The sequence below is a fragment of the Squalius cephalus genome (assembly GCF_949319135.1).
Source record: "Squalius cephalus genome assembly, chromosome: 10".
In the NCBI taxonomy this organism is placed as follows: Eukaryota; Metazoa; Chordata; class Actinopteri; order Cypriniformes; family Leuciscidae; genus Squalius; species Squalius cephalus.
The window spans coordinates 37,295,969-37,356,916 of NC_137131.1; the positions used below are offsets into that span (position 1 = coordinate 37,295,969).

The 60,948-nt window shown below is 37.0% G+C and overlaps 5 protein-coding genes across 6 annotated transcripts; 3 read left to right on the forward strand and 2 right to left on the reverse strand.

Moving 5' to 3' along the window:
• Positions 1-4,019: 4,019 nt before the first annotated feature.
• Positions 4,020-8,926, reverse strand: sumo1 (small ubiquitin like modifier 1). Its single transcript, XM_079882772.1, has 5 exons — positions 8,785-8,926; positions 8,012-8,083; positions 7,382-7,459; positions 6,660-6,731; positions 4,020-5,102 (listed from the first exon to the last, which is right to left on the reverse strand). Exons 1-5 carry the CDS (start codon positions 8,794-8,796, stop codon positions 5,034-5,036), a joined length of 303 nt encoding a protein of 100 aa, XP_079738898.1. The 5' UTR covers positions 8,797-8,926; the 3' UTR covers positions 4,020-5,033.
• Positions 8,927-9,366: 440 nt separating this feature from the next.
• Positions 9,367-17,009, forward strand: nop58 (NOP58 ribonucleoprotein homolog (yeast)). Of its 2 annotated transcripts, none has more exons than XM_079883581.1 (15): positions 9,367-9,524; positions 10,104-10,180; positions 10,923-10,975; positions 11,248-11,372; positions 11,741-11,877; positions 12,089-12,153; positions 12,264-12,398; positions 12,975-13,120; positions 13,230-13,356; positions 13,533-13,831; positions 14,077-14,138; positions 14,900-15,048; positions 15,136-15,218; positions 15,398-15,487; positions 15,568-17,009. In XM_079883581.1, exons 1-15 carry the CDS (start codon positions 9,480-9,482, stop codon positions 15,616-15,618), a joined length of 1,644 nt encoding a protein of 547 aa, XP_079739707.1. In that variant the 5' UTR covers positions 9,367-9,479; the 3' UTR covers positions 15,619-17,009. The 2 variants fall into 2 exon arrangements, with proteins under 2 accessions (XP_079739707.1, XP_079739708.1); XM_079883582.1 differs by having other exon boundaries at positions 9,385-9,524; positions 15,139-15,218.
• A 3,870-nt stretch (positions 17,010-20,879) lies between these two features.
• Positions 20,880-25,014, reverse strand: tcf23 (transcription factor 23). The gene is made up of 3 exons (XM_079884789.1): positions 24,677-25,014; positions 23,049-23,327; positions 20,880-21,055 (listed from the first exon to the last, which is right to left on the reverse strand). The coding sequence occupies exons 1-3, from the start codon at positions 24,932-24,934 to the stop codon at positions 20,948-20,950; spliced, it is 645 nt and encodes a 214-aa protein (XP_079740915.1). The 5' UTR covers positions 24,935-25,014; the 3' UTR covers positions 20,880-20,947.
• Positions 25,015-25,947: 933 nt separating this feature from the next.
• wdr12 (WD repeat domain 12) lies at positions 25,948-34,662 on the forward strand. Its single transcript, XM_079884788.1, has 13 exons — positions 25,948-26,134; positions 26,291-26,385; positions 26,899-26,993; positions 29,034-29,140; positions 29,241-29,356; positions 29,516-29,670; positions 31,195-31,240; positions 31,383-31,465; positions 31,553-31,693; positions 31,828-31,933; positions 32,016-32,148; positions 32,235-32,307; positions 33,929-34,662. The coding sequence occupies exons 1-13, from the start codon at positions 26,094-26,096 to the stop codon at positions 34,004-34,006; spliced, it is 1,269 nt and encodes a 422-aa protein (XP_079740914.1). The 5' UTR covers positions 25,948-26,093; the 3' UTR covers positions 34,007-34,662.
• Positions 34,663-34,794: 132 nt separating this feature from the next.
• Positions 34,795-60,114, forward strand: ercc3 (excision repair cross-complementation group 3). Its single transcript, XM_079884779.1, has 15 exons — positions 34,795-34,953; positions 35,884-36,083; positions 36,182-36,418; positions 36,524-36,573; positions 37,458-37,593; positions 37,720-37,887; positions 38,170-38,374; positions 44,331-44,645; positions 46,884-47,068; positions 49,210-49,412; positions 51,747-51,843; positions 54,597-54,714; positions 57,041-57,159; positions 57,281-57,430; positions 59,309-60,114. Exons 1-15 carry the CDS (start codon positions 34,926-34,928, stop codon positions 59,444-59,446), a joined length of 2,349 nt encoding a protein of 782 aa, XP_079740905.1. The 5' UTR covers positions 34,795-34,925; the 3' UTR covers positions 59,447-60,114.
• The last annotated feature ends 834 nt before the right edge of the window (positions 60,115-60,948 follow it).

Sequence of the window (60,948 nt, forward strand, 5' to 3'; positions counted from 1 at the left end):
GAAAGAAACATGTTTTCCCAGGTAACTGCATACCCATTACAGGAACAGTCTTTCAGACCCTTGAGATACAATTACCTGACTTTGTATCGATACTCAGCTCACAAACAAAGCTTTAACCTATGTTTTTCAAGGTGTTAACAATGTTTACCTGTGTAAAGAGCTGTCTCAGCAGATCACCCTAATTGTTGAGGTATCTGATGCCTATTCTGTGCTCTCACCTCGATAGAAATAAGCTATGAAAAGGAAGTTGACGGTGGGGTTGCCCAGGGAAACATTCCTTCTTGATACATAATATTTCCCCCAGTTCAGTTTAGTTTCCCACAGTACAGATCAGGGAGTATTTGTGCCAAAACATATTGGATTGAGTTGCTACATTTTCTCCTACTCTTTTTTCTTTCTGTGTATCAGGTATATTATATGCACCCTTAAAGACTTATTTAAGATTTTTTATACAAGATTTTTTTATTGTATTTTCTTCCTTGAGGTCCAATTACAGTGTTAGTCAAGGTTGCTGCAGCAAACAGTCAGAGCAGTCAGATTATTTTCACTCATTATTTTCGCAGTGCTGCTCTCTGTAGGTCAGGTGGAGAATTGCAATTATACTGCGCATGCGCATTGCGAAAACCATCCGTCGTTCATGAATGGTTTGAATCGCGTTGTCTGCGTTAACACAAAGAAGATTTAATGGTTGCTACGCACAACACATGATAAGCTGTACATCAAATAAGTTTTTTTTAAATACAAGTTGTGCTGTAATTTTAATCAAAATAACTTCCTCTCCCTCTTGCGTGTTTACCGTCGCGAGGGCGGGGCCCTGGCACTCACAAGAGATCACAGCGATGGACCTTTTTCACATTTCCGGTTACTCAGAAGCGGAAGTCGTCATCGTTGGGTAAACTTTTATAGCGGTGAATAAGAGACTACATTAAATATATTTTTTTGTGTTCCTATTTGCTCAAATAGCAAAAGAAAATTCAAAAAGATGGAAAAACCACAGAGATATGTGTAACGGCAGTCCGGTGAGTGAAAGACTCAATTTTACCATCAGTCCCAGTATTAGAAACACCCTCCGTGCATCGTTAAGTAGTTTCTTGTAATTTGATGCAAAGGTATATAATACAAAGTATAGTATTATAAATGTGCATACATTAAAAAGAGAAGAAAATATTAAAAAAACATACCATTTACTATGTGGATGACCGCTACAACTCGTCATCACAGTGAAAAGGGTCCATAGCAAATCACAACAATCCAATCTATGCCCACTGGACAAAATCAAATCCCGCCTTATTTTTTTCTTGTTCGAGAAGCCGTTTCACTTTGATATATGTCACAATAGGGAAGAAAAGACTATCTCAACTTCCATTTTAGGGGCCGTTTTCCCTCTCCGTTTTCAACTAAAAACTGAAAACTTTTTATGCATTTTGGCCGTTCATTTACACGACAAGAATGTTTTGGGGGCCTGAAAACGCAAACTTTTGAAAACGGGTTTGAAAGTGCAAGTTTTTGAAAATGATAGTTTTTGTCAGCGTGTAAACTACAAAAATGTGAATTTGTGAAAACGGTGACGTCATGCGCATGCGTATTACGTGTTCAGTCTAGACGTGTTGTGTTTCTTTTCGAAGTGACTTCGCTAACTACTGACCTGATATGCATAATACAGGATTTTTAGTCATTTTCACGGGGATCATTTTGACAACGTTGTCTTCTGTATGCGAAAAACGCAAAGGAAAAGCGTTTGCATTTTTAGTACATCATTGTTTAAATTGACCCTTTTTGCCCAATTTAAAAGAACGACCAGCTTGTGCTTGAGTCATGAGATTCCTAGGCTTTACAACTAGCACAATTTTTTTTTTTAGCATAAATAACCCTCATTTCTCTTAATATTATTCCTTTCATGACTAATTGAACCAAGTTTCTTAACTCAAGTAGGCATTATGTAAACATGCACAAAAGCTACTCATCAGTCATGCGGAGATACAAACGAGATGTTTTTGCAGTTTAGCTGAAATGTAGCCTAGCCTATATGATGTTTTTGGACTTGGGAGGAGCTCTAAAAGTTACAGTATGTTTTCATAGTACAACTCTTGATATGATCTTTTCAACAAAATGTACATGTAAGAGAGACATATGCTTTGTTCTAACGCTAAACTTTAATGAAAATGTATGCTCATAGGTGATCTGCACCCTTCCCCCCCGAATAAACACACACCAGCCCTTTTTTTTTTTTCGAGGGCTCATCTGGTAGTGTTTAGGCTTTCGGAGGTGCTGTATCCCAGGCACAGAAATTGGATCATCCCGTTGGGGTTCGGCTATAGCAGAGGCCCCCACAGCAACACTTTGTGCCTAACAACCAGCATACACATTATTCATGTTAATTATACGCATTATGTTTGAACACTGTAGTAGGACACAACGCCTTGCTATGATACTTTTTATACACCGACACATAAACCACAAACACAGCGGCCTTCTCAAGTCCTCAAGGTATCAATGATGACTGAATCTGAAGCTCTTTGATCTGAAGCTGAAAATTTGAAAAAACACTTAATCTTAAATGGTAAAACACAACCTTGTTTTAAAAAGACCCCTTAGGCATTTGTATGGCTCATGTAGCTTCAACGCTGTTTCTGAGTGTTCCCTTTCTTTCCAAGAACCTCATTCCATCCCTCTTTTTTTGTATCTCATCTCTCTCGCTCATTCTCATAACTTTATCCACCCTTTGCTGTTTTTCCAACACCATGTTTCACTCCCCCCACCCCCCACACACACTTTTCCTCCTGCCTTAATATCTGGCCCTTCCTGGAATCAGACACTTAAAATAAACAATCTCTCTGTACAGCGCATAAGGCCCTCTCTCACTCCACACCGACATTCAGCAGACTGGGATCCTCAACACTGTAACTGGAAACACACTGAATCATAGGGAATAATGTTACATTTGCATGAAAACTCATCTTTTTAGAGCTGCAGTCTAAGGAACATTTCAAACATTATAGAATTAATATTAGAAAGATCTCACACACACTATTAAGTTGTTCCAGTTGTTCATCAAGTGTCCAGGTCCAGTCAGAGTGGATCAATCCCACAATAACACTGAGATCCTCAAAGTAATTGCTTTAGATAATAACATTGTGCTACAGGAGTGGTTCTCAAATGATTTCTCCTGTGATCAAATCGGAATCTCTAAGTACCACATAGTCACAGCATTCACAAACAAAGAGCAACGTCATATTTTGATAAATATAGATTTTTAGTAAATATCAAAATTTAGGATTTTGGTATTTTAAAATTGTATCAAGATAAGTTAAGCTTAGTTTTACATTGTAAGGCCACATAATAATATTTTATTTGTAATGACAAAAAGTACATTCAACATTCAAAACAAAATAATGTCGCCTTTTCTAAGAGGAAGTGTTATTAAACTATATTATATTTTATGTTGTGTATAAAGGTAAATGCATTTACATTTATACTCTGTTGTTCAAAAGTTTTTAGTTATTAAGATTTATGTTTTAGATTCTTCTGCTCACCAAGGCTGAAATTATCAGATAAAAATAAATAATAAAAACTAATATTGTGAAATATTATTACATTTTGAAATAACTTTCTATTTGAATATATTTTAAAACATAATTTACTTCTGTGATTCAACGCTGAATTTTCAGCATCCTTAATCCAGTCTTCAGTGTCACACGATCCTTCAGAAATCATTGAAGATATTTATTCATTTAAAATGAATAATTTAAAATATTTGTTTTATTACTTTAACTCTTTTTAGATTCCTTCCTCAGACTGGTCTGATATATAAATACCAAAGTGCTGTAAGTGCATTTACATTTCTATATGACATTCCTTTTTATATATTATCTGTTTATTGTTATCTGCTGTATTTCCCAACTGATATTTATTCATTTTAAAATAAGCTAAGACTTGAAAGGTGTTGCTGCCATCTAGTGTTCATAAATGGAACATTCCCAAGATCATTTCCTATAAGATTTACATGTGAACACACCGTTTTATGACACATTTTATTTATTTAAAAAAAAAAACAAGACAAAAGCAAAGTCATAATTCTTCTATATCCACAAAACCATCTGGACCAAACTCCCTCGCCTCCCGCATAGCATTAAAAAAAATATAAAATTGTAGGAAATGAAACATGAGTACAGTGACACTGTGGCCGTATTTATTGTATGTAAATGATGCCCCTGAGTACCAATCAAACAACATGGTTACCCATTATTTCCAGGCTTTGAAATCCATTATTGAGGTTAAAAGGGAGCCAAATATTCAAGACACTGCAGAATAGAAGGTGACAACACAGATCCAAACAGGGGCAGCACAAACTCTTATACATTAGACAAAACCATGCAAAACAAAACCCTACCTGTCATTTACAACAACACAGTGACCTCCCTCTTGCAATATCCCGTAAGACACGTGCAAGAAAAGGGAAGAAACATTTTACACTTTTCTAACATCAGACGACAACTGCACAAATAAACCACCTCTGAACATCTCAGAGTTTTCTAACGGCATGTATGTTCACTAGCATTAAACGAATCAGTTTTGGAGATGTTCAAAAACAATGAAACAGAACTCTTAACGATGGCCAAATACATAAACAGAAATGAGCAACAGGAACACTAAAGCTGCCATCAAAAATTTGTCTTGATTTGTTGATTGGATTTAACAGCATAATGTAAAGGTTTTAAGCATTGCTTTATGGATAAGCAAGACTGTTTTCAATCAGCTCAGGGCACAACACAACATGTGTCGATGCAAACCGTGACCGGAATCCTTAAAAAAGAGGCGCGTGAAGGCAGGGATTGGTTAGCGCAAACACAGACAGAGAGGGGAAGAACATATTCCACCCCAACTCTTTCAAACTCAGCAGTCCTACCAGATTATCTGTTTGATCCAGATGGTTTTTTCTGCTTCCCTTTGAGGTGACAGCAAAAGGAAACAGATGAAATACATGTCATACATACAAAATTATGATAAAAATAAAGAGCATGAAAAATAGAGGTCTAGTCATTCCGACAGCCACCGGTCTGTTCCTGATACACCTCGATCACGTCCTCGTCTTCCATTCCCAGCTGAAAGACAGACAGAGACAAACATGGTGAGCAGGATCATGACTGATTCCTCTAGTGTAGCTGAAAGGAAGTTTTCAGCAGTTGTGGTTATGGCCACCAGCTGGGCAATGCTGTTGTAATGCATCATCTGTCAAAAAATGTGTGTTTTCATTCAGTCACAGAACAGAAATGAGCTACTCTTAAAGTCCCCCTATTACGCTTTTTAAGAACCTTTCATGCAGTGTGTAATATGGCTGTTTGTGAATGTAAAAGTTTTGCAAAGTTTCAAAGGTCAAAGTGCACGATAAAGAAAGTGAGGGTGTACGCACACTAGCCAGTTTGAACCGTGCCCGAGTGCGTTTGACCACCAAAGCGCGGTTCGTTTGACTAGTGTGAGTGCTCCGAACCGTGCCCGGGCGCGGCTCGATTAGCCGGCCCTGGCCCGGTTGGAAGAGGTGGGCCAGAGCACGGTTCAGTTGGACTCGGGCGCGGTTCGCATGCAGTGTGAGCGCTAACCGTGCTGGAGCACGGAACAGGACGCGTGACGCAAACCTCCTCATACGAGCAGCACGATTACGTGAAAATTTTCGTGCCACAAAGGCGATAGATCTGTTTAACAACAGGCTGTGAGAGGGCTGTGGACCAAACGACTCAAAATTATCCACAAAGTAAACAGAGCGATGGACTCAGAGCGATGCGCCGCTCTTCCTGTTTATCCCGAAACCGTCACACCATAATGACGTAAGCGTGCTCCGGCACGAATGCTGAAACCCTATGTGAGTGCAGGCCAGTGGGGGAGTGGGGAGGGGGGACAATCGTACTCGGGCCCGGTTCATGGCAACCGTACCTAGTGTGAGTACACCCTTATTGTCTCCCAAAAGAAAGAACACATTTGCATAATGCCAGCCTAAGGTCTTCATTTGCTGCCATTGAAAAACGTCTACTTTGACCCTCAAACACTGTAGTTGTAGTTGAGGCCTGGAAGAGTTTGGTTTGTGTTGTCGACATGTCGAGAAGACACTGTTTTCTGCGCTGCAAAAGCAAATCCACTTTTTGTTGCGTTTCTCACACATGCTGTAAGCGGTCAACCAATCACAATAGACTGGGCCATCTGACCAATCAGAGCAGAGTAGACTCTCAGAAAGGAGGGGTTAAGAGAGACTGAATCCTTGATTGAACCGTTTCAGACACTGAGAGAAAAGAGGTGATGCTGCAATGTATATTATGAGAAAATGTTATGTTTTTTGCCTTTGGATGCATGTAAACCTATTGTAGGAAACCTGAAAAACAAAACTAGGATCAGAAAAGGCTTTATGTAAACATCTCAGTGAGGAAAGAACTATATTTCAAGACCCAGATTTTATATCGGACACCAAAACAGCATTCCAAGTTTATCCTCATTGAAAATAAATCCTTATTTATTGAACCCCTTATATATCATGAACCCTGTCCATGTTGGCATCTGCATAATTTGGCTAGCTTCAACAAAGTGATGGATGATTTATGGCAAAATACCACAAAGTTTGATTGGATCTCTTTAACTTGCTGCAGTTTTACTCATAGAACTGTATATTGTACCTCTTTGGGGGTCTGGTTGTCTGCAATTCTCTGTCCCTCAAAAAGAAACCTTAGAGAGTTCATGGGTACACCCTGCAAAAAAAAAAAAAAAGCAAAACATACCATGTCAAAACAGGAAATTACACCAGCAATGAATAATTTTTTTTCTAATACATATCTACCAGCAAAATCAAACACTAGCCATGTATAGCCGCAACATATTTTCCTGTCTACTGCAGTGCAGCTCTGATATACACATACACTAGCGTTAAAAAGTTGAAATCAGTAAGATTTATTGGATGCAAGGATGCATTAAATTGATCAAAAGTAACAGTAAAGACGTTTACAATGTTACAAAAGATTTCTAATTCAAATAAATGCTGTTCTTTTAAACGTTCTATTCATCAAAGAATCTTGAAAAAATGCAGCACGCCTGTTTTCAACATTGATAATAATATGAAATGTTTTTTGTGCACAATTATTAGAAGGATCATGTGACACTGAAGACTGAAAATTCAGCTTTGTCATCATAGGAATTACATTTTAAAATATATTCTAATCAAATGTAATAATAGTTCACAATATTGCTGTTTCACTGTATTTTTGATCAAATAAATGTAGCCTTGGTTAGCAAAAGGGACTTCTTTTAAAATCCCCAACTTTTGAACAGTGTTGCAGATAGATTTTTATAAATCCCTGATTTGGAAAAGAATTTGAGCAAATGTGTGCTAGTGATCACTGACCTGTCTCTGACTGTAGGATTCCTTCAGCTTCTTTAAATGTGTCGTCATCTTCACTTTGAAGTGAATTTCACTGTTATCCTGCAAAACAAAATGAAATAAAATCTGCTTACTACTTTGCAGCTGTATTGGCAGCCCATGTCAGCTTGGACAGCACTGGGTTTAGATGACTTAAAGGTATAGCGGAGGATTTTCACGAATTTTAGAAAAGAACCGCCTTCTCCACTTTTTGAAAAAATGCACATGCGCAACACTCTCCCTGCTCCCGAGAGGGAACGCCTATTAAACGTGTGCACGAGCTAATCATAGCTTATATTAACTTTTACTAGCAGTGATTTTAAACGGATTTCTCCAAATAGCATGCCAAACTTTACCTGTCAAGTAGAAACTTCGCAACTGAGGCATCAGTGGGAAGCCCAACCTGTGTTTTGAGCGCACGCCATCGTGTGAATCGTGTGCACGAGCACGTACGACAGCCTTACGTAAACATATCGCCAGAATGATTGACACTTAGGAGGACCAATAGTCTTGATGATCCACCCGGAAAAAGAAAATCCTCCGCTATACCTTTAATATGACCAAATAGTGATCTGATAACCTGAATTGATTGAACTAGAAAGCACCTCTATTTACCTGACCGATCACTTTCAGTTTAATATATTCTCCATCCTTCTTCTCGCCTCCATCACTTGAGGGCTTGGTCTCCTATTGAAGCAAAATGAGTCATTAGATTTTGCACGACATGTTGGGTTCAGTAAAACATTCCTTAGATATATAATACTATTACTAGTTCTGATTTTAATAGGTTATAATCGTGCAGAACAACATTGTCAGCCTGATGTAGTTTGTTTCCCCATATTTCATTAATATATGCAGCAAAGAAACTGTAATAAGCAGTGTTTTAACAGTAAACACACAACTAGCCCTATTACAGTAAAGCATCACGGACTGATAATGCGCCCACATACCAAAAAACAACATGTCCAAATGTTTCACAACTTTTCCTAATTAATATTTCGAAAATGAATGAATAAACAATGACTCAAATGTTCAGCATGGTCCATCAGCTCAAGCCTATATGAACTTTGCTTTCAGGGCCCAGAGCAGCTAACTATAACTTAGCACCCAGGCTAAGTGAAAGATTTGAGAAAGAAATTCGCCTCTTTTTCAAGTTTTCAAACAGAGTAAACGGGACTAATGTACGAAATTCCGGAACCAAACACAGTATACGGGTTAAAACACAATAGCTGTTAATTCAGCAAGACTTTCCCATCCACAGTCAGTTAGCTAGCTATGGAAACATACAGGCTAAAAGATGGGCCCTCTTATTTTCATTTTCTACAAGTCCGTCTTTCTCTTCTGCTCTCCCAAACAAGTTCGATTTTACAACATAGGTTTAAACTCACCGTATCTGACATGATATTCCGCAATGTGCAGCCCTTCTTTGGATCACCACTGCTTGGTATAAATAATGAAGTAAAATGTGCAGTAATGTGAGGTTTTGCTACCAGCAGACTCACAACACAGCGCCGTTTACGTCATTGGAAAAGGGGCGGGACTTCCTGTGGATCGTTGACCCAAACAGAGTTGTTTTTCTCATCGCGCTCTTTCTGATTGGTCCCATTCGCCCTCGATGAGAATATTGTTGGATACTTCGGGGAAACGTGGGGGAGGCATGTACTGTGCCAAAGCAGAGAGATCTTATCCATTTTTACATTTTTACAAAAAGATTAAAAAAACACTGTTAATCCGCTGGACAACCATTTTTATGTTAGACTGCGCATATTCAACATTAACCAAAAATAATGAATACACAATATAAGCACGTGGAGCTGGAAATGAAACAAATGAACAGTAAGGAGTTAGTTTAAGTGCATAACATGCACACGTGGTCCTGTAAATTACAATGAAAAGAACATGAGAAAAATTCCTCCAGTTCGGACGGTAATACACATGCGCACATTTCTATGGTAGCACTGCGCATGCTCACACTGTCCCCATGTGCACCTCGTGGTGGAGAGCGACTCCTTGTAGCGGAAGGCTCTCAATGTGGGGAGCGCATCCATAAACTTGATTTAGAGGAAGAAAAAAATATTTCATAATGTTAGTGTTATTTGAAACTGCTGCCGGCTATGCCATATTCAAGGTAAGCATATTTATTATGTTGAAAAAATGGATATCGTGACTTTTTATTTCATTAGTAGTCACAGGTTTTGAGGTTTCTGTTAGCTAGCCGGCGTAGTTAGCAATGCAATTCAGAGTTTCGGAAAGTCTGAAGTTAAATATTCTGACTATTTTCGTGAACACATGTGCTATCTTTTTTTGTAACTCTATACATGACCAATTTGTAAAGCGAGGTCAGTAAGTTACGGTTCAGCGTGTGTCATGTGGCCTGCACTGCAGATTAGCCACGTTGTGTCCTTAGGACTCAACTCACTGGCTGTTCGTCGCGTTTAGACGATTTTCAAATCAACCAATAGTGCAAAACGTTAATGCACAACACTATAAATCAGCGAAGAATGCTGTTGTACATACATAAACGACTTTTAAGGAGCTATTTAGACTTTAAATGAGGCATGCCATCACTGGGGCAAGGGTCCACATGGTCTCTCGTGTCGAGAACTTTAGGGTTTGAGTACATTTAAGCATCTCAATCGTGACTGAGAGATTGTGTAAGTACATTTTAATCATAAGTTGTGAGAAAAAACACTCTTCTGTTGTGCAGGTCCTGGATGAACAGAAACTCCAGCAGGTGGACAGCCTGTGGAAGGAGTTTGAAACACCAGAAAAAGCTAACAAAGTGTGAGTACTTTTGAGAATATATTATTTACCATGTTGTTTTGTCACTGAAACATGCCTGTGATGATAAAGTATTTATTTATGCCATAACTACATGTCTTAACCATTCCCACTTTCATGGGAAACCTGAAAATTTCAGGGAACTCTAAAATGGTAAAAAGGACTGGAAAAAGCTTGGGCATTAAAGGCATAGTTCACCCAAAAATGAAAATTGTCGTCATTTACCGACCCTCAAGTTGTTCCAAACCTGTATGAGTTTCTTCTGTTGAACACAAAAGAAGATATTTTGAAGAATGTTTGTAATTAGACATTTGATGGCACCCATTGACTTCCATACTATTTTTCCCATACTATGGAAGTCAATGGGTGCCATCAACTGTCTGGTTACCAACATTATTCAAAATATCTGCTTTTGTGTTCAACTCATACAGGTTTGGGGTCAACTTGAGGGTTGAGGGTCAGTAAAGGATGACAATTTTAATTTTTGGGTGAACTCTCCCTTAATAGAAATATTAGTCTTAGACATTTTTGTTGTGAGTTTTTGATGCGTTTAGATTGCGATATTGCATTGGACAGTTAATTATAAATGTATTCAAAATTCTTATTTATTAACCACAAATTGGCAATCTCGCTGCATTTCCTTGGTTGAAAGGGGGCAAAATGTTATCTCACGGTATCCCAGTCTTTGAATGTTTCACACATTTTCCTTGAGTGTGCATTCAGTAACAACCTTTTTGTTTTTCAGTGTAAAACTGAAGCACTTTGAGAAGTTCCAGGATACAACAGAAGCTCTTGCAGGTAACTATGCTGAACTGAAACATTGACACCTGTAGTCCTTAATCTTTATTCATATATGCAAAGCAGTTTAAATGTCCATTAGCTGTGTGTCTATGATGTATCTGTATATCTGACTCAAGCATGAGGTCGTCAAACAGTAGTTCGTCACTACCACTGAGACCACAGATTTCCTTTTATTTATCTTAATCTAAATATAAGATTGAAAATTAAAGGCAAAATAATAATAGGAAAATCTCTCATTCAAAATTCTTATTTTCTCATGTCAATATCAGCGGCCACGGCGATGGTGGAGGGGAAATTGGGGAAAAGTCTGAAAAAAGTTCTCAAGAAAATTGTGGCCAAAGAGGCTCACGAGCAGCTGGCAATCACTGATGCTAAACTAGGAGGAGTCATTAAGGTAAATGGCGGGTTTTCCAACATTTTTTTGGGAAATGTCAGTACATTTCAGTGTGGTTTTAAATCAGCTCTGCTATATGCATTCCACATGAAATCATGTTACTGATATTTGCCCTATGAAACACTACAAGCTGTGATGATAATGACCATTGTGTCATGTTGCTGAAAAATCATGAGGCATTTTTGTCACTACCTCATCTGAGCTTGTTAATACATGGAAAAAAATAATTTGGCAGTGCTAGGTTTATGGTTAAGCATCAGGTCTGGTAATGCAAAGATTATAGGTTTCATTCCAGGAATTTCTAAAATGTGGTGCACTTTAAGCTTCATTAGAACAAAATAGCTGAGACTCTCTGCCGCCCCCTGCAGGAGAAGCTGAACCTGAGCTGTGTGCACAGCCCTGCTGTGGCTGAGCTCATGAGGGGCATCAGAAACCAGATGGAGGGGCTTATCACAGGTCTTCCTGCAAGAGAGATCAGTGCCATGTCTCTTGGTTTGGCCCACAGGTTAGTTTGCATTTAAAAAAAATCAATGATAAATCTCAATTTAAACCATTCTTTGTTCACGTCAATGATTATTTTTGCTGACCGACTTCTGTGAGGATATTAATCAGCATTCGTCACTACCACTGAGACTTTCTGAGCAGATATTTACATCAGTCTCAACATGCATGCTTTTGTACAGCAATTGACTGGTTTTTGTTTGATCTTTCTTCAGTCTTTCGCGTTACAAGCTGAAGTTCAGCCCAGACAAGGTGGACACCATGATTGTTCAAGCCATTTGTAAGGAATACTTTAGTTTATATATTTGCACATACTTGAGCACATATATAGATGGCAGTGCTTTAAACAGCTGTACCCCTGGTTCACTCTTACCCTGCCATATTCTGCAGCTCTGCTGGATGATCTGGATAAGGAGCTCAATAACTACATCATGCGCTGCAGGGAATGGTACGGCTGGCACTTCCCAGAGATTGGCAAGATCGTCACAGATAACCTGGTGTACTGCAAGACTGTCCGCAAGATTGGTTAGTACACACTCGAAAGCATTTGACGAGGATTCTTCTAGATTACGTCTTATAGATGCTCTTCCCTTTTGTTGGAAAGAAAAACGTAATTTCAGTTTTCCTTGTGAAGGTCTAAAAGTCATAGATTATATGTAGAATAACCTGGAAATAAACAGCTTATATAAACTTCAAAGAATTTAAATTCAAATAATTTTTTTTTTTTTTTTTTGTGGGAGGAATAATTAAATTATATGAATAAAATAAATATTTCAAATGTTTAAAGTCGGCATGAAACGGAAGTTGCGATAGTTTTTCTTCCCTATTTTGATGTATATACGAGTAAAATAGCTTCTCGATCAAGAACACAGGGTCAGATTTTGTCCATCTGTAATTGATTATATGGTTGTGGTTTGCTATTGGTCGAGCGGAAGGGAGCGGAAGTTATTTTGAATACAAATATTTTGGGGGAAAAACCCACATGAATTTTAACATGATGTGGCTGAGAAAGTCCTTTATAATAAAAACTGCCCTATTCCATACAAAACAAGAATTGTTTATTTTGATATACTATGTATTATTCATATTTCCACTGTGTAGGTGATCGCACAAATGTGGCAACAACAGACTTGTCCGAGGTTATTCCAGAGGAGATTGAGGCAGAGGTTAAACTCGCTGCAGAGATCTCCATGGGAACGGAGGTGTCCGAGGAGGACATTGCCAACATCATGCACCTGTGCGACCAGGTTTGTTGAACAAAAACCAAGTTTAGTATAAATAGTTCTTTTAATTCTCATTCTTCAAGGAAACTCGTCACCTCTTGTGAATTTATGCATTTCCCCCCTCAACCTCTAGGTGATAGAAATATCAGAGTATCGCACACAGCTGTATGATTATCTGAAGAATCGTATGATGGCAATTGCACCCAACCTGACAGTCATGGTGGGAGAATTAGTGGGAGCCCGTCTCATATCTCATGCAGGTGAGCACTATCTGGTCTGTAACATGATGCCACTGGTCACACAAGATGAAATGCTGAAGTAAACCTTTGACTCTTAACTAGACAGTTAAGCGGTTAAGGTACTTGTGAATAAACCTCTACACAGTGTCTAATATTACATGTTTCTTTTTAAACTTGATTTGTTTGTGACTCATCAGGATCCCTGCTGAACTTGGCCAAGCACCCCGCGTCCACCGTACAGATCCTAGGGGCAGAGAAAGCTCTGTTCCGTGCTCTGAAAACCCGTCGGGATACGCCCAAATACGGTCTCATCTACCACGCCTCTCTGGTGGGGCAGACCACAGCCAAGAACAAGGGTAAAATCTCCAGAATGCTGGCCGCTAAAACGTCCCTTGCCATCCGTTACGACGCCCTGGGGGAAGACACCAATTCAGAGATGGGAATCGAAAACAGAGCCAAGCTGGAAGTCCGATTACGCTACCTGGAGGAGAAAGGGGTTAGTTGATATGGGATACATTTTATCTTTGATCATGTCACAAGCAGTGATGAGGATGACTTTATGTCACAGTCCTGAAAATACCATGTGGGTCATTAAGTCACTATCTCTTCTGAGCTTGGTTTTGTTTGCTCTTTATATGTAGTTATTTTATACAGCACTCTGCTGAAGTTTCAGTGGGAATATTTGCATTTGCAGTCAGAATGATAAATCCTTGATAATTAATTGTCTATTTTCTGACCTAGATCAGACGCATCAGCGGGTCAGGCAAGGCTCTGGCAAGGGCTGATAAATATCAACACAAGAGGTGAGTTTTTCTTCATCCACATTGTTTTGGGTCAGTAAGATTTTTTTTGTTTTGTTTTTTGAAAGGAACATTCAGCATGAATGCTATAAATTGATAGTTGCTTTAAAGACGTTTGCGTTGTTACTAAAAGTTATATTAAATAAATACTGTTTTTTTCCTTTCATCAAAGATTCCTAAAAAATTTATCCCGGTTTCCACTTAAGCATTTAACATTAAAAATAAGAAATGTTTCTTGAGCACCAAATCAGCATATTAGAATGATTTCTCAAGGATCAATATACACTGAAGACTGGAATGGCTGTAAAAAAAAAAAAAAAAAAAAAAACATTTATCATGGGAATAAGTTGCAATTTAAAAATATTAAGTTATATCAAATTGCTTTAATTTCAAGCCATATGACTCTTTTTACTCTTATTTGATTAAAAAAAATCTTTTATTTTAAATCCATGTCACCTTAAATAGTTTGCTTTTTAGTCACTGGCATGGTTTTGTTTATTCACTCTCCGAACAAATGTTACAAAAAGGCTGTTACAAATATTTAATGAGTACTTTTTTTGATTAGTTAATATTTTATAGTTTTTAAACTTATTTTTTATGGTATTAGTATAAAATATTTTATTCATTATCATTCTGCTTTAACCATCTGTAACTGATACTCAAAGAAAAAATAATTGCACTTTTTTTGTTTGACATTTAATCACCAGCCAAGCTTAAATTGTGACAGCCCTGGATTTAAGTCTCTTCTTTTTACTTCCTGCCAGTGATGTAAAGGTATACGACCCATCTGGTGACTCAACACTCCCCACCACCTCGAAGAAGAGGAAGATTGAAGAGGTAGAGGAGGGTGATGAGGAGGAGAAGCCCATAGAGGCTAAAGCCAAGAAAGTAAAGCGGGAAGCCCCCGCAGAAGGTAAACATCCATACAGCAGAACACTGAGCTCACTGGTTTTCCAGACACTTGTTAAATGCAGATGAACATAATGAATATTAATCACAGGAGAAGAAGCAGAAACAGAGACACCAAAGAAGAAGAAGAAAAAGAAGAAAGCGGAGGAGACGACTGCAGCCGACCCAGCCGAGGTGAGGGGGTGGAGTGATAAATTCATCTGTGGTTAACGGTGCATTTAATTCTCTGAATCATTAATATTCCCACATGGAATTTGTTTTAATTCAAGTTCAGCTTATCTACGTGCTGAATTTTACTTATGATGTATGTTAAGTAGATCTTGCAGTTTCTTATTGCTGCATTTACTTTATAGATGCCAAAAAAGAAAAAGGATAAGAAACGAGCAGCGGAGGAGGAGCCGAAGGAAGAGCTGGAAGAAGCAGCAGTCAGTCCAGTAGAAGAGGTAAGAGCCGTGATGACAAATACAAGCATGTTATGTTTTATAGTTCTGTAAGTCCTAAAACACCATTTTTCTCTTTACAGACAACAGAAAAGAAGAAAAAGAAGAAAAAGGTTAAAGAAGAGGATGAATAGATGAATGGGACTTCTTTTCCATGAACTTTGTTGTATATAAAATGACTTTTATAGAGTTTTGGCCATCATATGATGGTCACATCCCTTTCTTTGTGCCTGGCCCAGCTCACATTCAACAGGTCAAACGGACTGTTGTCTTTTCTTTTTCTTTTTAAGCAATTGATTTTTTTTAATTATAGGACATTTTCTCTCCATATAGCTTGATTGAGAAAAGTTCATAAGATTTATATGATTTAATGCTTCTTGTGTTGAATAGTACTGGATCATTAATCTCAGTTTGTCTTTTATAAGTGAATTTTTTTTAGTTTAAAGTGAGAGTAGGGTCACATAAAAGAAATCTCTGCGAGGAGTCAGTTTTGTCATGTGAAACTGAGTCATTTGTGTCTCAGGATTATTAAATACTGTGTTTCTAGCATGTAGTCTCATTTTTTGCAAATTTTGGAAAAATATTGGCTATTGAACTTTTGCTAAAGGACTGCTTTTCAAAATCTGTAATACTGCACTTAACCTTTTTTATTTAAAAATGCTTAATTCAAATCCAATGTAATTTGATTCAAGGATGATCTCCTTCCCAAAGAGGAAAAAAGATGTTGCTTACAAATTTAGTGGAGATGAAACTCTGGACAATGAGGACATTTAGCCAAATCTTAGGATGGAGTATTTCATGTTTTGTGTGTGTGTTTTACATTCCACTGTGGTTCCTCCTCTTTCCTTGTTCCCGTAAGATCAGGCAAAGTCAAGAAACTTGGCCAAAATACAGCATAAATTTAGTCAGCCATCAGCATGCTCTAGGTCTAATGAGCAGGAGATAGAGCAGCTATTTTGATTATCTGTCTAACATGAGAGGAGGTGACAGAATCTGGATATCTCTGAGCCAAGATGCAGTAAATCACAGTTCTTAAGGAGAAAGCAGTGCATTTTTAATATTCGTAGGCAAAAAGTTAAAGAGCATTATGTGTGGCTCTCAAGATCTAGATCAGTGGTTCTCAACCTTTTGATTCATAGGCCCCACATTGTCCAAAGTCACCATGACTTTTCTAGTTATTCATGATTTTCTGGATAAGGCTAAAGATGTGTAAAATAATTTATACTCTTATTTTTACCCTATAAAAGCTCAGCATAGCTAAACTGTATATTCATTATATATTCAAATAGTCATTATAAAAATGCCCATGGAGTTTATAAGAATTTAAGACGATGGGAAATGTGTGCACTGTAGGAAATCCGTAAAATAACAGAAAAATGACTGGCAGCTCATTACCTGGACATTATCTGTTATTTTTTTATGGACAATGCAGAGTAAAATTCATAATACAGGTAAAACACCTGTAAAAAATAAATATGGAAAAATTCTTCACATTAAAAGTACATCGTGCCCTATTTTTACAGATTGTTCTGAGTGTGGAGTGAATTTTGTTTTGGTGTATTTTAATAGTTTTGTCTTATTTAAAAAAAAAAAACTTAAGTCATCTTGAGGCCCCCTGACCGAGAACCGCTGATCGGAACTTGGCTAAATAAATTATGTATGTGTATATATGTATAAGATAAAAGTAATTGCCTCCCACTGCCAAATGCTTTTTTCCAGCAAATTTCTTAATTTGTAAATATTTGTTTGAACATTTGGCGAACAAAAATGGAATGATGAGTCCCTAAGGGGGGGAAGGGGGGGGGGGGGGGGGGTCTATATTAAAAGTGGGAGCATCTGCTTTAATAACTGCAGTGCATATCATCCTCATAAACTAGCAGATTCACCAGTTCTTGCATGTGAGATGTACAATACTCCACTCTTAAGGCACTTGCAAGTTCTCGAATACGTCTGGGAGACGGTTTGGCACTGCAAGGATGATCAGCTGTCCTTCCTGTCTCCCTGTAGCACTGTCTTAGGTGTCTTACATTACGGACATTTCAGTTTATTGCTATGTTCACACGTGCAGTCCTCATGGCTCCTGCAGCAGGTCTATGGCATGTTCACACAGGTGACCTCTTTCCCCTGGTGTTTTTCAGAGTCAGTAGGAAGGTCTCCTTAGTGTCCTAAGTTATTGGAACTGTGACTTTAATTGTCTACCGTCTGTAAACTGTTACCCCTGGTTTCACAGACCAGGCTTAAGCCTATAGTCCCAGACTAAATGCATGTTTAAGCTGTTTTAACTGAAAGCAACACACCTTAAAATAAGACATGTCTGTAACCAAACAGTTGATGGACCCCATTGACTTCCATAGTAGGAAAAAAAAAATACTATGGAAGTCAATGGGGTTCATCAACTGTTTGGTTACAGACATTTTTCAAAATATCTTCTTTTGTGTTCAGCAGAAAAAATAAATTCTTACAGGATTGAAACAACTTGAGGGTGAGTAAATGATGACAGAATTTTCATTTTTGGGTGAACTATCCCTTTAAGGACTGTTCCACAGGTGCAAGTGCAATAATTGTTCATGGTTCATTGAAAAAGCATGAAAAACATTGTTTAAGCCCTTTCTAATAAAGATCTGTAAAGCTTATTTGGGTTTTACAAAATTATCTTTAAAATACAGCATCCTGAAAAGGGCTTTTTTTTTTTTTTTGCTGAGTTTACATGTTTCTTTGGATATTAAAGATGTTCTTGATGTTTCATTATAATCATCATGGGTTTTTGGAGAATGAGTACAAAGGTTATTTTCATGAACATCCAAGAAAATAATGTTTAAATGGAACTTAGAAAAGAGCTAATATTGTGTCTGTAAAACTCGTTTGGCTCTAACTGGAGCCTTTCATTTGAAGTGTTGACATGTTTTCCCCATAGATCCCAGAATTTCCTCAATGTTTCCTGCTGAGATCTCTCCTTAAATGGTGAGAACGAGTTGCGGTGGCAGAGATTCTAACGCAGCAAACGTTTGCCCTCGTTCTCTGGCTCCGTAACCCTTGCCTTAGTAGCGCAGTTCTCTCTGGTCCATTTTGGCTATTAACATGAGAAAAAGGTTTTATCAGGAACATAGACAGATTTATAGAGTTAGCCTTGACCATTTCATATGGATGGGAGCCCAAAGACCTGGAGCTCTGGATATGAATGATTGAGGATAGGCATTTATGTTCCACACCACAAAAATACAACACACATTTAGCCACGTATATGGTGGTTGACATGTTTTAACCAGTGTCTTCTCAGAAATGGCATTCATTTTGTAAAAATAACTAATGCTTGAAGCAAAGGATATTACAAGTAAAATGCAAGATTAGATAGAATCTATCTAAATCCTTATACATTTCATGATAATTAACATCTATGTGACTGTTAAATTTGCTCATTATTATTATATTCCACATTATAATTATATTTTTTCCCACATTTTAGTACAGTCATCAAAACTATTAAATAATACAACTGGAATTACGTAGTGACCTCTGATGCACAGTGTTGGGGAAATTTTATTGCAATATTTCATTACTCCCAAAAAAGTAAGTAACTGTTACTTTTTATATTACTTTTGCGTTACTTTTTTTCACCTGGGCTGGGCTTGCTTGTTTGTTTTTTTAATAACAAAAGTTACATTTTTGGCACAAAAAGTGAAATGAATAAGCCTCAGGCTGAGGGAAATGCAAAGTCAGTCAATGGGAAAACAAAGTAACTTGCGTTACTTATTTGAAAAAGTAACTCAGTTGTAGTAGCGTTACTTTACTAGTTTCTTGAAAGAAGTAATCTGATTACGTAACTTGTAATGTGTTACCCACAAAAATGCTGATGCATGTTTACGGTAGTAAGAAGCCATTTTTAACCATTCAGGTTCTGAAGTTACATGCAAACCACCATAGATGATGACCTTTGACCCCTACCCATAACTCTGCATGTCTGTCTTCTCTATATATCATTTTGTTTTTTATTTATAACAACATAAATTCAACGTGACTGATGAAAGTGAAGTACATTTTCTACTATCTTGCAACAAACTCCTCGAAACACATTATTTTGATAAAAGAATAAAAAATTGAGATTAGTTTTATTAAAGTTTTGAAATAAAATGAAACATGAAGATGTTTTATCCATGCATGATTTAAACATTGAAGAAGGTCCCAAATAAACTTCAAGCATTTAAGAATTAGCTTAGACCAAAATGTTTTTAAGATAACGAGAGACATAAATTCAGTGTGTGCAAACATTTGACCGGAAGTGTTCATTTCCCTCATTAAGAATTTAGGCTATGTCACAAATTGTCTTGTTCTTCAAGAAAAGAGGGTAAAGCAGTGGACTTAAGGTTCAACTAAGTCAAAGTTAACAATCATCAAACTCAATCTGTTCACAATAGCTGTCATACAGTTCAGTGGCCCACATGAGGGTAAAGGAAGACGTAATGATGACTATACCTGCAGAACGTATAGATGAATATTATCTTGAAAGACATGCATGCTTTATAGAATGCTATTGTTGCACAATACCAAATATGGCAGCGCATCCTCATTCCTAAGAGTAAGTGCTTAGTAAATGGTTTGTTTTCCGAGCAAATACTGTAAGAGAACACTATAACTTTTGAAGGGGAAAAAGATATTCTTGAATGAGTTTTACTGCCTGTAATAATTTTAAACGATCTGTTGAGCTAACCATGATTGAGGACATGGGGGTTGTCCACTCATGTGTGGTTACCAAATGTTCCCTATAACAATCCTCCCTTCCCACTAATCAAGACATTCATTTTATTACTATCAAGTGCAAAACATGCAATATTAAACCCAAACACTCAGGATACGGACAGCCGGCAGAGATAAAGCGATTTGCTAACTTTTAGTTAAGCTTTGAATGAGTTATCTAACTTCTCTTCCCTAAGTTGTTCAAAATGATGGGATATTATCCCATGACCTAAATTATTTACTTTATCTCTTAAATTTTTTTTATAATGTTAACTTTTCAAAATGAGTTTTCCAAATTCTTTGTGTTCTTGTAAAATACTTGTATAATTGTTTTTATTCCTATTATTAATACTTCTAATTTTCCTTTTTATATTTAAAAAAATAAAAATTGCCAACAAATATTCTACATAATTAAAGACACCCTAATCGAGGAATTCCTAAAATTAAAAATTAAAACTGATGTGTTACCACAGATAATCATTTCTCTCAGTTTGTGCAAACGAATACAAATTAGTTGACTTACTATGGAAGATTGGGACAAGTGAACAACTGACTATACAGTATATATGTGGGGTAAACAATTATATAGTGATTTATCAAAATGAAAGGTAAAAAAATGTGGAAACATAACTGATAAAAGAGATCGTACTTAAAAAATTGTGCTCAAATCTATATTTTCCATTCACAAAAAAATGGAACTGTCCAACAATTCTCAGACATTTTCTCAGTCCGTTAGTCTGCTTTCACCTTAGGTGGGCAAGATGCCTCCTGACTGATCTGTGCTCCTGCTAGTCGCTCTCCTATGTTCCCACAGTAGAGAAGAGAACGCATGGGCCATTTCTGTTGAAGAAGATACACGTATATCACTTGGAGACCTTCAGGATGCTTATAGATTGACTTGGGTAATCAAAAATATCCAAATAAAAAACCTGGAAGAATGTTACACAATATGAAACTGTAAAATAATCTCTAGATCAGTGGATCTCAAGGCAACAATTTTTGTCCATAACAATATTTGAAGCCTCCCCTCACTCACAGTTTCTACCCAATAAAATATTTTGGAGCTTGGCATAAATAGAAGAATGTATTTTCATTAAAATAACCAAATACAGTTTTTCTAAGTTGCTTTTCTCATGTGCATTTCTCAAAACTACTTGTTAAACCTCCACATCATCTTGTGGACATCATAAAAGCAATTTCTCATTCTTTTGGACAAATTGAAAATGCTTTGGTACATTTATGCAATTGATTATGTACAAATGTCTGCTGTTATCAGTTGCTAATGTCATGTTGATCAAAATATATTATACCTTTCTGTATAATAGAATGTTGTTTGTCTGTATGTTTTCCTGTTGAGTCTCCTCAAAACATAGGCATTAGTTCCCTGCGTAAGTCATTGAATGCAAAATGGTTGAGTTGTCATAAACTGTCAAGCATATTTTCTATACATTTCTATAAGACATTTTTGTTGTAAATGTGTCCTGAATTGATGAATTATGAATGTGAATTTTGAATTTCACTAATGAAGGGGAATGTAACCCAATTGGTTGAATTAGATCAACCAATGATCAGCCAGTTGCATCTCATGAAGATTCATTTGGCAAGCATATATGAGAGCACAACACAGTGTTACAAATTCTGTAACACAAACAGGGTCAACAGCTGGGAAGAAGAAGAGGAGTACGGATGTGTGGTGGAAGGGTACGGAGGAAAAACACTGGAAGATGTAGAAGAGGCTGTAGAGATGTTTCTGATGAAATAAGGGCCGCTAACATTAGTGAACCATGTTCTCAATCATGACCTTATGGCCGAGGCGGGTCGACAGGTACAGCCAAATGTTGGGAGAACAACCGTGTCCTCAATCATTCAAACGTTTGAAGGCAGAACAGTTATGTAATCAGACAATGTTCACTACTGTAATACTGTATACTTACTGTAATGCTATATTACTGTAGTCCACTTGCATTTTACATTATACAGTAAATATATTTTATAGAGACATAATGTAACACACAACCACACACGTACACATAGTATGTGTGTGTGTGTGTGTGTGTGTAGAGAGAGAGAGAGAGAGAGAGAGAGAGAGAGAGCACTGTGAATCCTATATATGTATATGCCATTATATATGCCATTCAGCTGTAAAGTCTTTTTTAATCATTGTCATCAAAATCATTGCCATAGTTTACATCTGAAAATACCGACATAATACACTGTTATATTGACAACATCTAAGCATTTTGACTACCTTGATTGTAAACAATGACTCAAGTACTTGTCATTCTAATGGCACTGATATGTTCATTGACATAAATACTTACTGTTGAGAGATGAAGTAAGGATTTTTGCTTTTGCAGGTGACCCATTGTGTGATGCTGCTTGAATGAATCGTTTTGAGAAATGCACTTACTGGTTTGCCAATCTTAAGGATGATTCGAGAAATGTACCAAAGTGACTGAGAAAAACTGTGAAAAGAAATGTCTTGATTTTTAGCGGTTTTAGCATTTTTCATTTTTCATAATTTCATGCTTGTTTTGCCTTATTTTAAATCATTTTAGATCTTCTTGAGGCCCCTTAGAAGTTTGTTGAGGCCCCTTAGTGTGCCCCAGCCCCCTGGTTGAGAACCACTGCTCTAGATAGATAGATAGATAGATAGATAGATAGATAGATAGATAGATAGATAGATAGATAGATAGATAGATAGATAGATAGATAGATAGATAGATAGATAGATAGATAGATAGATAGATAGATAGATAGATAGATAGATAGATAGATAGATAGATAGATAGATAGGTTTTGCAAGCAGTGAGTGTAGTGAAGAGTCTTTCACCTTCACGGGATGCAGGTACTCTGCTCTCTGCAGGATGGGATGGTCCCCCAACATCCCACCCTGGTCCAGGGTTTCAGTCAAGTGGGCGATGTAGTTGGTGGCCAGGACCAGCACGTCCAGCTTGGAGAGTTTTGTGTCGGGAGGGACGGAGGGTAAAGCCGCCTGCAGGCTGTGGAAGGCTTGTCTGAGGTTTCGAACACGACTCCTCTCTCTCGCTGCATTCTCGGGAGAGTTCTGGCTCTTATATGCCCTGGATAGAGCTGTCGGCCCAGACTTTGCCTAAGACAATCCAAAGGAATGAGGATGAGGATGCACAATGTTTTGTGAGTGTTTAGAGGTATAGGTCCCACTTTATATTAGGTGTCTTTAACTTCTATGTACTTTAAAAATAAATAAGAAAATCAGTTGTTAGGTACAATGTATTTATTGTTTTCATGTTGTATTGCAAAAAAGCTTTTGAGGTGCATGTACCTATATATATATATATATATATATATATATATATATATATATATATATATATATGAAGAGTTCAGATGCAAAAGCCTCTAAGTGCCATCTGAAATTTTCTTCTAGAATGATAATTTTTATCAAGCACATATATTTAAGTTCAGTAATTTCACTTAAATGACAATTAATAGGTAATTTTCATTGCCATTTAAGTGAAATTACTGAATTTAAATATACAAGCTTGATAAAAATGATCATTCTACAGGAAAATTTCAGATGGCACTTAGAGGCTTTTGCATCTGAACTACATATATGCCACACCTGTGAGGTGGATGGATTGTCTTGGCAACGAAGAAGTGCTCACTAACACAGATTTAGACAGATTTGTTAACAATATTTGAGAGAAATAGGCCTTTTGTTCACATAGAAAAACTCTTAGATCTTTGTGTTCAGCTCATGAAAAATGGGGGCAAAAACAAAAGTGTTGCGTTTATAATTTTGTTCAGTGTATATATATATACATGTACATGCACCTCAAAAGCTTTTTGTATTAATGTATATATTTATACAAAAAAATATATATATTTATATATATATATATATATATATATATATATATATATATATATATATATATATATATATATATATATGTATGTGTGTGTATAGGTATAGGTATGTACACAATAAGTGCATTGTTTCTAATTATTAAATTAAATGTTAGTAGTTGAAGACAACATAAATCTGTTATACAGTAGGGTCCAAAAAGAAATCACTAACAAAAATGCTTCTATTTAGATTTTTTGACAAACTTTTTCATCACAGATGATATTGTTAGTAAATTTTTTTTTAAAGAAATTAAACTAGAATAATATGCATTTTTTTTTGTTTTTTTTTAATAATATTAAAATGAAAATGTATTTGTTAATTTTATTTATAATTTATAATATTGTTTTTTATATTCATTTAATTATTAATGTCTATTTATAAATTTCTATGTAAAAAAATCAAACATTCTGCATTAAGCTATTTTGGGACTAATTTTGAAAAAGTCATGATGTTCACTTTTGATGCGCATGTTAATACACAAACCAAACTGATGATTTCTCATTACTCATAATAACCAAATGATTTTAAATCCCTTTGAGCGCAAACCATCCGCTACTTCGTTCACTTACCCACTTCTTTGGCTCTCGGTGTGTTGCCTGTTTTACGCATGGTTGTGTCCATCTGTGCGTCCTCACACTCTTTCCTCCCATCTCTCCCCGCTCCTGTGCCACATCCTCTCGTCCCACTCGCTCAGCCATGGGAACCAGCGGCGAGGCCCCCGAACCAGTCTCTAAATGACAGCACTTTAGTGTCTCCCTCGAGCTGAGTGAAGGGGCTCGGCCCTCTCTTCCACCCAAAGGCCCAATGTCCACTGCGCTCGGCTCCATCCCCTCCCTCTGCCTTATCTGGTGAGGTAATGTGGGGATCTTCAAGCGGTACGTTATCTCTCGCCCTGCCTCCCACGGGTGCTCACTGCCAAGGGAGCAGACTCAGGAGAGTTGCATGGTGTCCCCAGGCAGGTCGGCAGCAGCGGAGGGTCTTGGGAAAAACGGAGAGACCTTTTGCAGCTGCGGACCCACAGCAGACGCAACCTTGACCCCTCGGCCTGCTGGGGCGACGTGACCTAAAACAATGAAAAGTTACTGTGTCGGCTGTCAACGTGATGGGTGTTGATCAGACTGCATGGGACTAGTATGTCAAGGATGTCTGGATAAAGAGACGTGATGATACATTTAAAAATGAGATATTGCTGTTACTCTAGACCAGTGATGTAGAAGGACATGGGTATTATTACATCTGCTGTCGAACTGCTACTGGGTGACAAGACATCACGTATTTGAAAAGAATGCAGGAAAATGGAACAAAGTTCTTTTGTACTTGCACAATTTCTTGAACTATGGACTTGGTGTTTCTAGTCACAGAAGTATAAAAATGACTACTTCCATCTAATCTATGTTATATAAACACATAATATACTTTCATTCTTCTTTAGGGGAAATAACAATAGAATGAAATAAGAAAAAATGTCAACATATGCATAGTAAGAGCATGAGAGAAATCACAAAACTTGGCAATGAGTATGTCTGGGTCATATTTCAACAATTATATATATATATATATATATATATATATATATATATATAAAATGCAAATGCAATGTTAAATGCAATGTTTATATTCGGTGTATGATTATAGCCTACATTTTTTTAATGTGGTGCATCTCATTGCTGTGTTGGTGGAACAACTGAGATATTAAACATATCTACAGAAAATGTTGTTTAAATGGGTTTGCACTGTAACAAACTCACTTTGAAAAACCTTTTACCATCTTTTCCTCACTGGAAATCCGAGGACTGGAGCTCAACTCAGACGTAACTAGTTGCGAGCACATTTGTCAATCAGTCATCGATTGCTCTGCGAACGACTGTCATGTCTTCCACCCGCACGCATTGGGAACCACATGGTGGGAAAGTGTCTCCACACAGAGTGAAGTTCGGCTGTATTCAGATGTGTTTTCTATATAGTTTTGCCGTCTAATAAGATAAAATGTCGCAGGTACAGGCCCGGTTCTTCACCGTAAACAAAAAGTGAGTATATGGTGTGCTTAACACAAATAGCTGAAACGTTTAGCTGTAGCTAGATAAGAGATATCCAGCTGAATTTGCTTAGTAGTATTTACAGTGTTCATATGATGGTAGATGTAGGCTGTGTATGTATCAGATGTAATATGCTCTTCTCTGTAGGTATCTGATAGATGATGTTCCGTTCTCCATCCCTGCTGCCTCTGAGGTGGAGGATCTCAGTGGTGTCATCAACAAGCTTCTGGAAGCGAAGAATGGTGAGCTTGTGTTTTTATCATGTTATGGTGCAGCATACTTGCCCACTGTACGACTTCTTAAAAATCATTTTCCAAAAATTGTGTGGAATCTAATTATAATATCTGGTCACACTTTACAATAATGTCTCATTTGTTAACATTAGCTAATGTATTAACTAACAATGAGCAATACCTTTGTTACAGTATTTATTCATCTTTGTTAATGTAAGTTAATACAAATCCAGCTGTTTATCGATTGGTCATATTAGTTCACAGTGCATTAACTAATGTTAAAAAATACACCATTTGATTTTAATAATATATTAGTAAATGTTGATATTAACATTAACTAAGATTAATAATGCTGTAGAAGTATTGTTCATTCTTAGTCCATGTTATTCTTTGTGAAGTGTTACCGATTCTCTCTGTTGATTTAATGATTAGATTCTGACTTTTGTAGCTGCAGCGCTTGGTTATATTTTTCTTGTATTTTTTATTTTTTTATTTAAATTCACATCATGTCTCTTATTCCAGCTGGACACAAACATGTTGAGTTTGATTTTCTGGTTCGGGGACAGTTTCTCCGCACTTCACTGGCCAATCACATGGAGACAGAGAACATCTCAACGGTATGGCATTGCATTTAATGTAGTCTCACCAACACATATCTATAGACCGCCTACAGTTTGTTCACTGACCATTTGACTACGTTCAGACTGCAGGCACGAAAGTCAGATTTTTTTTTTTTTTTTTCCCATATGTGACTTTGTCATGACAGTGTGAACTATGGAAGCTTGTTTCCGCCACAGAATAAAACATTTTAAGAGATAATTGCGACTTTTTATCTCACAATTGCGAGTTTACATCTCGCAATTCTGACTTTATTTCTCAGAATTGCGAGATATAAAGTCAGAATTCCGTGAAATAAAGTCGCAATTGCGTGTTATAAAGTCAGAATTGCGAGATATAAAGTCAGAATTGCGTGAAATAAAGTCGCAAGAATTGCGTCTTATAAAGTCAGAATTCTGACTTTTTTTCTCGCAATTGCAACTTTATATCACGCAATTCTGACTTTATAACACGCAATTGCGAGTTTATATCTCGCAATTCTGACATCTTTTCTCAGAATTGTGAGATAAACTCACAATTGTGAGATATAAAGTCCAATTCTAAGGAAAAAAAGACGTTTTTTTTTTTTTTTTTTTTTTACCACAGAATAGTTTATATCTCACAATTCTGACTTTATAACACGCAATTGCGACTTTATATCGTGCAATTCTGACTTTATGACTCCCAATTGCGACTTTATTTCTCAGAATTGCGACTTTATATCTCGCAATTGCGACTTTATATCTCACAATTGCGACTTTATTTCTCAGAATTGCGACTTTATTTCTCACAATTCTGACTTCATATCTCGCAATTCTGAGAAAAAAAGTCACAATTCTAACTTGATATATCGCAATTGTGAGATAAAAAGTCGCAATTATTATTATTTATATATTATTCAGTGGCGTAAACAAGCTTCCATACAGCACACACTACATGGAATCTGATCTTTTCAATTCCGATTTGAGCCACTTCCATATGTGAACCTAAATTCAATACAGGTTTAGATGTTTTGCAATACGACTTCAGTCTGAACTGTCAAATCGGAATTAATGCGACTTTTACGTCACTCTAGATCAACGTTCGTCACTGTTCTGTGTTCATGGGAGTCACTTCAAAGATTTTACATACCTGAAGTTATCATGATGGTTGCGAAAGGTGTCAGTGTAAAGACAGTGATGTGTTAGAACTTATAAGTATTATAAGTATGTTTTTTTTATATTGCGTGTGCATAAATTCGCTGTCTTCCACAGCAGATAAGACGATAATTAAATGTGTACTTTAATGTTCTCCGTGTTTCACAATCACATACTTCCTACTATATAGTAGGGAAAAAAACAGTATGGCTGCATCCGAAATCGCATACTCTCTTGAGCAGGTACTTATTTTGAATAAGTAATCACTTCACAACCACGTTCTATATAGTATAAATTTAATCTGGACATTCTACATTCGGCATGTTGTCATTATCAAGTGACCTACCAGCATCAGTTGCGTTGCTTCATTGTCATTCACGAATCCTCTCCAGTGGCCTCATGGGATATTAAAGTGTCCATCGTATGCACACTTCAGAGTACATTTGCCTACTTTTTTATGAGTACTGTGAATTTGGACATACTACTTTTGTCACATACTGTTTTTCACCTACTATATAGTAGGGAAGTATGCGATTTCGGATGCAGCCTTAGAACATACTTTTTTAATGGTCACAACTGGTAATAACTTATTTAAAAGAAGTACCTACTCTGCGAGTTCACCTAAAAATGAAAGCTCTGCCCTTTATTTTATTTATTTGCCCTCGTGCCACTCAAACCATTTCCACTTCTGTTTGTCTTGGGTACTCAAATGAAGATTTTTTTCTCTCATTATTTTTATCCATGCAACTAAACATTTCATGTTTTAAAAAGCACAAATACATTGTAAAAGTAATCTATATGAATTGGTGTGACGTTTAGCTTTTTTCAAGCTGTGTTTAACAGTTAAACTGCTATGAAAGTGAAACAGCTAATCTGTTCAACATGCAAAAGCATATATGATTACATGCTCGTGTGTGTTTACAGGAAGAAGTGGTGGAAATAGAATATGTAGAGAAGTTCACAGCCCCACAGCCAGAGGAGTGTATCATGCATGATGACTGGATCAGCTCGGTGGAGGCAGATTCTGAATGGTGCGCTTCATTCAAAACATTCTAAACAGAAGTCAAAAATGTCTTTGCTTGGACAGTTTTGTGGCTGATCAAATCAAGTCGTTCTCTGCTTTGTGCCCAGGATCCTCACAGGCTCTTATGATAAGACTGCACGGATTTGGTCAATGGAAGGGAAGGCTGTGATGACTGTGGCTGGACACACTGATGTTGTGAAGGATGTAGCCTGGGTGAAGAGAGGTAAGAAACGTACACGTGTTTATTTGATAGATGACCACTATGAGATGCCTAATATGCATTTATGTGTGAATATGAGTGTATTTATGTGTTGACGTTTAAGAGAACTAATGATGCATGAGGTTTCTGAATTTGTCTATTTGATGGTTCTGTGGCTTTTAGATGGTCTGAGCTCTTTGCTCCTGACGGCATCTCTTGATCAAACAATCATGTTGTGGGAGTGGAATTCCGAGCGGAATAAAGTGAAGGCCCGACACTGTTGCCGAGGACACGCAGGAAGTGTAGACACAGTTGCCGTTGACCCTACTAGGACAAAGGTTTGTGTGTGTTCGTCAGTCTTTCTGTCTGTTTGACTTTACTGTATGATGTACTACATTTTTATTTATTTATAAATAAGTACAAAGTACTTTTATTCACCAAGGATGCATTAGATTAATCAAAAGTGACATTAAAGACATTTCAAATAAATCGTTTCTACAAAAATATTAAGCAGCACAACTGTTTTCAACTGTTTTGCACCAAATCAGCATAGTAGAATAATTTCCTGAAGGATCATGTGACACTGAAGACTGGAGTAATGATGATGAAAATTCACCTTTGCATCACAGGAGTAAATTACATTTTATAATATATTAAAATAGAAAACAGTTATTGTACATTTTAATGATATTTCACAGTATTACTGTTTTTAATGTATCTGTATTTTTGATCAAATAAAAAGCCTTCGTGAGATAAAAATATAAAAAATTTCTTACCATTCCCCAAAATATGAACAGTAGTTTATGTATATTTTTGCTTTTTTAATTTTTATATATTAGGGGTGTAACGATATTCGAACCGAACCGAAAAACCGCTATACACCACCAACGATACGAATCGCGATACTCTCATGGTGTACCGAACACGCCCGCCCCGCCCCCATTGGACCTCATGTCTTATGTGTACACAACGAATACAGTGTTGTTGCCTAACCACCATTAACCACATTTAATCGCAATAAGCTCAGTGTTTTGTTACTTTCGATAATAAGCAAGGTGTAATCTTTCAGATTCTGTCTATTTGATCACGAAATTCAAACATTAAATGCCGTTTTGGCGCTCTTTGATGTGGCGTGACCGGCTCCTCATTTAAAGCGGCAGCGCGGAGCGCGAGTAAACGCGAGCATCTCTTCCTCAGTTACAGAATAAACATGAATGGACACCTGAAGGTATGTTGAAAGATACAGTATACTTACTGAAAGGCATCATAACTCGTGTAATCGCTAAGTCAGTGTTTCAACAGCGGAAATACGTCAATAAAATGACAGCAACTGTGTAAATTATTATATTTCAATAATAAATTAGAGTAAAAACATTATGTTAATGTAAAAACTGCCTTATGTACAGTTTACATGTTTTCATACAATTTGTTACTTGAGTGTTGATTATTATTATTATATCTAAAAATAAATAGCAACTGAATTTAGGCTAAAAGTCTAGGCTCTGTTGTTAAGCTTTAATGTTATAGTAATGTGAAAGTAAGGGCTCCTATATAGTTTACAGCATTAGCAGATATTTTTTTTCCTCACGAGACGTTTACTTGTAATTGAATTAATTTAAAGACAAGGACACAATTTGTTAATTAAAGCACTGTTTAAAAAAAAAAGAAGCAATTTTAGCTTTCTAAACCCCCCACCCCACCTAAATGAACCGAACCAAACCGAACCGAGACGTCAAAACCGTGGGACGTACCGAACCGTCAGTTTTGTGTATCGTTACACCCCTAATATATATATATATATATTTGCACCAAAAGTAACATCATTGATTTGATTTGCTAGTCTCATGTTTTTTCCTCTTCAGTTTTGCAGTGGCTCATGGGACAAAATGCTAAAGATATGGTCAGCAGGTACGTTTTTAGAAACCTTTTTTCTGTGAAATTTCCTTTTGAATTACACAAGGAAAACCGTCCACCATCAAAAAAGGAAAACAATGAAAGGATGTATAATAATACATTTATAAAAACCTTCTTGTATTGTTGTCGTCCTCAGTGCCAACAGAGGAAGAGGATGAAATAGAGGAACCCAACAGGCCACGCAAAAAACAGAAAACGGAGCAGATGGGGCTCACACGGGTGAGTATCTGTACATGTTCTTGACTCAAAGACTCTTGCTATATCAGTTAATGGTTTGCAGTTTCATAAATTCTTGTTCTGCTCTAGACTCCCATCATGACTCTTTCTGGCCATAATGAGGCAGTGTCCTCAGTGCTCTGGATGGATGCAGAGGAACTGTGCAGTGCATCGTGGGATCACACCATCCGTCTGTGGGATGCAGAGACTGGCGGGCAGAAGAGTACGCTAGTGAGTGACACCAGTTCTTCATAAAAGAGTAGTAATAGATAGAGTTTGGAGTCAAGAATTTTGCACCACTAGTGCAATAAACACATAATCTTTAAGGGCTGCTGGATTTAGAGACTGATGTTCTTGTATTGCAGATGGGCAGTAAGGTTTTCAACTGTATCTCATACTCTCCTCTGTGTCGCCGTCTGGCCTCGGGCAGCACCGACAGACATGTGCGTCTATGGGACCCAAGGTCTAAAGGTGACTCTCAGAGATTCTGTATAATAATGCCCTCTCAAACTGACAGCTATTTTCATTACTCATCTCAATTTTCATTTTCCAGATGGCTCTCTAGTTCTCTTGTCACTGACGTCCCATAATGGTTGGGTGACGGTGGTCAGGTGGTCTCCATCTCATGAGCATCAGCTGGTGTCAGGATCTCTAGATAATGTGGTCAAACTGTGGGATATCAGGAGGTGTGTGACTCACAGATACTTTGTAGCACAACACCGTCCTGTTCCTTCATTTTGTGTCCCTAACAGTCGTGGTTTCTTCTTTACAGCTGTAAAGCTCCTCTGTATGATCTTGCTGCCCATGAAGACAAAGTACTGTGTGCTGACTGGACCGAGAATGGGGTACGTCAAACCATTCAAATATTTGAAACTCTAAAAATAAAGATCTACTTTAAAATGACTTATTTTTTTAGTTTATTTGTTTCGGTAACAACAAAAGTACCAGAGGTACATCTGCTTAGATAGCAGAAGATGGGAACATGGAAAATAGTTTAAATGCATGTAAACCATTTCATAGGGTCTTTAACTCTTTTACTGTTATATGGTAGAGGGAGCTTTAAGCATCTTCTGAAAGAGTTCAGAATCTCTGGATCAAAACACAGGGTGCTCATTTCTTATTTGTGCATCCTCGCGTCTCAGCTCCACCCCCTGTAGGATGCGAGGGAGGGATGCACGGAAAGAAAATGAGGACGGAGGAGTCAAAGGAAATCATATTTGTATGTTGGAATATTCTTGATCAGTCGAGCGTCACTTCAGAGCTTCATCAGCTGCGCTCAAAGGATCTGCCCTTATGTTGTTAAAGTTTAGTTATTTAAGAAATTAATAAATAATAAAGATAAAGCAAGATGCCCTGTTGATATATCTGTGATATATGGTTTATTTAAACTGCAAAGGTAAAGCATAAATTAATGTTATTGTGACAGATGTGAACAGGGTGGAGAATGTATATGTGCGTCAGGTTTCTCGACAAGAAAGACTTCCTTATAGGATACACCTGTGCATCCTCTCTCATAGCTCCTCTGGAAGCTTCCTCACCCCTCGTTCCTCGCGGTACAATTAGAGAATTGAGATGTCCTTTAAGATGGCTGAATTCAATCGGTTTCCGGGTCACGGGCTCTAAATACTCACAACACAACCAAATACAGAAACGCGCTGCAAATAGCACAGACCACAACGGAAATGTTTCCAGGGGACCCCAATAAGTGACGAACCCGGCTGGGACGTGCTTATTGATCGTGAGCATCCCTATGCCCTACTCCCTTCGAAGGGCAGAGCCCTTGAAGTGGGGACTTTGGAGTGAGCAGGGCACTTGTGTGCCATTATGTGGCCGTTTGGATCACACTTGGTGAAGGGAGCTACGAAAGAACTTAATTTCCTCGTCATTTTCACCTGGGATGTTCCCATGACAACGCAGCGCGGTGTCCATCAGCTGAATATCTGTTCTTACGACAGAAATGTCTTATTATTGCGGTTAACATTAATGATGCAAATAAATATACATTTTATACAAAAAGGTTTTTAAAATATGTGTTATATCTGTGTGTGAGTGTGAGTGTCTCAACTTTAAAACTTGCCTTCTCATCTTTGGACCCTGCATTACCTAACATTATTGTGAAACTTATTTAAACATAGCATGACACAATTTTTACTGATGAAGATTATTCGCTAATTTGCGGGTGTTTTTTCTATTTGCATGAGCTCTCTCAGCCACCGCACAATTCAAGTGTTGATAATAAAGAATGCATGAAGCTAGAATAAAATGGTTTTGTTTGAAAACAGGCTCTGTTCTTTCTTTTGAATATAGTGCATGTTCATATAATCGTACTACAAAATATTCTGGGGGCCATGACATTTTTGTGTATCAAAAATGCTGGCAGGGAAAGAGTTAACGGTGATTAAACTCGGAGGATATTTCTGTGGGTGTATCTCAATCTCTCTTTTCTTTGTCTGCTTTTCTCTCTAGTTGATCTTGAGCGGAGGAGCAGATAACAAACTCTACACATACAGATACTCCGCCTGCGTCTCGGATGCAGGAGCATAGAACTGTCCTCTCTCTTGCCAAGACCTCAGGATCGCCATGGGAACATAAGCAGCGTCTCCTTTGCTTTAAAACATAAATTGTTTTCTGGAAACCAGCTACAAACAGACAAGAAGATTTTACAACCTTAGAGAGGCAAACACATCTGTGTAAATCATGTATAAAACCATTCTTATGCACGGTGTCGCATCTGATTCAATGGGACAAATTTGTTCTTCTGTTTCACGAATAAGGCCTGTTGTCTCATTCAGTTCTTAAGTAAATGATCTAATTCAATTCAGTGCAACAATAAGAGTGGGTTTACCAATGATCTACACATAAGTTCTGCTCATGTTTTATATGAAAGACAGTCTTATGTTTTTGTTTGCTTTGGTATTCAGTGTTTAATCCTATGATGCTCAATACAGTGTCTGAAACCAGTCATGTGTCTGTTTTTACTCTGTTGCCTTCTCATATAGAACAAATATTAAATGACTGTCGTTTAGTTGTGTGAGATTGGTAAATTGTGAAGTGTTCTATAGTTTTATTTACTTCAGAAGTTATATGTTTTGAATGTGAGTTCTTCCACACTTAACGTCCTGTTATTAAATATTGTACCTTTCCAGACATGTTGAACTTTGAACTGTATTGTAGTGAAATAAATTCTAAGTTAAAACGTCAACGGTGTTTTATTTCACTGCATTGTGAATGAGATTGATATAGCGCTTTGATAGTTTGCGCACTTGCACGTGCAGCCTGCAGGTGGCGGTAGGTGTTCGGGGTTGGTTTACATTTGTCCATCGTTTTTTTCCGTAGAGAAAGCGTGCTGGACATGGCCGCTACAGCACTGACGTCTTAATGAATCCTCTTGCAGTTTTATTATTAAAATGTGTTAAACCATCACTCAATTCACTATAGGTTAGTGTTTTCTAGGGCTGACACGATGGGAAAGAAAGATAAGAGTGATCGAGGTAAGATAGACGCCATTCTTAAGAAATAAATACATGAATTTAATCAAAACAATTTGATGGACCAATGCAAGATGTGCTGTTTAACTGATGTAGCAGAGAACACCACGGTGGCACGATTGTTAAAATATAACCATGAGCTTATTTTGTTCATAAGTAATGTATAAACAAATGTTTAAATACATGACATTCAAGTTCAATAGAAATTACATCAGAGAGAAATTACATCACTTGAACCGTATTGCAAAGACAAAGTAGATTATTTACGTGTACTTTTTCCCCCACTAAGGTTACAGTGTAGATATTGCTTTTAAATACTATTAAAGGGATAGTTCACCCAAAAATGAATATTCTCTCAATATTTACTTACCCTCAAGTTGTTCCAAACCTGTGTGAATTTCTCTCCTCTGTTGTACACAAAAGAAGATATTTTGAAGAATGTCGGTAATCAACTGTCTGGTTATCGACATTCTTCAGAACATCTTCTTTTGTGTTCAACAAAAGAAAGAAACTCATACAGGTTTGGAATAACTTTGCCCAGATAGCACACGCACGTCTGCAAGATGCCTGTTAAAGATCACTTCATCTGGAAAGCATCTGTTGTTTACTAACATCTGATAGACATCTTTAAGATGTCAGTTTAACATATATTCTAAATCATTACATCTTAAAGACATCTAAACATCTATTTGATATCTGACAGGAAACGTCTATTGCAGATGAGCAAACACTCTTAAAAATACGTCTTCCAGACGTAAACACGCACATCAAATAGACGTCTCTGTGATGTATGTGTGCTATCTGGGATGTTATCTCTTTAAACTATTACTAAGGACACCTGAACCAGCAAGGTTTGAACTAAAATCAGATCTTCAATAGCAGGATTGATCATCACCTGTTTAAATTGCTGAAGTAGTTGTTTATTCACTTTAGATAAAAAGTCCAAGAAGCGTTATTATGATGAGGAAGAGGAGGATGAAGAGCTGGTAGGCAGTGAGTCTCAGGAGGCCATTCCAGCAGCTGCTGGAAAACAGGTGGAGGAATCCAGCACTAAACTGGATGAATATGGAGCCAAAGACTACAGACTACAGATGCTTCTCAAGAACGACCATTCTTCACGACCCCTTTGGGTGGTAAGACTATAGATCCTTGATCGATTAGCCATTTACAACAGAAGCCACCACCATTAAGAGGGTCCCTATCCCTTTATCTGTGTGTCTGACTCTTGTAGGCTCCTGATGGTCACATCTTCCTAGAGGCTTTCTCTCCCGTGTATAAATACGCTCAGGACTTCTTGGTGGCCATATCAGAGCCAGTGTGCAGACCCATACATGCGCACGAGTACAAGCTGACGGCCTATTCTCTCTACGCCGCCGTGAGCGTCGGCCTGCAGACCTCTGACATCATTGAGTACCTGCAGAAACTCAGCAAGACCTCTGTGCCAGATGGCATAGTGCAGTTTATTAAGGTGTGTGTGAGCTGGCAGTCAAGTCTGTCTGAATTTTACAATTTCAACAATTTCTATATATATACCAAAGCCACTAATTTTCTCTCTCTCTTTGTTCTTCTGCAGCTGTGCACAGTAAGCTACGGTAAAGTCAAAATGGTCCTGAAACACAACAGGTCAGTTTGTTTTTACACATTGTTCATTATTTAATTCTCACTAAAGTTAGTTATGTCATTGAAAACTCTGTTTATTGAATATATAGCCTATTGAATGATTTGCTGTCATTTCATTGGATAATGGGTGGCATTTTGAGCAGCTGGTAGTATGTATTAAGTGGAAGTTGGTGAATTGTAAACCATTTTTTGACCATGAACTCTTTGGATTTACTTGAACTTGAATGAAAATTGTTAGTTTTGAATCTTGAGATTGGATGAACTTGATTCTGAAACTTAATTGTTCCTTTTATGGTGAGAGATAACTTTATTGTCGACTATTACTTAAAAGCTTAGAATCAAAAATATTATTACAATTTGAAATAACTATTTTCTATTTTAATATAACTTAAAATGCAATTTATTCCTCTAATGGCAAGGCTGAAGTTTAGTCTTCAGTGTCAGTGATCTTCAGAAATCATTCTAATATGCTGATTTTGAGCTCATAAAACAATCTTCAATGTTGAAAACGGTTTCTCTTTTTAACATTTTTGTGGAAACCGTAATTTTTTGGTAGTGTATGGACTTAGTTGCCACCTATGAGTCCTTATAAACTAGACTGTGCAACAACCACAGGGCATTAATAGTGCAGACCAGTTAAGACATTGGGTCTCATTCGCTAATTCGCGGATTTATACGCACAGAAGAACTTCTAACGACTTCCAACACCTAATTTACAACATGTGTACGCACATGAGTTTGTTGATGTTGTTCTAACGTTAATGAATTTGGAGTATTCTAAATGAGCAACAGCATTCCCAAGTTAACTCACTTGCATAAAACTCTCCCAAACCATGTCCGTGTACGCACAGTTAGTGAATGAGAACCTGTTTGTGTGTTGAGAACAGGTACTTTGTGGAGAGTGCATTCCCTGATGTCATTCAGAGGCTGTTACAGGACCCTGTGATTCGGGACTGTCGTCTTCGGTCTGCTGATGGTGAGGAGACTGAGCTCATCACTGAGGTCATCTCTAGCAAATCAGCAGTGAGTATGAATGCATACACAGTCTCAATTTTGCATACAGCACAATAACATGTTGACATAAAGACACTTATAGTGAAGCAGAAGGCTCATTTTTGGTACCAAAACCTGTTGTGTCGTCCTGTCCAGATCTCAAAGTCTCAGCAGGACAATGGTGGTCCATCCACCTCCCAGCCTGCAGATGAGCAGCGCTCAGGAACTCAGGTGCCAGATGACATCTTTAGTTACTACGAACAGATGGATAAAGAGGAGGAGGAGGAGGAAGAGACGCAAACAGTGTCATTTGAGATCCGTCAGGTGTGTGTCTGTGCTTGAATGAGATGTTACTTGATTGTGAATTTATAGTTTGTTTACCTTGACAGTTCCTCCATTGACTTTAGATATACAAAGACAGTGCACTCATATCACTATGAATGGGAGAAAGTGCAATGCGCAATTTGGCGGAATAAGCCCCGCCTTCTAAATAAGTCCCTCCTTCACCCCCAAATTTGTGTTAGCTGTCCAGTTGTTAGATTAGAGCATTCAATTTCACGCGCAATAATCTAATTTCTTCTTCCTGTTTCTGCTGAACCTTGGTAGGAAATGATTGAGGAAATTCAGAAGCGCTGCATTCAGTTGGAGTATCCCCTGCTGGCGGAATACGACTTCCGTAATGACACGGTGAACCCTGACATTAACATGGACCTGAAGCCCACCGCTGTGCTGAGACCATATCAGGAAAAGAGTCTGAGGAAGATGTTTGGGAATGGGAGAGCTCGATCTGGAGTCATCGTCCTGCCTTGCGGTAAACTATCTCTGAACATCTGCACAGTGTTTGAATTATTTCTTCCCAGAGGCAGGTGATGCTTAGTCCTGTACTATAGCAGAGCATGGCTCTGCACCCACAGCTAAACAGACTAGGCTTTGGAATATGTACAGTGAGGAAAATAAGTATTTGAACACCCTGCTATTTTGCAAGTTCTCCCACTTAGAAATCATGGAGGGGTCTGAAATTGTCATCGTAGGTGCATGTCCACTGTGAGAGACATAATCTAAAAAACAAAACCCAGAAATCACAATGTATGATTTTTTAACTATTTATTTGTATGATACAGCTGCAAATAAGTATTTGAACACCTGAGAAAATCAATGTTAATATTTGGTACAGTAGCCTTTGTTTGCAATTACAGAGGTCAAACGTTTCCTGTAGTTTTTCACCAGGTTTGCACACACTGCAGGAGGGATTTTGGCCCACTCCTCCACACAGATCTTCTCTAGATCAGTCAGGTTTCTGGGCTGTCGCTGAGAAACACGGAGTTTGAGCTCCCTCCAAAGATTCTCTATTGGGTTTAGGTCTGGAGACTGGCTAGGCCACGCCAGAACCTTGATATGCTTCTTACAGAGCCACTCCTTGGTTATCCTGGCTGTGTGCTTCGGGTCATTGTCATGTTGGAAGACCCAGCCTCGACCCATCTTCAATGCTCTAACTGAGGGAAGGAGGTTGTTCCCCAAAATCTCGCAATACATGGCCCCGGTCATCCTCTCCTTAATACAGTGTCCCATGTGCAGAAAAACACCCCCAAAGCATGATGCTACCACCCCCATGCTTCACAGTAGGGATGGTGTTCTTGGGATGGTACTCATCATTCTTCTTCCTCCAAACACGTTTAGTGGAATTATGACCAAAAAGTTCTATTTTGGTCTCATCTGACCACATGACTCCTCTGGATCATCCAAATGGTCATTGGCAAACTTAAGACGGGCCTTGACATGTTCTGGTTTAAGCAGGGGAACCTTCCGTGCCATGCATGATTTCAAACCATGACGTCTTAGTATATTACCAACAGTAACCTTGGAAACGGTGGTCCCAGCTCTTTTCAGGTCATTGACCAGCTCCTCCCGTGTAGTTCTGGGCTGATTTCTCACCTTTCTTAGGATCATTGAGACCCCACGAGGTGAGATCTTGCATGGAGCCCCAGTCCGAGGGAGATTGACAGTCATGTTTAGCTTCTTCCATTTTCTAATGATTGCTCCAACAGTGGACCTTTTTTCACCAAGCTGCTTGGCAATTTCCCCGTAGCCCTTTCCAGCCTTGTGGAGGTGTACAATTTTGTCTCTAGTGTCTTTGGACAGCTCTTTGGTCTTGGCCATGTTAGTAGTTGGATTCTTACTGATTGTATGGGGTGGACAGGTGTCTTTATGCAGCTAACGACCTCAAACAGGTGCATCTAATTTAGGATAATAAATGGAGTGGAGGTGTACATTTTAAAGGCAGACTAACAGGTCTTTGAGGGTCAGAATTCTAGCTGATAGACAGGTGTTCAAATAGTTATTTGCAGCTGTATCATACAAATAAATAGTTAAAAAATCATATATTGTGATTTCTGGATTTTTTTTTTTAGATTATGTCTCTCAGAGTGGACATGCACCTACGATGAAAATTTCAGACCCCTCCATGATTTCCAAGTGGGAGAACTTGCAAAATAGCAGGGTGTTCAAATACTTATTTTCCTCACTGTAATTACAAAATTAAATTAAATTATTTGGCCAAAATATGAAATTAGCAATTTTAAACTATTTGCTATCATTTTCTCTTTTCAGCAATTATGATAAATACATGGATATTCAGGAGTTCTGCCTCAGCCTGGATGGATATTTGTAATAACTATTAATGAAATATTCATTTTCCAGGACAATTTTACTTAAAAAAAGTATTTCTTTGTGATCAGTAAAAATGTATAAAAATGTATAAACAGAAAAACTGTTGAATTAAGTACTTTAAAAAATGTTGTCACGTTTAGTCTCTTCCGTTGGTTATCACTTTCGACCATCACAGTAGGGGTGGGAGATGTACCGATACACACAAGTAACCGGTAGAGATTTTGGACTATCGTCTCTATAGCGGTTGCGCTCGTGAGGTTTCTGTGCTGCATGGTCACGAAAGCTTATTGTTTGCATGCGTTTGCATTGCGGTTTAAAAACAAGTGATTTTAAACCGTTGAAGAGCAATTAGCTGGGAAACATTCTCTTTTCAGTATATGTGCGCGCTCTCTGAGAGACGCGCGACATGAAGCCGCAGTTCATATAGCGCGCGAGAACTGAACTCTTTTTTTTTGTCGCCTAATTGGACCTGAAAGGTTAAATACACATGCCTATGTGTCAAAATGACTATGCATTTGCAAGTAAACAGAGTCATTTATGTCTTAACCCTTATGTGCTGTTGGGGATGTTTTCATCCACTATGGGGTATTTTTGAGTCTAAATTTGGCCATAACTTTTTCTGTGTTTCAGCAAATGGAATGATTTTTGGTGACAAATCTTATTTTGACACATATTTTGGGAAAATGCTTTGAAATTTTTCAAAAACTCAACAGTACACTGTGGGCAAATTTACTACCCTTTCGTTATGTTTCGTGGCTGAAAACAGCCACTACTTTAAACTGCTGTAAAAATGTATCAGATAAATATTTTTTTCAATTTTTTTTGCATAAATCTATTAATCAACCTCAGTCCTGCTCAAAAATACTAAATGTTTAAAAAAAAATCAGGATTTTAACTCTTTAATTGCCAAATTCGTAAATGATGTCACTGATTTGGGAAAAAAACACACACAAAATGACTCATTTTCAATATAAAATGTGATTGTGGACTGGATTTTTTTTTACCTTTTATCACAGTCTTGGACATGTCAAAGATTAGAAACAACATTGGTTTTGATGCATTGTTAGTTTTTGTGCAGCATCAGATTTTAACTTTTTCTCCCTCATTTACTGTTCGTGGCTGTTTTTGCCCCATTGACTTCCATTATAACCACATTTTTTGATTGCAAAGTCATGACACCATATAATCATGCATTTTTGATTGTTGGTGGTTTTCCCTGTTGGGAAGAGGTAAAATTTGTAATTTTTACTGTTGATAACCAGGTGGCACCATTAACCCTTTAGATAGGCCTGTGCAAAAAAAAGCTTAGTTTCTGGCTTTTACATGGAGTTATATGGAGTATAATAGCATAATCAAGTGTGTGTGTGTGTGTGTGTGTGTGTGTGTGTGTGTGTGTGTGTGTGTGTGTGTGTGTGAACTCACCTTGATGCGTCTGAGAAAATCTAAATATGCACCTCAGCTCTCAGAACTACATGGAGTAAACAAAAACAAAGTAAGTGTATTTATGCATCTGCTGCCTTTTGATGGTGAGAAATGCAGACTAAACAAAAACAAAGCAAGTGGATTTAAACGCGTGCATGCAAGCCTGCTGGTCATTTGATGGTGAGAAGAGCAGCAAGCAACATGAGAAAGGGCTTAACTTGTAGTGAAGTTTTAGAGATGATTATGCAGCCTGACCCTTCCAGCGAGCTGCAGGATGTATCGTCTTCTCCCTCTGACACCACAGACTCAGGAGAGTCAGATCCTGATTTGGATGTGGCACCCTCATCATCCTCTCTAGCTTCCACTGAAGGCGAGGAGGATTCGGAGGATCCTGGATCTGGGTGGACTGGGAGAAACGGCGAAGTGTGGTTTTCCACTAACGCGGAGACAACTCCCTTTCTTCAGCCTGCCAGAGGCGTGACTCCAGGGCCGACGCCTTCGCAAGGGTCCAGAACATGGATTCCGTGTTCAATCTGTTTTTTACGGAGGAGATGATTGACCTCATTGTCAGCATGACTTGCGTCAACACATACATGTTTGTACAGTCATACAAACATGTATGACTATGCCTTGTGATGGCATAGCGCGTCGGCCCTGGAGTCACGCCACTGGCAGGCTGAAGAAAGGGAGTTGTCTCCGCGTTAGTGGAAAACAACACTTCGCCGTTTCTCCCAATCCACCCAGATCCAGGATCCTCCGAATCCTCCTCGCCTTTAGTGGAAGCTAGAGAGGATGATGAGGGTGCCACATCCAAATCAGGATCTGACTCTCCGGAGTCTGTGGTGTCAGAGGGAGAAGACGATACATCCTGCAGCTCGCTGGAGGGGTCAGGCTGCATAATCATCTCTAAAACTTCACTACAAGTCAAGCCCTTTCTCATGTTGCTTGCTGCTCTTCTCACCATCAAATGACCAGCAGGCTTGCATGCACGCGTTTAAATCCACTTGCTTTGTTTTTGTTTAGTCTGCATTTCTCACCATCAAAAGGCAGCAGATGCATAAATACACTTTGTTTTTGTTTACTCCATGTAGTTCTGAGAGTTGAGGTGCATATTTTGATTTTCTCAGACGCATCAAAGTGAGTTCACACACACACACACACACACACACACACACACACACACACACACACACACACACACACACACACACACACACACACACACACACACACACACACACACACTTTATTATGCTATTATACTCCATATAAACTCCATATAACTCCATGTAAAAGCCAGAAACTAAGCTTTTTTTTGCACAGGCCTATCTAAAGGGTTAATGGTGCCACCTGGTTATCAACAGTAAAAATTACAAATTTTACCTCTTCCCAACAGGGAAAACCACCAACAATCAAAAATGCATGATTATATGGTGTCATGGCTTTGCAATCAAAAAATGTGGTTATAATGGAAGTCAATGGGGCAAAAACAGCCACGAACAGTAAATGAGGGAGAAAAAGTTAAAATCTGATGCTGCACAAAAACTAACAATGCATCAAAACCAATGTTGTTTCTAATCTTTGACATGTCCAAGACTGTGATAAAAGGTAAAAAAAAATCCAGTCCACAATCACATTTTATATTGAAAATGAGTAATTTTGTGTTTTTTTCCCCCCCAAATCAGTGACATCATTTACGAATTTGGCAATTAAAGAGTTAAAATCCTGAATTTTTTTTAAACATTTAATATTTTTGAGCAGGACTGAGGTTGATTAATAGATTAATGCAAAAAAAATGGAAAAAAATATTTATCTGATACATTTTTACAGTAAAAGTAGTGGTTTAAAGTAGTGGCTGTTTTCAGCCACGAAACATAACGAAGGGATGTAAATTTAAACAATGCACAAGGGTTAAGTGAATGTAAAGAGTTGAGAAAGAAAATGTACGAGTATATTGGATCCATTAAAGGGACATTATCCAAATTTACCTGCTGTCGTTATTAATGTTAATCAAACAACAAGAAATGAGAAAATTTCTCACTGCTCTTGACTGAATCACTTTTGTAACTTTGATAAGAATAAATGGATATTTAATTTACACAGTGAAGACTATGCATTGTTTTTTTTATACATTTGATTACTTTATACATTTTAGGCTATGTAGCGTTTCGTGTGCTTGAAGTTTTTCAGTTAGGTCTATTTCATTTGTGTCTTTGTTTGATTGTAGTTTGTTTTCTTTGCTCTTTTTTTAATCAGTTTACCTGTCTTCAGTTAGCTTGAGAGATTTTTTTTTTTTTTGGCTAGTATTAGTTTTCTTTTAAATGATACTGAAAGATAAGAATTATGAAATTTGTTTGACATCATAACCTTATTTAAAGCAAATATAACTATATTGTGATATATATCGTTATCATGAAATAAAAGTACCCATATTGTGAAATAAGATTTTGGTCATATCGCCCAACCCTACATCACAGTTTCCAATTCAGTTGCGCAATAAAATACGGTTGTCAATCCAGAAACTTTACAGTGTACTTAGTAGAATGAAAAACTCAAAGAATTTACAATTGAGTTACAAGAGCAACTCTGGGTTAGAAGCTAATTGAATGGAATTATTGAGTTAAAATAAACTGAATCTACATTGACGTCCTTTGTTATTCTACTCTTCTTTCCCACAGGTGCTGGTAAGTCACTGGTAGGCGTCACTGCTGCCTGCACAGTGCGTAAGCGCTGCCTGGTGTTGGGAAACTCCTCTGTGTCAGTGGAACAGTGGAAGGCTCAGTTTAAGATGTGGTCCACCATTGATGACTCCCAGATCTGCCGTTTCACTTCAGATGCTAAGGACAAACCCATCGGCTGCTCAGTGGCCATCAGCACCTACTCGATGCTGGGCCACACCACCAAACGCTCATGGGAAGCTGAGAGGGTCATGGAGTGGATGAAAAGTCAAGAGTGGGGGCTTATTATTCTGGATGAGGTGCACACAATCCCAGGTAGGCTGTGTTTGGGAGTGCAACTTGACAAAATGTCAAGCAAGAAATCACATCTTCCATGCTCATTTTTTTGGTCACTTTGTTTTTGTTTTCCTCACTTCACAATAGTTAGCTCCACCCACAGTGAAATTTCAAGACAGAAAACAATCCGTAATTCAGTCATCACTGCTGTTGGTTAGATTTTGAATGGCGAATATTTTTAAGTCGAGTTAGTTAAGTTAGTTTACCCAAAAAATCTGTCATCATTGACTCATCCTCATGTTGTTTAAAAAAAAAAAGAAAAAATAATTAAGATATTTCTAATATTCTAATTATTTTTGTCCGTCCATTGAAAGCCTAGGTAACCCTTTACATTTCTGCATTTGGCAGATGGTTTTTTATCCAAAGAGACTTGGATACACATTTTATCAGTTCTTTCTATCCCTGGGAATCAAAAGTTTTTAGCGCCATGCATTACCAAAGATCTTCTGTTTGAGCTACAGGAAGACTTAAATCAACATGTTCACAGCTTCAAAAAGTTCATAAAAACATGAATCGAGCGGTTTATTCTAAGTGTTCTGAAAAGACGTGATCGCTTTACTGTGTATTATGAACAGGTTTCATTTTGGCTTTTATTCACAAATATAGAGCACATCAAATCAATTATGTGTGAACCAGTGAGGTTTGTTCTTATCCATAATTTGAGCTTCCGTTATTTGATGTGTTATGTACATTCGTGTCCATTAGAAGGCTTAGATTAAACTGCTTGATTCAAGTTGATTGCGTGTATGATGTCTTAATGAACTTTTTGATCAGGCAATCAAAATGTTGATTACTTACACTTTGAATGGTTGGACAAAAATGATGTGAATATTAACAATATCTTCATTTGTGTTCTGAAGATGAACAGAAGTCTTATGGGTTTGGAACAAAATGCGAATGAATAAACAAATACAGAATTTTAGTGTTTGGGTAAACTAACCATTTAAAGGGGTTATGTCATGAATTTTTTAATTGTTTTAATATGTTCCTTGAGGTTCACTTATAATATTAATTAAGTTTTTTTGCACAAAAAAACAAATGTATAAGTAGAAAAACAATTATTTTCAACCTTCATTCTGACCCTCTGTCTGAAATGAATTTTTAATGGGTTTTGACCTTTAAAGCTTGTCAGTAAAAGGCCACTGTTATGATTTGCTAACATCACTGCATAGGAAACCGTATCAACGCCCACTCGCTATTGCACACGAGTAAGTGTTTTAAAAACATTATTCATATAAACCCGTCATTTACATAAGGTTTGTGATGCAGCTGCTGTCAGATCCAGTGCAGTTATCTGCTTCATCTTTCTACTAAAGTTTCTTTGCAAACTCTCCATTACACTGACTGTACCTCGCTGACAGAACAAAATGCTCCAAACAAACATAATACTCAGACGTGATCCGGGATGCCAATAAAATAAACCATCCACTTGTTTCCGACACTGGGATCCTCCTGAAGTCTGTACAGAGACGCTAATGAGCTGTTTAAACTGGACGCGTCAAAGCGATCGTTCTTTGACTCTTCCATTTGTCCTGTTGTCGACAGACTCAAGCACATGGAGTGTTTCAGAAACTGAAGTTGCATCTGTAAACTGTATCCAGTGTAGACAGTATCAGTGATTATAATAGTCTAAGTCTAATGGGTTCTATTTGCCTTTGACGTGAAGCTCACATCCAGTGTAGGCAAATGTCTGCCGTTAAACGACCGAATGCCAGTGGGTGGGGCCTATGATGTATAACTATTGTCGATGTCTTGCTCTGGAGGCAGGCATATGCAAATGTTTATGACCGTGTGATGTCACAGGTCACCCAGTATCAAAACAAGCTGTTCAAGCTTGATTAAATAAATGCTTTGTTTATAATGAGTTGGATGTTTTAAGCTATGAAACATGGTACAAAGACCTCTTACATGTCAAAAGATCAATGCAAATGTCTTGACCCCTTTAAATTTCTTAGTTTAGAAAAACCAACAGCAGCCACCTAATATCAAATTTACAGCAAAAAAAAGTTGTAATGTCTGTATCTTCAAGATGAATTTCAAGCAGAAAATCATGGAGCAGCAAAATAAAATTGAATATTTGAGGAATCTTCTGATTGGCTGGAATTTTGTCATTTTGCTCTGCATGCTTTCAACGAGGACAGAGAAATGATTTGAAACACAAATGGAATGTAAAATCAAACCATACAGATTCTTGACTCTTTTGTGCTTGTCTTGCAGCAAAGATGTTCCGTCGTGTTTTGACGATTGTCCAGGCTCATTGTAAACTGGGTCTCACTGCCACACTAGTGAGAGAGGACGATAAGATTGTCGATCTCAACTTCCTGATCGGGCCGAAGCTCTTTGAGGCAAACTGGATGGAACTACAGAACAATGGTTACATTGCTAAAGTCCAGTGTGCTGAGGTGAGCTGTGAAAAACCATTGTGATCCAGGAAATGAGTCGAACATTTCTCCCCATAATACAAAATAAGCAACAAATGTTCTTTTCATGTGTATATTCCACAATGTGAATTGTTAGATTGATCTCTGAAACGTGTCGGGGGGGGGGGTCAACAGGGTTAATGAACTTATGAAACATTGCATTTTGAGGCTTTGAAGCCTGGTGCACAAAGAAAATACAATACTGTTATTCAATATTGCTTTGTAATTTTTGTTCTTACTAAACAAAGCCACTCTATTTAGCACATGAGCAGAAAACCACATGTACCGACCTATGCATTGTTCACTGTGTTCTGAACACAGTCTTCACAAAGAGGTTCTATAAAGAGTAAAACTTCAATGCAAATCAGGCTATTTATCACATTTTTGGTAAATCTTTTAGCATGGTTTGTTTAACTAAAAGAATACATATTGCAATCAAGTCAGTCAGTGAGGCAAATATATAAATTAGATGTATAGCCCAAAAATATACAAAATTCCTACAGACTTTGAAAAAAGTATTTTCATGGAAACCTCTATATTCATTGTAAATGTTTCTTGTTACGCTTTTTTATTCTAGTGAAGTTAAGTATTACTATGCAGTTTTATGCATAGTATTTGAATAAGAGTGTCTCATTAATCTAAAAACAAATATAGATCTTATAGATCTTAACTGCAGAAAGTGTTTAAATGTGAATCTAATATAACATTTTTTTCTTCTAATTTTTATATTAAAAGATATATATAAAATGTATAATATAATAAACTCAATATATTCTATATACTTTTAAAATGTTTAATTAAATAGAAGCTTCATGGATTAGTGACAGTTAGAGTTTATCGGATAAACCTTGTGAGGAGCTCATCCGTGTAGCTAATCCACTTTATTTTATTGGTAAAGTAGTCCTGTATGTTCTTAAAAGACATGATCATCTCTGTAGACTATTAACAGGTTTAATTTCGGCTTTTATTCACATACAGTACCAGTCAAAAGTTTGGAAACATTACTATTTTTAATGTTTTTGAAAGAAGTCTCTTATGCTCATCAAGCCTGCAGTTAAAAAAAACAAAAAACAGTAATATTATGAAATATTATTACAATTTAAAATAATGGTTCTCTTTTTTTAATATACTTTAAAATGTAATTTATTTTTGTGATGCAAAGCTGAATTTTCATCAGCAAGTACTCCAGTCTTTGGTGTCTTATGATCCTTCAGAAATCATTCTAATATGATGATTTATGATCAATGTTGGAAACAGTTGTGCTGCTTAATATTTTTTTTATAACCTGAGATACTTTTTTCAGGATTATTTGATGAATAAAAAGTTAAAAAGAACTGTATTTATTTAGAATAGAAATCTTTTGTAACAATATACACTACCGTTCAAAAGTTTGGGAACAATAACTATTTTTTTTAAAAGAAATTAGTACTTTAATTCAACAAGGATGCGTTAAATTGATAAAAGGTGATGGTAACGATTTATATTGTTAGAAATGTTTTTTATTTTGAATAAATGCTGTTTTTATGAATAAATGCTGTTAACGTTTTATTCATCAATGAATCCTGAAAAAAGTATTCCAAAAAAATATATTAAACAGCACAACTGTTTCCATCATTGATAATAACTGAGTATCAAATCATCATATTAGAATGATTTCTGAAGGATCATAAGACACCAAAGACTGGAGTACTTGCTGATGAAAATTCAGCTTTGCATCACAAAAATAAATTACATTTTAAAATATATTAAAAAAGAGAACCATTATTTTAAATTGTAATAATATTTCATAATATTACTGGGGTTTTTTTTTTTTATTATTTATTTATTTTTAACTGCAGGCTTGATGAGCATAAGAGACTTCTTTCAAAAACATTAAAAATAGTAATGTTTCCAAACTTTTGACTGGTACTGTACATAGAGCACATCAAATATAGTAAACGGCAGCTCAAATTAGCATGAACCAGTGAGGTTTGTTTTTATCCATAATTTGTACATGTGCTCCATGTATGTGCATTTGTGTCCTTTCAGAAGACTTTTTGGGTGTTGTGTAGAAAATGTAAAAAGTGCTGTGTGTGCTTTAAACCTACATTTCCCTTGAGTGTTCACAGTCCCTGTATCTCTAGGTATGGTGTCCCATGTCTCCTGAGTTTTATCGTGAATATGTGGCCATAAAGACGAAGAAGAGAATTCTGTTCTACACCATGAATCCCAACAAGTTCCGTGCATGTCAGTTCCTGATCCGCTTCCACGAGCGGAGAAACGACAAGATCATCGTCTTTGCCGACAACGTCTTTGCTCTGAAAGAATACGCCATCCGTCTGAACAAGTAATGCCTTATTTTATTTGTACATGTTCACACACTTGAGTATATACCAGCGCTTTTACCTCTATATTGTGCTTGCCAATTTTTTCTTTGTTTTTTTTTACAAAGTTTGTTGTAGAGCTCAACTTTTTCATTGGCCTCTTCTATTAATATGTATTTTCCCCATTTATTTGCTTTATAGGCTTGAAATGTTTTACATTATTAGCCATGAACCAAACCAACCTGCTCTATGAATCATAACATAACAAAACTTAGAATCAATTAGGGCTGGGCAATATATCGAGTTTGTATATCTTATAAACAATTTAGGATGAGGCAGTACCGTTTTGATATTACACATTGAAAAATAGTGGAGGGTTGCTGAGGGGAAAGTGCATAATCCAATTTGTCCTAAACATGAGACATGCTATATTAAGGGCTACAAAATAACTTGTGAGTGACATATTGTTAACGCGTTTAGTTCCTCTTACCAGTTTTACATTTAGTCTGTGCTTTTGTTTTTATTTATTTAAATTTTTAGTTTAGTGAATTTAACTTTTGCTTTAAAAAGTATTCTTTTTGTTTTCGGATTGTAATGTAGTTGTTACAATGTTAGAATGTATTGTGATTTTAACCCTTTTTTTGTATATAATATATAGTATAACCTACATGGTTACATTCACCATATTTGTTTTCATAGCTTCAATATGAACATTGTAGGATAACACTGGGCAGGATGTGAAATATAATTTTCTTTATAAAATAAATACAGAATTTTATCCAAATAGAGAAAAGTAGAAATATCACCCAGACCTATCCTGACAAGCCTATCCTATCATTATGTTAAGCCCGCCCACCGACTCTATACACGATGCGATTGGCCTGACTAGAGTTTGGTTTTTCCAGCTCGCAATCCAACGGAGAGTTGCTAGACGACACTGGCTGCAAAATAAAATCTGCTGCCGCTAGGGTCCGTCTAGATTTCTAGGCTAACCCAGACCTAGATTCAATGCAAAAATGTATTTGAAAATCAAGAAAAAAATACTACATGTATTTCAATTAATTTATGCATGAATTAACTACTTGTTATTGGTTTTCACACATAACACTTGCTAAATTACTGTAAAATTGCCAGATTGAAAATCTGCTGTTCATCCACGTAACATCTTTTTTTTTTTTTTTTTTGGTTTCTCTTATTAGTGGAGCTTTTAGGTGGTGTAGTTGTTCATTGAGAATTCAGCAATTAAACATGATTTTTAATCACTCTTCTACAGAAGCGTATACCATCACCTAACAACCTCAGAGGTCATGCTATTTCCATTTATGAAATCTCTATGGAGAAAATGAATGGGATTTTTTTTTTTTTTCTGAGCTTTTCTTTAGGGTTTTTTTAGGACAAGTACAATATTTGTACTAGAGTAATATCAACAAAGCCATAGCTTACTAAAAGCCTGGAAAGGAGCAGCTTTTACAAAAGAGATCCACACACTGGGTGACCTCAAATGTTCCAAAACATTCTTAAACACATTTCAAAAGGATTTTGAATGCATGTTGTAAAGCCATGATGCAAACCTGAAAAAAAGAGTAAGACCAATCCTGTGTGTTTGTTTCTGGGTACTCTAGAAAGCAGCAAAAGTTCAATTGGACTGTCCCTGGCGCAACCTGTAATCAGCTTTACTTTACCAGGAAAATCCCATTCATTTGGCAAAGTTAAAGTGATTAACAGTAAAGTTTTTTCAAAGAAATTGAAAGGCTAGACTCTAAATCTCTTACTCTAACGAGAGGTTGTTCGAGGACTTAGCAGGAGCCTGAGGGTTTGTGAGGTGAAATTTGCTAACTTTTGTTTGTTTTTATTTTAGAATTTTATAGTTTATATTGTGTATAATGCATGTGTATATACAGTGTGATTCTGCTAGAAATATGCTGTGCAGTGCTATTGCATTCCTTAGGTCTCTAATCAAATTTAAACAAATTTGTAAGTATGTGAACACCTTTGTAAAAATAAAGTTTCAAAAAAGTTTTTTTTAAAGTGATGCCATAGAAGAACCTTTTTTTTTCTTTGTGTGAAGAACATTTTAAAATTCTGAAGAACCATTTTCCACTATAAAGAATATTTTGCGCAATGGAAAGGTTCCCTGATTATTAAAGGTTCTTCATGGAACCATCGATGTCAACAAATAACAATTTTATAATAGTGTATGAAGGGTCAAAGTGTCCTTCAAAGCACAAAATATGGCATGTATGATTTTTTTGATTTATGTGTAAATGCACACGTACCACCAGCTAATTACTCTTCGACACTGATAAAGAGCTACCACAAAAACGGAAGTACATCTCTCTTACACTCTCTCTTTTCAGACCGTATATTTATGGACCAACATCTCAAGGAGAACGTATGCAGATCCTTCAAAACTTTAAACACAATCCCAAAATCAATACCATCTTCATCTCCAAGGTAAACTGCTTTTCTCTGTCCATTTCCTTGTGAAACTGTGGATAAGTATTTTTCTTTTAATTTTTGAGGTGTTATTCTTAGCGTCTTTTACACAAGTAAAACAGTCTGCAACAGATGAAAATCAGTAATGCTATTCAATTTAAATGGCATCTAATGAAATATCAACAGTCCTTTTACACAGTCAGATGTTGCTGTATAGGAGAGTTCAACAGAGGTGGCTGGCACTGTTGTGACCCTTTAATTCCTTTCAGACCTTGACGTTCCACCCATTTACAAGAAAAGCACATTTCTGCAGTTTAGGTGATTTAGAAACGCTAATAACATTCTTGAGTCTAGGATCATTTGTCTTGATGACCTGACAAATCTCAGTACTGGACAAGCTTTTTTTTTAATCATACATACTTCTATCTAAATCAGCCAACAAACACTCTCTGCTGAATCTGATGTCCAAAACATCATAAATCTAAATGTCTTGAAACTTGTATTTAATTGCTGAATGTCGTCAAGATTAAACCCTTGTGTCCACAAGTCATGGTAAAGTAAATCAAGCAGTAAATAACCTGTCATTTGCTAATGTTGCAGAAATGACACACTTCAGCTTTAATTTATATGGAAAAATGCATTACTCATTTTGAGCAAATACAAAGAGATCAAACATCCAACAAAATGATGGGCATAAAAAAAAAAAAAAAGCATTGTCAGAAACATGCATGTGGGTTACTTGAGAGACTGATTTTGGGGATGCTGTTCTGACCTTATTAACTTTACATTCTACCTTAATGCAAATGATTTAGTGGTAAAAGTGATGCACATGTGCTGATATGATTGTCCTTAAAAGTCAGGCTATTCAAATAAGATAAGAGTATCTGCATGGGAAAGGGCTGTATGCAAGGTGTTTAAAGAAGGTATGTAATAGACCTTATAATAGCCGTCTCTGCACTCTTTGTGTTCTGTCTTCCGGTTTGTATTTCCACAGCATGAAGGTAAGATCTTACAGATTTATGAATGAACTACTCGTTCAGAAATCTTCCCAGTCTACTTATATTTATGACATCTGCTTCAAACATTACAATGCTCATGGTAACTTTTGTTGACTCCACAATAAGTAAATCCACTTCACCAGCTAATTACTCTTCGACAATGATGCCATAGAAATAAAGACCTACCGCAAAAACGAAAGTAAATTTTTATGGATGTCCTTAAAAGCCTGCAAATAACCAAAAGCACAATTATGAAGAACACCATATTTATTTATTTATTTATTTTCCCCCATTAAATGCCTTTGACTTGTTCTGCAATAAAGTTTAAGCTTGTTTAATTTAGGGCTGGACCCGAATATTCGAATATTCGTTCGGTGGGTTGGTATTCGATTTGAAAATTTGACATTCAAATATTCGTTTTTTTTTTTTTGCACACCCGGGATCCCCCGCGAAACGATCTCATTCGCGCTTGAATAAGGCCGGTGACACACTGGCTGCGTGGCGTGTCCATTTTTATTTCGGCTCCCATGTTAACAGGTTGGAGTTTGCACACTGCCTGCTTGAGACAAGCGTCTCAGGCGCGGCTTGAGCCACGCGGAAAACGCGTGCATGCTAGAAATAGAACCGAGGCCTAAGTGTTCCAGCAACGGGAGTGTTCTCTGGCTAGAGCGCAGAACAGCGGAGTTTGTATGGACCGAAGTGCATGCCTGAGCTTGTGTTTTGGGTTAAGCTGCGTTGCTTTGACTTTGTGGAAAATAGAATAATAGAAACAAAATGTATTAGCCTTCTTACCCGTTATTATCAATCTAAATTTATCTCGCTTTTAATTTAACTTAATTTTGGTTTTCTTTATTAAATTTCGTTTTTCTTTATTTAAATTTAGTTTTTTCTTTATTTAATTTCGTTTTTCTTTATTTAAATTTCGTTTTTCTTTATTTAAATCTACCCTTTACTGTGTCAGTAATTTGTTAGTCAGAAAAATATTAGACTACCTTAAAAGTATTGCTTAAGTTAACATACCTGTGTGTGTGCGTTTAATATCACTAGTGCAGTGTCAGTTCTCGGAACATATAAGCCCTGCACGCGTGAGGCGCGTCGCTTCCCGCTCGAGCTGTTCTGTAGTTTACTAAAAATAAAATTCTGAATGTGTCGCGTCTCGCATGTCTATCTATATTGCACCGAATGCAACACTGCACTCCCTTGTGAAGTCAATTGTATGAACGGTTCTCGAAATAATCAAAATGAAAACGGACATACAGACACATAGAGATTCCTGCCTTTATTAGAGAGAAGAATATGTTCAGCCCCCTCTCTCCAAGCTTCGAATATTCGATGTTCATTACTACCGAAGCTTCGAAGCTCAAAAAATGGCATTGGACCAGCCCTAGTTTAATTATGATAAAGCATTCTATCTTGTAGACCACACCAACAAAATGATCAAGAAACTGTGTTGACTTTGTTCATATCACAGAATAACATTTATCGCTACATTTAGTGATAGTGAAAAATGCTTTTTAGTTTTAGCTCCAGGAAATTAAGGATTTACTAGTGTATTTACTGAACTAACTGAAAGGCTTTGAAATTTATTTACAGTGTTTTACATTTTGAAATGCAACAACATACCAAGTTGAACTTGTGTAGCTAGGTCAAGGATGTTTTCTCATATTTGTTTCTCGTATTTGCCTTGAAAAACAATGGGAAAGAAGCGCAGTGGAATGGAAAACTGTGTTCAGTGTGAATGGACCCTTATTCTGTTGTCTCTTGTTCTGTCAGGTAGGAGATACTTCCTTTGACCTGCCGGAGGCAAACGTGCTCATCCAGATCTCCTCTCATGGCGGTTCCCGTCGTCAGGAAGCTCAGAGACTGGGCAGAGTGCTGCGAGCCAAGAAAGGTAGCAACTCTTCCACCATCATTATGGGATACCTGGATAGACCATTTAGACGGTCTAGTTCTAAATTGTTAGATGTTGCATATTATAATACATGTTTTCTGAGATCTTTTAGAATTCATAGTGAAGGAATTGCAGTGAAATATTTTAGGATGAATTATTAAAGGAAATTATTCCTTTAAAGCAGGGGTGGGCAAACTACGGCCCGCGGGCCACATACGGCCCGTTAGGCTGTTTAATCCGGCCCGTCAAGTATTTAAAAAAATGTCTTAAGATCGCATTCATTTAGCCTTTTTCTTGCAATACTTGGCATAATCTATATATTGCGTTGCATATATTTGACAATCGGAATATCAGATATTTCATGCCATAGCTAACAAATGTAAAAAAGGAAAATATGACATAAAAGCAGATCATCATTCATTCAGCGCTGTTGTGGCTGCGGTGTGTCACGTAACAAGCAATGACCATGGAAACCAAACAGACAGCGACTTAAGCGCATAGACTTGTTGCACGTTAATGTTTTTTCCTTTTTTGGAAACTCACAGAGAAAAAAAAAATGTTTGGTAACTGCTTGCACACCTGTTTAGTTTTTCCTTTGATTTGTCTGCTATTTAGTTTCTTTGCTCCTCTGGATTTGTGGATGTAATGTATCCTGACTGATTCCGTTTATCGCCCGGTTTTCGGCTACGCTCCCCTGTCTGCCGTACAGAACCCGTTTTTTTTTTTTTTCATTAAATGTTCTGATTTGCCTTTGCTTTTTATGTTTTATTTTATTATTCTTAAAATAAATTTGTATATTCGTTTATTTCGTTTTTTCCACAAATGTATGACTTTTGGAAGTGCATGGCAATCAATTTGCACTTCAAAAAGTCATACATTTGTATGCAGTTTTAATAAAGTTGAATTAACGTAACCTTCTGTCATTTTTACTCTTCTAAGTGTACACTTTCTAATTTACTGTTAGGCCCATTAAATAATAATAAGGATAAACAATATTTTAAAAGTATAGGCTATAATTATCTAACATATGACTAATTCAAAATTAACCTCAAACATTTTTGGCGTATGAAATGGCACGAGAAATAAAATTTATGGTATAGATACGCACTTTCATGAGATCGTGTTTCATAATCTGCTACTGGGCCGGCCCTCTGTCAAATTTTAAAACCCAGTGTGGCCCTTGAGCCAAAAAGTTTGCCCACCCCTGCTTTAAAGGCACAATATGTAACTTTTTTGCTTTAAAAATAGCAAAAATCACTATATCTATGTTATATATATTTTTTTAGTTGTGTACTTACATTATCCCGACTGTTTCCAACAACTTTCAAACTAGGAGAAATTTGTAATTTAATTCGAAGACACGTCCCGTTTCTTTATTTCCGTTTTGTCGCCGTCAATGGCGTCATATCCACGTTGTCCCTGGTTTCCGCTCGTACTGCCATAGCAACCAGAGCTATGAACCAGAGCCCTCTGATAGTAAACAAGGCGACAGACGTGGACCACTGTGTAGTTCGCAATGTCTATCTGCACGCTGTTGTTGTTTCGTTCAAACATTATGGACCATGGCAAGCAGACTTTGGATAAAAAAGGAGAACTAAAACTAGAATCAATATCAGCGCGGTGTTTTCGAGATGCCTAGCGCTCCCATAGACAGTATATAAACGAGAGCTCCACTTCCGAGACTTCGACCGCTCCTACATGTACTTTATTAAACAGGTGAGCACATTTACATAAAACTAATCAATGTTATATAGTTCAACAATGATAAAATGTTAGAATATGATCTGTATGTTATTCTAATGTTAGAATATAGCTTACTGCTAGTCTCATACAGACAAACTAACACATTCAAATGCAGTTTAGTGTGCTAGTGTAATGTTAGACCAAGTGAAACAGCGCTGCATTACCTCACAAGTTTAATTTGTCTAATAAACTGACCTGTGAGTTGTAATTCTGCACTTGCGTGTAGTTCGGTAGAACGAAATGTCCATATTCCTTTTATATCCGCGGGACTCGCGTCACGTGTGGAGCTGATAGCTGTCTCTTAGCAATCCCGAACTGCTTCATATCACAGTCATGATAAAAACATAGATGTATTCAGTCATCCATAAACATTAGATCGGTCGGCTTGACGTTGACGACAAGATCCATAATTCTTAGCAAATGTTTCGTCATCAAACTATGCCTTTGTTATTGTAAAGAGGTTAGCGACCCCTACCGGCGAAAATTCCATACTGTACGTTTAACCATTTAACCAGTCGTACAACAAAATGTCTAACAAAAGCTGTATATAAAATTTTCTTTTCTTTTTTCTTTTTTTTTACAGGTATGGTTGCGGAGGAATACAATGCTTACTTCTACTCGCTCGTCTCTCAGGACACACAGGAAATGGCTTATTCCACCAAGAGACAGCGCTTCCTGGTGGACCAGGGATACAGTTTCAAGGTTTCAAGGCTATACATGAACTGCAAACACCTCAGTTTGATTATTCTGATTGGGAATGCTAGCCAAACAGGAAGTTAAATTGGGTCTTGGTCTGTCACATATTCTTTTCGTCTCTTTTTAGGTGATCACAAAGTTGGCTGGGATGGAGGAGGAAGACTTGATGTTTTCCTCTCGTGATGAACAGCAGCAGCTCTTGCACAAAGTTCTGGCAGCATCTGATCTTGACGCAGAAGAGGAAGTGGTGATAGGAGAAGTGGGAGGGAAGCTGCAGGTATCTCCACTCGTTTTTGTTTCTTTCTGCTGCCTCATTTGTTTGCTCATTGCGTGTCGCTGTTTTGAGCCTGGAAAAACTTGTATTCTTGGCTCTGCTGATCTTGATCATTAACCACAGAAACGGCAAACACTGGTCTTAATGCTTTGAATCGAGATTGCGATCTTTTAACGATTAATCGTGCAGCTCTATATATTTTGTATAGAAAACAACTTTCTTCCAAACTGTGCCTTGAGCGAATTAAATGTTTAGATCAACTGAGAATAGGTTTATAGACCTTATGTAGCCCCGCCCCTTTTCAGCGCTGCGCTTGTTGTCTTTTGTCTTCCGGATTGTATTTCCACAGCGATCTTAAGAATTTATGAAATTTCAATTTTAAATTTAAATGTACTTAAAACTGCCCATTTTAAAATCTTCCCGGTCTACTGACATATGTTAAGACATCTGCTTTAAACATTACAATGCTCATGATAACTTTCGTTAACTCAACAATAAGTAAATCCACTTCACCAGCTAATTACTCTTCCACAGCGATGCCATAGAAATATACAGAGCTACCGCTAAACGGAAGTTCAAAGACAATTTTCTAAAGATGGCTGCGCACTAGGGCTGCAACAAACGATTATTTTGATAATCGATTAATCTAACGATTATTAGAACGATTAATCGACTATTCATCGATTATTTTGCCGACTAATCAGTAAGATTGGAACGATTATTCAGCTTTTTCAATTAGTTAAAACACTGAGTTATACATATTCTAACTATAATATATAAAAAAAGAAAATCACTTCAGCTTTTGAAATGTTTTTTTTTAATGATCTTTGAGTCAACTAAACAGGTCATTCTCTTTAAGTTTTCAGATTTCTGTCCAACTCAAATCACACACAAATGCTCTAAGCATTGGTTAAATATTCTGTTCTCTTTCAATAGAAAAAAATAAACAAAAAAATAATCAGCTGCATTACAGACAAACTTAAACTGCAAACAATTATTATAAGAATAAAATAAAATGAAAAAATTGACATGACAATTGAGCTGACAGAGACATTCTCATTCACCTTTTAATTTACAGTATAAAAAATTAACTGACATGATATTCTTCATAACATCTCCTTTTGTAAGTCTTCATAAATATGGAACAAAATACAGGCAAGTGATAAGACTGTAATACCTAATAATAAAAACAGCCCTGACTACTAAGCTCGATCAAGCTTTATTCTATGCAAAAATAAATCATCACATTACTGTAATTATATTATTATTGTTAATATTATTGCTATTATTAGTAGTATTGCATTCTCTAATAAAGAGATTTACTGCTAGTTATTTAGCTCCAGCTGGAGAACATTCACCTCTCACTGGCTCGTCTTGTGCCGGGGTGTTTCCTCTTTAAGTGCTTTAACATGCATGTTGTGCTCCCGTGAAAAGCAAGTTCCGCCTTGCATGTATTGCACATGACAGCATTCTTGGTTTGAAGTTTTGTGAAACTTTCACACACCTTGCTAGTTCGGATTCGTTTGCACTCCGTCATAATTCGCGCTGTGTTTTCTTCTACAGCGATAGCATTTGTAACGGCTGCATTACACTCTAGCGCTACAGCGCCGTAGCGGTCAAATCCCGATATTGCAGGCCCTTACATTAGGTCACGTGAGATCAAACGACTACTCGACAACAAAGATATTTGTCGACAATTTTTTATTGTCGACGTTGTCGATAATGTCGACTAATCGTTTCAGCCCTACTGCGCACTTGTTTCTCTGGCGCATAAGGTCTATAGCACTGATGTACATTTAAGCATCATAATGATTGTGTTAATCTGTAAATGCGTTAAAATGCTTTGTTAACCTGCCAGTGAATATATACTGTTTTCTGTAGTTTTCTCGCCGTATGGGAACTATGAGCTCCATGTCTGGTGCAGACGATACAGTCTACATGGAATACCAGGCGTCCCGCAGTAGCAAGGCTTCGGGAATCAAGAATATCCATCCACTGTTTAAACGCTTCCGCAAGTGAGCATATTCACGGACCGAATGAAGCAGAGACGGCATCTGGAGGCACCAGGACCAAATAATGAACTTCCAGCAGCAGGACGACCGGCATATTCATAAAAGACATGTTATGGCTGATTGTCTCAGACAGAGGCATTTAAAGACTAAGAAAGAAGAAAAACTGCTGTAGTTTCAGAAAGATTCAAGAATCTAATATCTATAGTATTACAAACAGGATGTTTGCAATTATACAGTGATTTGTTTGAATTTGTTATGAGAAATTGAATTGCTAAGAAAGAAGAATTTTGTACAGTATGTAAAAGCCAAAACAGAACCTGTTGTTGAAATGTACAGGTAAACTTTTATCAATAAAACATACTTTGGTAGCACTAATAAGATGTTATGCTTTTACATGAGTGCATTAGGTTACTTCAATGAACAATATTTACAGCATGTATGAATCTGTATTCATTTTTTTATTGTTCACAATGCATTAATTTACATTATACAATGAGACAGGAATAAGTGATGGTGGTGTGCATATTTTTTTAAATCAACGGTCAATTATTCCACATATTTTGCAGGATTTTGTCCATATTAACACTTTTTCTTATGCATCAATTACATTTACAAGGAAAAAAAAAAAAGCTTTTTAATCCATTACAGTTTCATATAAATAAACGTCATATGTCATCTTGACTTTAATATTTCCTTAATTATTTAAAATTAAAAATAGTATATTTATAGTGTAATCTATCATGCTTGCATGAATGTAACATGAATGTAAAAAATACAGAGGCTGCTTTTTTTTTTAGAAGAAGAATGGTTCACCAAAATAAGTAAATGTCATAATTTTCCCATTTTCACTGTCATTCCAAACCTGTATGACTTGTATTACTTTAATAGATCACAAATTGAGAAGTCTTGAAGAATCTTTATGATTTTCCTTGACCATCATGAAAGTGGATTTTTTTCTTCATAAATCCATAAAAGTCATGTACTGTATTCCGAAGCCATATGAGGCTTAAGGAACATTTTGACATTTATGTTGCTTATTCACTTTAAATCTAGCTTTACTTTCACTGAGTGCAAGCCGTTTGGACATTCTGCTGTACATTAGGCTATACTCCTTTTGTATTCCATGGAAGTAAGTCATTCATGCTTTGAAAGATGAGAGTGAGTAAACGACGACGGAATTCACATTTTATTTAGTGAAGTATCACTTTCAGACTTATTTTGAACTGTAGTGTTTCAATGTGTTTTATAATAAACATCGCTGTAGATGGATTATTAGTCTAAAAATCTCTAAATGCAAAACCACTGTAAAAATCATTATTCCTATCTCTTGTTTTCAAAACTCAATTTAAAACGCTAACTTTTTACTTTTTTACTTGGACTTGTCATTTTAACGTCAGTAGGCCTACACAACCAATCAGAAACAAGCATTCAACAGCTCCGTAGTGGTATGATAAAATGCTTTAAAATCCATTTTAATGTATGTAGATATGACAGAGATAGTTCACCCAA

Excerpts from the sequence above, each read along its gene's own strand:
- sumo1 (XM_079882772.1), bottom strand. Across the intron at positions 7,460-8,011 it reads AACTGAAAGTGATCGGTCAG|GATAACAGTGAAATTCACTT; the intron begins GTAAATAGAGGT and ends TTTGTTTTGCAG. Across the intron at positions 5,103-6,659 it reads ACAACCAGACCCCCAAAGAG|CTGGGAATGGAAGACGAGGA; the intron begins GTACAATATACA and ends TCTGTCTTTCAG.
- nop58 (XM_079883581.1), top strand. The coding sequence starts at position 9,480 with ATGTTAGTGTTATTTGAAACTGCTGCCGGCTATGCCATATTCAAG. Across the intron at positions 11,878-12,088 it reads TCTCTTGGTTTGGCCCACAG|TCTTTCGCGTTACAAGCTGA; the intron begins GTTAGTTTGCAT and ends ATCTTTCTTCAG. Across the intron at positions 15,219-15,397 it reads CTGCAGCCGACCCAGCCGAG|ATGCCAAAAAAGAAAAAGGA; the intron begins GTGAGGGGGTGG and ends TTTACTTTATAG.
- tcf23 (XM_079884789.1), bottom strand. The coding sequence starts at position 24,934 with ATGGAGCCGAGCGCAGTGGACATTGGGCCTTTGGGTGGAAGAGAGGGC. Across the intron at positions 23,328-24,676 it reads ACCGAGAGCCAAAGAAGTGG|GCAAAGTCTGGGCCGACAGC; the intron begins GTAAGTGAACGA and ends GGATTGTCTTAG. Across the intron at positions 21,056-23,048 it reads AGTACCTGCATCCCGTGAAG|AAATGGCCCATGCGTTCTCT; the intron begins GTGAAAGACTCT and ends CTTCTTCAACAG.
- wdr12 (XM_079884788.1), top strand. The coding sequence starts at position 26,094 with ATGTCGCAGGTACAGGCCCGGTTCTTCACCGTAAACAAAAA. Across the intron at positions 31,241-31,382 it reads GCTAAAGATATGGTCAGCAG|TGCCAACAGAGGAAGAGGAT; the intron begins GTACGTTTTTAG and ends TGTCGTCCTCAG. Across the intron at positions 31,694-31,827 it reads GCGGGCAGAAGAGTACGCTA|ATGGGCAGTAAGGTTTTCAA; the intron begins GTGAGTGACACC and ends CTTGTATTGCAG.
- ercc3 (XM_079884779.1), top strand. The coding sequence starts at position 34,926 with ATGGGAAAGAAAGATAAGAGTGATCGAG. Across the intron at positions 37,888-38,169 it reads TGTCATTTGAGATCCGTCAG|GAAATGATTGAGGAAATTCA; the intron begins GTGTGTGTCTGT and ends GAACCTTGGTAG. Across the intron at positions 51,844-54,596 it reads ATACCATCTTCATCTCCAAG|GTAGGAGATACTTCCTTTGA; the intron begins GTAAACTGCTTT and ends TTGTTCTGTCAG.